At 50.3% G+C, this 70351-nt stretch overlaps 2 protein-coding genes across 6 annotated transcripts; both read right to left on the bottom strand.

The window, feature by feature from the left end:
* Positions 1 to 9755: 9755 nt before the first annotated feature.
* Positions 9756 to 39875, bottom strand: LOC144728141 (rho-related BTB domain-containing protein 1-like). Of its 3 annotated transcripts, XR_013587488.1 has the most exons (18): positions 39749 to 39828; positions 33889 to 34080; positions 33503 to 33606; positions 32276 to 32461; positions 31615 to 31795; positions 30906 to 30986; positions 30273 to 30557; positions 29058 to 29190; positions 27707 to 27839; positions 26544 to 26879; positions 26174 to 26307; positions 24969 to 25172; positions 24462 to 24580; positions 23823 to 23973; positions 22575 to 22663; positions 18990 to 19095; positions 16120 to 16301; positions 14586 to 14674 (listed from the first exon to the last, which is right to left on the bottom strand). XR_013587488.1 is itself a non-coding variant. In XM_078607461.1 (17 exons), the coding sequence occupies exons 2-17, from the start codon at positions 34078 to 34080 to the stop codon at positions 14475 to 14477; spliced, it is 2634 nt and encodes an 877-aa protein (XP_078463587.1). In that variant the 5' UTR covers positions 39749 to 39875; the 3' UTR covers positions 9756 to 14474. The 3 variants fall into 3 exon arrangements, 2 of the variants coding, with proteins under 2 accessions (XP_078463587.1, XP_078463585.1); XM_078607461.1 differs by lacking the exon at positions 16120 to 16301 and having other exon boundaries at positions 9756 to 14674; positions 39749 to 39875; XM_078607459.1 differs by lacking the exon at positions 16120 to 16301 and having other exon boundaries at positions 9756 to 14674; positions 39757 to 39846.
* Positions 39876 to 41884: 2009 nt separating this feature from the next.
* Positions 41885 to 59510, bottom strand: SEPSECS (Sep (O-phosphoserine) tRNA:Sec (selenocysteine) tRNA synthase). Of its 3 annotated transcripts, none has more exons than XM_078607456.1 (12): positions 59301 to 59510; positions 56049 to 56163; positions 55371 to 55525; positions 54376 to 54494; positions 51871 to 52029; positions 51070 to 51223; positions 50295 to 50397; positions 49449 to 49578; positions 47832 to 47923; positions 46036 to 46129; positions 45436 to 45517; positions 41885 to 44783 (listed from the first exon to the last, which is right to left on the bottom strand). In XM_078607456.1, the coding sequence occupies exons 2-12, from the start codon at positions 56160 to 56162 to the stop codon at positions 44198 to 44200; spliced, it is 1788 nt and encodes a 595-aa protein (XP_078463582.1). In that variant the 5' UTR covers position 56163; positions 59301 to 59510; the 3' UTR covers positions 41885 to 44197. The 3 variants fall into 3 exon arrangements, with proteins under 3 accessions (XP_078463582.1, XP_078463583.1, XP_078463584.1); XM_078607457.1 differs by lacking the exon at positions 59301 to 59510 and adding an exon at positions 56831 to 57642; XM_078607458.1 differs by lacking the exons at positions 55371 to 55525; positions 59301 to 59510 and having other exon boundaries at positions 56049 to 56131.
* Positions 59511 to 70351: the final 10841 nt, after the last annotated feature.

The raw sequence follows: 70351 nt of genomic DNA, 5'->3' as shown, positions 1-70351 counted from the left end.
ATAGTGCACCTAGCCTGGCACAGACGCCGTGGTGACGTCACCGTCACTTAGTGGCGAATGGCGGTTGTTGGTATTGGACTTCTTTCGTCGCCCGACGCCGAGCGACCGTTGCTCATCGGGAGGTGCGGAACGTCGCGACGTGAGCGACGCGATGATGTGTTCGCGGTGACGTCATCACGCAAACTGGCTAGCCGGCGTTAGGGGCCGTCCATAAATGACGTCACGCGATTTTGGACGATTTTTGACCCCCCCCCCTTCGTCACACGGCGTCACAAAAAGTCAGACCCCCCCTCAAATGTGACGTCACAAAGCTCTGCCCCCCCCCCCCCAAAAATAAAACATGCTTCAAATCGCTTTGAACTATTGTCATTGTAGTGCGTATTTAATGTGGCGCTGCACTCTGATGTAGGAGAAAACATTTATTAAAAAGTATTTTTAATTAAGTAGAACGTGTTGTCTATTTAAAGTTGCGCATTTTGATGTGACGTCACATTTCTCAAACCCCCTCTCGTCACATATCGTCATAAATATCTGACCCCCCCCCCCCTAGGTGCGTGACGTCATTTACGGACGGCCCCTTACTGTCATCGAGTTCTCGGGCGTGAAGTCATACGCAAACTGGCTAGCCGGCGTTACTGTACTCGAGTTCTCGGGGGTGACGTCATCACGCAAACTGGCGAGCCGGCGTTAGGGGCCGTCCATAAATGACGTCACGCGATTTTGGAGGATTTTTGACCCCCCCTTTTGTCACGCGGCGTCACAAAAAGTCAGACCCCCCCTCAAATATGACGTCACAAAGCTCTGCCCCCCCCCCCCCGAATAAAACATGCTTCAAATCGCTTTAAACTATTGTCATTGTAGTGCGTATTTAATGTGGCGCTGCACCTATGGGCTGCTCGTTTAGATGCACAGCATCGACTACAATCTCACACTCAAGGTGGTTATGAAGCCGAGATATTCGCGTTAGGAGTAACGAAGTGTATGGGCTGCGATGTCTACCTTCGTATTTGTGGATCGGGGCATTGTATGATCCTGTTCTGGATGACCAAAGTTGCACACTGGACCGATGAGACTGAATGAAGGGGAGACGTTAAATCGCCTCTGCTGCTCCTGATGGGATGAGTGGGTTCGCGTAGCCCTCGCATGCGATCATTCTGTTGTCATGTCGTTTAAGCGCAGCAGCAAGGACGATTGCACAGAAAAGCTAAACAAGCGAATGCACTCCATTCTCGAGTATGGGCAGGATCATAAGTCTTATCCAAGCTGCTCAAACTGCCTACACGACTTAAGTCCTTTATTTGTGTAGGACTCGTACTCTCGTTGTCTTTCTCGTCTCGTTTATTCACGCGTAGAGTTCACACCTCCTCATCATCGCTCCGTGTCTCTCCGTTTCTCTCCGATGCACAACTCGCCATTAACAACACTCCATGTCTCCCCGTTTCTACCGTACACTGTATCCTCTCTATCCACTACTACCGTACACTCCGTTCTCTCTATCCACTGCTACCGTACACTCCATTCTCTCTATCCACTGCTACCGTACACTCCGTTCTCTCTATCCACTGCTACCGTACACTCCGTTCTCTCTATCCACTGCTACCGTACACTCCGTTCTCTCTATCCACTGCTACCGTACACTCCGTTCTCTCTATCCACTGCTACCGTATACTGCGTTCTCTCTATCCTTATCGTACCTATCCCTGCTTATTGCTGCTCCGTCTCTCTCCCGGGCACCAACCGCTCCAGCTCCAATCCTAACCAAGACTCCCGTCTCTCCTTTACGCTGTGCTCTATATCCCTGCACCAATTAATCCCAATCAATTACTCCATCCCCCGCTTTGCCACTCGCCCCCAGGCCCCCAGCCTCACGTGACCATATTCTTAGGTTTTTTTTCCGGTAAAGTCACGTAGGTAAAAACATTAAAATTAATAAAAGTAAAATAAAATAAAAATCACGACGTTTCGGAGGCAACACAAGCTTCCGTCTTCAGGTGGAACCGTCACAGCCACGACAGCTGTATCAAGTAAATGAGAGATTGCAGGAGCTACCACTCCGTTTATATAATGGTTGGAGAGGGGGGAAGGGCCAAGTACAGCACACTTTTATTCATATGGTAAGGTGAGGCTTAAGAGGGTGAGCCTTTGTTATGGTTTGTGACAACTAAACATGGTGAACATGGTAAACATGGTACACCTGTAATAGTTGTCTGTCCAATAATAAATAAGATTGGTCAAATAAGTGTAGTTAAAACAGCCACATGAAACTCCGACCAAAACTATCACGTTACCATACATAGCAGGCGTGACCAAAAAGATCTCCAAAATTCTAAACAAACATAAGATCCAAGTCCGATTCAGTACAGTGCATAAAATCCGTGATCTGATTTCATCTGTGAAGGATGTCGTTCCTGACTTACAGTATCCTGGAGTCTACAAATTGAGTTGCATTTGTGGTGATTGCTACATTGGAGAAACGAAACGTCATGTTTCTGATCGTGTCCGCGAGCACAAGTCAGATCTGAAACACGGCAGAACTGACTCTTCGGCCGTTGCCGATCATTGCTACAACTCGGTGGGCTCTCATGAAATTGTCTTTTCCGAGACCAAGGTTCTCTGCAAACCTCCTGGCTACCATCAAAGGTTTGTACACGAAGCCATACACATATACAAACAGACATAATTTCTACCGTGATGATGGTTACAAACTGAGTAATCATTGGAAAGATGTGATTAACCATGCAAAAAAGATTTAACTACACTTATTTGACCAATGTTATTTATTATTTGACAGACAACTATTACAGGTGTACCATGTTTACCATGTTCACCATGTTTAGTTGTCACAAACCATAACAAAGGCTCACCCTCTTAAGCCTCACCTTACCATATGAATAAAAGTGTGCTGTACTTGGCCCTTCCCCCCTCTCCAACCATTATATAAACGGAGTGGTAGCTCCTGAAATCTCTCATTTACTTGATACAGCTGTCGTGGCTGTGACGGTTCCACCTGAAGATGGAAGCTTGTGTTGCCTCCGAAACGTCGTGATTTTTATTTTATTTTACTTTTATTAATTTTAATGTTTTTACCTATGTGACTTTACCGAAAAAAACCTAAGAATATTAATCCTTGCAGTCACGAAAGCTTCAAATCTAGAATCACGTGACCATGTTATTGCCGCCAAGCCGGCGTCGGTCATTAACCACTCACCCTCCTGACCAATCACCGGCCTGCGTCCTCAGTCACCCCTATCGCCTGTCGTGTCTCTTAACGACTCCCCCCTTAATGCTACGACAACAACAACCGTGTCCTCAGATGCTCCCACTGTACTCTGCTCGCTTGCCTAGCAACAGAACGCTGCCGCGTGATTCCAAGTCCTACATTTGCATAACGGTATGCGTAATACATTGAAACTGCTCTCTTCTCTTCATTATTATGTGTGACCTACCAATGTCTGCAGCCAGGATCAATCGATGACAATCCTATTACCTGCAGATATTTAACAGATGAGATGCGTTGCACCGTTAATTCGTCCTGTTTGATAATACTCCTCTTGACCATATACATCTGTGCAGATAGGTTGTTTTTTTTGCGGTAAAGCCATAGTCCCCACATACCGCTCGTATCAATGCGGATAAGAGGAGCGACGACCCACTACTCTGTAGAGTAACATTGGTATAAACGCTTGTTACAATATTAACAGCGCATTGAAAACGCGTACTATTTTATGTACTATACTCTTTGGTAAAGTCACGTAGTTAGAAATAAAATAAAACAAATCACGACGTTTCGATTGCAACACGAGCAATCTTCATCAGGTTTGACAACCACAGCAAGAAAAACATTGCTGAAGTGGGCGAGAGAGCTGCCGTGGCAAGAGGTTATATAGGTAAGAAAGGGGGGGGAGGAGCAAAGGGGAGAGGGGGGAGGGGGAGTAGGGGGAGGGGGCGCTGCGTGAGCGCAGGGGGAGAGAGGACGTGAGGCTGGGGGGGGAGTGGGCTGGGCTGGAAGTGGGAGGCTGGGAAAGCTGGGGATGCGGGGGGAAATTAACTCGAAAATAAGTAATATAAAAAAATACTTTTAAAAAACACGCTTTAATGAAATGTACCGTACTCATAATGACAAAACTCCACGACTCCAGGAAGTGGCCCCGAAGCTTGCCATAACGTAAGGGACCGTGGTGATTTACAGCCAACGTTAGTTGAGCGTGGACAATTAGACCCAAGGCGAAACATAACATATAAAAAAGATGGTAATTATTTTTTAATGATAGAATATAGTATTGTCATCAGAATGACATAAGTATACCAAGTTTGCAGTCAATAGCACATTGGGAAGTGGGTTAAAATTGAGTTACAAGATTTGAGGATACGACAACAACAGAGTTAAATGAAAGCGTGTAAAAAGATTGTTTAAAAATATGTTTTATTTTTTATGATAGAATATAGTATGGTCATCAGTACGACATAAATATACGAAGTTTGCAGTCAATAGCACATTGGGAAGTGGGTTAAAATTGAGTTACAATATTTGAGGATACGACAACAACAACAGACAATGAGTTATATAAAAGCGTGTAAAATAGACTAGTACCCGGCAGATATGATGGAAACAACCATAAACAGTTAAGGTTATACCTGGTTAATAACATCCTTCCAATGTAATAATAGGGTTTTCCCCTTTTTTTCTGGCAAAAAAACTAATGATGTAGATGCTTACCCCGAGCCCTCATTACTTTGATAGTGCATTGTCTTTGAGCTGTACGCCTTTTGGCGTCCTCTGGTCTAGCACCAATTGAGACGAGGCTCAAAAGAAAGTCGTCTCTGGTGTGGACCAATCAGTTTCAAGGACAATGCATATATTATTAGTGTGTTATTTGTTTGCATTTTGACCACAAGTATTGTGGTTAATGCACAGATGATTCCTTGTCTCTTGTCAAACAAAACATCCAGGAATGGTATCTTACCATCCTTCTCCACTTCCATGGTGAATTTGATGGGTGGGTGTATGGAATTGATGTGTTTGAGAAATTGGTTCAATGCTCGCAGGCCATGTGGCCAAATGACGAAAGTGTCATCTACATATCTCTTCCACAAGGAAGGACGTAGGTTTGGATGTCTGGATGGCATCTGTTTCAAATTTCTCCATGAAAACATTCGCTATCACTGATGATAAGGGGGGGCCCATGGAGATACCTTCATTTTGCTTGTAGAAAGTACGTCCTTCCTTGAACATAGACATAACTTCAACCGAGAAGATGGATACAAATTGAGTAATCATTGGAAGGATGTTATTAACCAGGTAAAACCTTAACTATGTATGGTTGTTTCCATCATATCTGCCGGGTACTACTCTATTTTTCCGAGTTAATTTCCCCCCCCAGCTTTCCCAGCATCCGACTTCCAGCCCCGCCTACTCCCCCCCCCAGCCTCACGTCCTCTCTCTACCTAGCGCTCACGCAGCGCCCCCCTCCCCCTACACCACACCCCCCTCTCTCTCTCTCTCCCCCCCCGTGCTCCTCCCCCCCCCTTTTCTTACCTATATAACCTCTTGCCACGGCATCTCTCTCGCTCACTTCAGCACTTTTTTTATTTGCTGTGGATGTCACACCTGATGAAGATTGCTCGTGTTGCAATCGAAACGTCGTGATTTTTAAAATTTTATTTCTAACTTCGTGACTTTACCAAAAGAACCAAAGAGTATGGATTCCTGCAGTTACGAAAGCTTCAAATCAATATTTTATGTACTGTTTACAAAGTGTGTTCAGAAATCCACACTGAGAAACACGATGATTGACAGAGGGGTGTAAATAATTTTTTCGATAGTGTATTTAAAGAGGTACTGCAGGTAAGTAGTTCTCAGTTTTAATGGCATAGTTTAACAAGATAACACTTGCCACCATCCTTCAAACCCATTGGTGAAAAAGAGCAAAGTTTTTGTTTACATTATAATATAATGTTTATGCGAGAGCCGGGGGCTTATGGAACCCCGGGGTCCCGCCAGTTGTAATTACTGGCGAAACGTCGTACTCAGATTGTAAATGTTGTGGCTTGGCTCTCCAACACACCGGTGTGCTGTACTCGTGACGAATTGGCATGTTCTGTTTACGTGACAACCCTTACTAGTTGGCTGTCAGGTGATGGCGGGTTTTAACGACAAATTTATATATTTACGCGATCTAATCCAACAAAATCTCTATCATGGATTATAATATAGTGTGTATGCGAGAGCCAGGGGCTTATAGAACCCCGGGGTCCCGCCAGTTGTAATTACTGGCGAAACGTCGTACTCAGATTGTAAATGTTGTGGCTTGGCTCTCCAACACACCGGTGTGCTGTACTCGTGACGAATTGGCATGTTCTGTTTACGTGACAACCCTTACTAGTTGGCTGTCAGGTGATGGCGGGTTTTAACGACAAATTTATATATTTACGCGATCTAATCCAACAAAATCTCTATCATGGATTATAATATAGTGTGTATGCGAGAGCCGGGGGCTTATAGAACCCCGGGGTCCCGCCATAAGGTTAAATTTGACATATAACTCCACCACCCGCCAAAGCCAATCAAATCAAGCAACATTTTGACGATATTTAGTCGACATTTTGCCATAGATTACATCCAGCACCATTATGTGCTAACAATCGCTGAGCTTTAAAAATGTCACTTGCTTTTCAACGTCTCCGATTATGCTGATAAACCAAAGCAATGACATAATAGGCCGTGGATTATGATGAATTGTAATAACTTTTTTTTTAGTTACGGTTGCTGACCACAGACCCAAAGGTCAAAAATTGGAATCAGCCAGCAATAAACAGTGACATTAAAGTTGTCATCGAGAATTTTTTTTTTAATTGAGCAAGTTTATGTAGGAACACTCAGAGGTCAGTACTGGCGTCAGTAGAATATCTTATTACAACTTCAATTTATAATAATTTACACTTCTGCAGGCGCAGTTTTTCGAAACCTGAACTTAGTATTGTGCAGTGTATTACACTCAGATAAGCGCGCACCAACTCTATAACTCTCTGCCCCTCTCTGTGTCTCTCTGCTGTCCATAGTGGTCACCGCCTCTTCCAGTTGCTTGGTTTTGTGTGCGTGTGTTTAATTTGTTGTCCTTACCCCGCATCTCCGATTAGCAATGGTTGGATATGTACGGTGCAAAAGAAGTTCAACATACAGTAAATACTTATCGGTTGCTACTGTTGTACAAACTTGGGAAATTATTCAATGGAAGGGAATTCATCGCAGAGCAGTGCGAGATTAAAAAAGTAGACGGAGAAGCGTTTTGGACCTGCAGCATGGCGCGCGGATGGATGGATGAGGGAGTTATTGTGAACCATACGTGGTGGTTTAACAGTGGTGGATGAAACGAAACAGTGTCTTTTAGACCGAGGCCTGAACTTGGATGGAGGAAGCAATGAGTGAAGTTCACGGGAAAGAGTAACCATGGTAGTAGTGTAGTATAGTAAACTACGGCGGGAGACCACTTGACGGGTAGCACACTTTATTAACACTTGTCTTGCCACAATAACACGTGTGGTCACTACAGCTCACGCTACACGTTCCACCCGACACGTGTGGTTACTACAGCTCACGCTACACGTTCCACCCGGCTACACACACACGGGCATTCCAGCCCCGTAGCATCCGGGGGAACCTCTAGACCCACCCCAGCTTGGGTATGGGTCACGACCACTGGGTCCCGCGGCCCGGCCCTCACACGGACGTCCGGCCCCGGGTCCCAAGGTCCCGCCTCTGAGCCACACAGGGCCCCGGTCCTTACAAGGACAGCGGGACTAGGTGTCTCGGGGCCCTATCTCTTCCTCCTCCGTCTTCCGTCTTCACTGGTCACCAACTCCTCGAGCGCCCGTGCGCACCGCCTTATATAGCCCTCCGCTCCGAGGAGACGGAGCCTATGCGGACCGCGATGTGAGCACCCACCCTAGTCGACCAATCACCACGCGCTGCCACACGATCCCTTCTTCCAGCTTGTGTCAGCGCACACAACCAATCACCACGCGCTGCCACACGATCCATCACTGTCAGCGCGCGTCACCAACACACAGCCAATCACCATCACATAACCCATGACCCCGCGCTGACCTACGATCCCTCACTGTCAGCGCGCGTCACCAACACACAGCCAATCACCACGCGCTGCCCCACGATCTCTACTGCCAGCGCGTATCACCACTACAGTAGCAATAGAGTCACGAGGTGTGACTCACTGCCGGCGTGAGAGTGATTTTAGTGAATTTCAAGTGCTTGCTTATAATCCAGACTGATGATTAAATGGTGGTGGTGTACCTACATACCCTTGGCACACGAGTAACAATGATGACGATAATGTTAATGATGACACCTTCAACTTTCCTTCAATGCACATCACGCTTTATTTTCTCCAAGAATTACCGCATCCGCTATCTAGACACCAACATGGCTGATATCGCGGGTAGGATTTATGGCTCAGCTCATGGACAAAACAGTATTCGCATATATTTGCTTGATTAAAGTCCATTGAAACGAACTGCAAGTGCAACACATTCGTGAAACAAGTGGGGACATCTGTCAGGACAACTTTTGAAGACAGACTGGGGTCAGAATGATAGAGATGGTGGACGAGAGAATATCGGGGTGCTTTTTATAATGAACTTGACAATGAAATGTAACATTTGCCAAATTCGAATAAATTACCCACAAACTACTCAATTGGATTTACAACTGAAGGATCTCGATGCCGCGGTCATGGTAACTGACATCCAATAGAGGTGAACTGCGATTACCGAAAACGCATTGGCTGAGAAGCCACTGTGGCATCAGTGCAAGGGCCACACTGCACTGATGATGTTCAATACACTTTTAAACGAAACGTTTTTTTTATTTGACCAGATAATGCCCACTGAGCTATATCGCTTTTTTTCGTAAGCGATCTGGCCATAAATGAAAGTTAAACAAAGTGGCATATCATGTGAAAACGCTTATTTTTAAATGTGGAGGGAAAAATCGGAGGACCCCGGATAAAAATCCGCGCGATCACGATGAGAGAGACACACAAACTCCAAATATACAGCAGGCGCCAGGGTCAGGATCGAACCCACGACCTCCTGTATACCAAGCGAGGGAGTTAACATCTCGCTACGTGGCATCCCCAATAACGCGATTGCCCCTCGTTGGGTTCCCGCAGTACTTCTCTACACATGTGTAATGCGAGCGTAAATGGGGTTGTTGCTGGGCTCTGGTCCAATCACACGGCCCGGGGTATTGGGGGGCGGAGCCTGGTCTGCGGGGCGTGTGGTAGGGGCCACCGTTCACCTCGGCTCCAATGGGAGGCGAGGTGAATGGGGCGGAGCCAGCGGGGTAGTATGGGAAGGCCGGATCTGACGATCCGGAAGGGGAGGAGTCAGGGTCACGTGGGGGAATGTATATAAGTGGGAGCCCGGAAGAGATCGCGGCAGTCGGGGAAGTTAAGAGGCTGAGCCACGTTGGGTGGTGAGGAAAGATCCGCGCCATCGGCCACGTGGCCGAAGGACCTCTGCACGCCGTCGGCCAGCGGTGTGCGGAGTGCGGGAATAAAGGAGCTAACGGAGGAGCGTGCGGGGCACGCGAGAGAGAGATTGCGCAGCACACGAGAGAGAGCGCGTGCATGGCACGCGAGAGGGAGCGTGCGCGGGCGCGTGCGGGACGACTCTGGTCCGAGAGGAGGCCAGTGGGGGTGCGGAGAAGAACCTGAATAAAAGACAAACGGAGACCAGCATCGCCTGACGGAGTCTTTTATTACACATGAACAAATTCTGTTCTGGATGACCACAGTCATACACCGGAGAGTTTTCCATTGGTACATCAGGTGTTCGCATCGGCCATGGTTTGTGGCAGGGGAAATTAATGGGATTGTAGGGTGTGTTGCAGTTGGATTAAATAAAGTGTTGCCTCCACACGAGTGTACGCGCCTCGATCGAACCATTACAGGACAAAAAAACGGGTGGTAATCACAGGTAGGCGCATGATTGGCCGCGCAGTACGCGACCCCGGGCTTTTGAAGTCAGGGGGATAAAAGGGGAGCCTGGGGCCGTTCAAAGGAGATATTTTCTTCAACATCTGGGCCGCCAAGACCCACCCCCCCTGCTGTCCTACTTTCTCGAGCCGCTCACAGCGCCCATGACACGCCGTTAGTATAGCTACGAGGTACGTGGCAGGACGTTTGAGCATCTGGGGACTGAGGCAGCAGTAGGCTAGCCTCTTTTCACAAAATAGTCACCCCGGGAAGTGTGGGGTTTGCGCCGAGAATAAAAGTTAGCACAGAACATAGGTGTGGTGTCTGATTTCTGTGTGGAGCGACTGCGTGGAGGAACTCGCGGCGAGAGTGAACGTGGGGCCGCGGCGTGCACATCAAGGGGTAATCTCTCACAGGTGTGAGCGCGAGCGTGCTGCGTTAGCGATAGCTGCGGGGTGCACTGGTGTGTGGTGTAACTCCGTGCGGCTACGAGCCAGTGGCACGAGTATGTCCCTCAGAGAGGGCGCTAGCACGGGGGGCCCCATCACTCGGGCGGCGAGAGCCCAGCTGGAGCCAACCGACGCGGTGAAGGAGGGAACGGGCGGAAGTCACGCCCCCACCTGCCTAGCGAGGGAGTCGATGTCGGGCCCTACAGTTGTGCTGGCAACCGTGGTGGTACAATATTGGCTGATGACCTCGACCTTGAACTGTTACAATATCATCTAAAATTGGGTTTGGTGTCACGTAATGTCATGAGGTGGAGAATCCATTCTTACAAGCAAGTGTCCGTGTGAAAGAACGCCCCACTGAAGTGGATATCACAGAGCTTGCTCTGAGATGCACAGTAGGGGGCAGTACTATTCTACCTGCCCGGCTATAGAGAGTCAAACTGATATTGAAATCTTCAGAGCTGTAATTTAGATAAATGAAATGCAGAACTGAGTCTATGAGAGTGTTTGGTTCTGTATGCTAGTCTATGTGTATCTTATGTGAGTCACTGGTGATTGGGCAGAGTCTATTTGTGCACTACACATGATTGAGAATTCGGTTTAATCACTGGTTGGGCAGTTTAAATCTGGATTTAAACCCAGGCAGCTCAGCGCCTCTGACTTCTGAATCACTTCGCCAGCTCTAACCCTAACCCCCAACAACTGATTAAGTATAACTAATATAGTTCCAAAGTTGCATATTTTTTTGGAAAAAAACAGGAAAACTAATTTCTGACATTTGAGCACAGGTGTCTATTGCAGATTCTATGAATTTCGTGGCAAGATAAATACAGGTTATAAATATACTGGTTCCGAACATCGGAGAGGCAATGCAGAAGTTCTGGAAATGTGATTGGACAAAAACGACGAGGCTGGGTGCACCGTTTGTGCAGGATTGGGGGTGAGAACCGGTTGTGAGGACTGGCATTGGGAGCAGTCTCCACGAGTCCGGCGACAAAGGGGAAGAGAAGACCTAAGAGCAGATGGGGGGGGGGGGGAGAGACGGCCAGGGCAGATCTATGGCTCTCTGTGCGAGTCTGTGGGTCTCTGTGTAAGGCTGTGGGTTTGTATTTATGTTAGTCTGGGGGTCTCTGCAAGTCTATGGGTCGGTGTGGGTCTGTGCGAGTTTGTGGGTTTCTGTGTGGGTCTGTATGGGCCTGTGCAAGTTTGTGAGTCTAAGAGCAGATGGTGGGAGGAGGAGGCTGTCAGGGCAGACCTCGGAGGTCGCTGCGTGTTTCCTGAGCTGCAGCAGCAGTAGCTGCCGTGGCAGCGTTGGCGATGAGATGCGGCGGTGGCATCAACGGCTTTGTCCACGAGGATATCTTGGGTTTTTTAGTGAATGTGAACAGTCATGGTGTTGAGCGGTGTGCGATTGTCAACTAAAGGTTGCATAAAAACACCATTAGGGTGCAGATATATGTGTGTATTGGAACGAGTGTGTGCATACGACTGTTTCACCAACACGTGCACACATTTTTCAACTGTTTTCACCAAAACAGTTTAATTATTCACAGCCCTTGTTCAATCAGCTGCCAGATGAAGGCCTCCCCATGCCGTGTCAGTTTTCCGAGGCTCCTCCTTCAAAATCCTGCACTGACCAGTGTGTGAAGTGTAGTCAAACAACTAAAACAATATTTCAGAGTTCGATGTTTCTTCATCTGCGAGTGACTACAATACTCATTGTGATCTCGGCTTAATGAGGAAAACCTTATTGTGAGGAATTATAACACACAACTACTCGTGGCCTTGCAGAGCCCTAGGTAAATCCACTGTTGGGTGAGGACCTTCTCACGGCTGTGTGGGTCATGGTGGTTATTTCACCATACTTCACCATGCTGGTCAGAGCGGGTTGGTGAAGCCAGGGAAGATGCATGTGAGAATAGGGTGCTGGACTGCCGAAATGTTAACTACCTCGCCTGGTATGCGAGAAGACATGGGTCCGATCCCGACCCTGCCACCTGTCTATTTGGAGTTTGCTTGTTCTCCCCGTGGTCGCGTGGATTTTACTCTGGATCCTCCGGTTTTAACCTCGACATTTACAAACATGTGTTTTAGAGTATTTGGCTTGCTATACATTTCTTTGTGATAAGCCACTTCGTTGAGCTATCATTTGTGGCCAGGTCGCTTCTGAAAAAGAGCTAAAGAGCTCGGTGGGCCTTACCTGGTAAAATTAAAAAAAGTTGAGTTAGTAGTTCGTTAATAGAGTACCACAAGGGGGATGTTGGATGTTGCTGCACCACCCTCTGCTGCTGTTGCTGTTAGCCCTGCGTGGCAGCCACCTATGACAACTTGATATGCATGGTTTGCCATCCAAATACAAGTGCTACCTATAGTCAACCATGCTTGGCTTCCTAGATCATGAGACCCGGCTCGTTCCGTGTGATTTGGTCAGAGGCTGCTAAAACAAACAAAAAAACAACTCATCAAGTATTTATAGATCTCATTTAGCATACAAATATGTATGTATCAGTTAGTATACATACACAACACATATGTATATATCTCTACGGATAAATACAACGCGGATACAGAAATGTGGATGATCGAGAATTGTTGACGGTTTTGGAAATGTTGTTGCGTTGGTTTGTCATTAATAATTCACACCATCGCCCTTTTCATCATCACCACCGCTGTCGGGAAATCTCTATATTTTCCTATATATTACACATTGAAAACACTGCGCGATCCTGTCACTAGACATTTCAAAAGTGTGGTAAAGTTAAAGAACGTAGGGTATTTAGCGTGGCCCTAAGTTATTTTAACCCTTCGCGTGAGCCAAGTCACCATGGCGGATTTATAACTTTTTGGACTCAAAATCAGTGCTTCCAGTCAAGCAGCATGCTGACTCGTTAAAGTGTTAATAAGATGGGAATTACGCATCACTTTTACATTGAATGCGTAATAACGTTATTGCAAGAAAGGGTAAAAGCTCTTTTTAAAAACATCTTTTGATAGTGGGAAAAGGTCCCATAGATATAACTGCTCGACCAGAGCTATAAGTGTTCTGATACTTGCATTGCTTTCCGACTTTTGGCGTTCTCTGGTCTAACACATTGGTGAGACAAGGCCATAAAAGAAGGCTGCTGTCCATGGTGTAGGCCAATCAGTTTCAAGGACAATGCATATATGATTATAGCATGTTTGTTTGCATGTTTCTCCACATATTTGGTTAATGAAGACTTGATGCCTTGAAAAAGGTGTCCATTTGATGTTTCAACATCTTAACACAACTGCTGTTTTATTGCCAGAAAGGGTAAAACCTCTTCTTATTTTTCATCATCTTTTGATACTAGCAAAAAGGGCCCATAGATACGTAAAGCAATACTGCAACGAATCGATAACCAGTCGAGTGAGGACGCTGCTCTGGTGTCATGGTCGTCACACTTGAGTTGTGATCCAGGAGGCCAGTACCATTCCATCTCCTGGCACCGCAGTTGAAACAAGTTTCTTCAATTCCACCCCACACCCCTCTCATCCCCATGCCGCCTCTGTCCACCCAGCAGCATAAATGAGCCCAACCACACAGTTAGTTGGCCAACAGGTCGTGAGTGGTGGGGTAAAGCGTGGGTAACTCCCGCATATTCCAACATGTCTGGCCAGTGCAAAAGAGTAGGCCGAGCACCCTGTGGAGAGGTGATCTCGAGCTCATTGCAGTGGAGGCATCCCGCAAAGTTGTTGCGGTCGAGGGTGACAGTTGCCGTACGTTTACAAAGGTAGTCATTTGTAATTTTTCTAATTTGGACTGTCGCGCCGGCATACACTGACCTATTATTATGACTACTCTTCTTCAAATGCCATCAGGGGGTCTTTACCATCCACTGTGAAGCGGATGGTGCAGTATTAACCGGGGCAGCCTCTGGGACTCCAACCGCGAGCCTCTGCAACGAGCGGTGAATGCGCTTGCCCGCTAGACTAGCAACAGAGGGCGAGGCTTACCCCTCTCCCACTTTTCCTCGTTCTCCCTTGTCTTCGCCCCTCTCCACCCCATCTCTGCTCACTGCAGCAGGGAGTCCTGGCTGGCGTGGTGTGACCCGCGGGCCCCCAGGGTCCAGAAGCAGAAGCGGTAGGCGGGGCGAGTCTTGGGCGCAGTGTGCTCCTGGCTTTCGCGCTCACGAGCCGCGCGCATGAAGAAATCCTCCTCCTTCAGGTACCACACGGGTGGCCAGCGGCCCGCTTCGAACACCGCCATATTCTCTGCGAGACAAACAGTTTTTGGCAAGTCAACTCAGCTCCACATCCTCCCATACCGCATCAGTCCATCTCTTCTCCAGCCCATGTCGTGCTCAATTAGTCCCCTCTATCTGACCAAACAAAAGCTGCTTGGGCATGCGGTGGTTACCAGGTCTCCCTGGTAAAAGATATTTTTAACCTCAAGGTATTTTTACCTGGTTAAATAAAGGTGAAAAAAAATGTGGGCAACATGACCTAGCCAACGCAGCCTTGCCTGCTGAAGGAGCTCACTGAAGGGAATGTGTCCAGATCTTTCAGGATGGATTGTAGGCAGGCCAGCCTGAATGTTTCTCACCAGCGCAGATGGTCCACATTTCACAAGCATAGAGAAGGCAGGGCATGACTGTGGCCGAGAAGACCCGAAGCTTCGTGCGGCGTGACAGACCAGGTAGCTTCCACACAGCATTACGTAGCTGATGAAAAGATAATGCCACCTGACTGATTCGGAGTGAGACCTCTGCTGTAAAACCGGAGCTGGTCATAAAGCACACTGCCCAGGTATGGGAAACACTCCACTCTCTCCACAACTGCTCCATCACCAATGGGGAGCTGAGTGGCACACTCCAGGTTCAGCAGCAGCGCCTCCAACTCCTCCTCTGAGTGAGCAGCAATCAACAGATAATCAGCATACCTAACATGGTTGACCAATAAGCAGCCATCCTGTACCAGATGGAAATTTTTCCAGTACAGCCATCGAAGGTTTCACGAATTACATGGTCGAATTAGATGTGAAATAATGTGGGAGCCAGAGGACATCCCTATCGCACCCCAAGGTGAACAGGGAATTGCTCTGACTCCTGGCCATAATGATTGTGAGCAGAGTCAGGGATTTTGAAAATATGAAGAACAACCCAGAGACCAAGCCTACTGATGATATCATAGGCCATGACCAGGCCAATAAAGCAGTGATGTAGGTCCTCTTTTAATTTGCTACACATCTGCTGCAGTAGACGGACAGAGAATGTCATCCATGCAGGACCGCTCTGGTCTGAAACCACATTGGGGTACCATAAGCCTCTCATCAGCGTGCCTGGCAAGGTGATGTTGAATAATCCTTGCCAGAATCTTTCCCGGTACACTGAGGAGGGAGATGTCCCTATAGTTGCTACAGTCTGTGCGGTCCCCCTTCTGAAAGAGGGGGGCCACCAGGGCATCCTTCCAATCCTTTGGAACCCATCCTGTGGTCCAGACAGTGGTGATGATGTCATGTAGGGCAGTTTGCGCATATATGCCACATTCCCTCAGAATTTTGCTTGAGAGATCATCTCTGCCCGGTGCTTGTCCTGGTCTTAGACTATGGATTGTCCCTTGTACTATCTCCACAGATGGCACCTCAGCCAACCACTCAGAAGGGGTGGCTACTTCTGCCAACATGTGAGGGACGGCAACCACAACAGGGTCATCCTCACCTTGCCCCATGATGTTGTCTGGGCTGAGGGAATTCCAAGTAGGTCCTGGTGTCAAGTACATCGTGCCACCTCCGCTTTTCCATCACAATGTAGTCCAGCAGATGTTCTTGCTTGTACCCAGCGTGCATCCATGATGTGTGGATGCGTGGATGCCAGAAGAGCGTGTTGGTAATTCCAAGCCCCTGAGCAGCACAGAAGTCGAGCAGCCTCCTACCATTATTATTGAGCTGATCTGGCCCATGTCTTCCAATCACTCCGGCCCTGGTGTCTGCGTCATGACCCACTCGGGCATTAAAGTTACCCAACAGGATGACTCTATCCTGAGGGCCACTTTAGCTAGCACCTGGGATAGGAGATTTTCGAAGGTGTCTGACTCATCGGCCTTGTCTGCATCCCTCCATTGATGTTCATCTGCAGTGGGGGCATAAGCAACCACCACCACCACCATTCCTCGCCTCTCTCTCACACATACACACAAAGATCCCCCATATAGCCTTAACAGACTGTTGGGGAAAGTGCTGGAAGCAAGCACCTATGAGGGCCACAATGGCACACAGGGGGTAGGTAGCCAGCACCACTCCCTACCACCTTTGTCTCCCCAGTGCTGATGTTTACACACTGCACCAAGTACTCATTTGATGCGGAGTATACCGAGGGGAGGCTCAGGACTGGTTCAGATAATTGTCACTGGTGTCGCCCGTGAGTGGGAATCGAACTCGGGTTGCTGGGTTAGTAGCGCAGTGAGCTAATCGCTACACTACCGCTCGACACACACACATACGTACTCACAACAACAGCAACAATGGCGATTCACCACTAAGTGGCGGTGACGTCACCACGACACTTGTGCCAGGCCATGTGCACCTTGAGGACACGTGAAGTATCGAACGCCCGCTGGCAGGAGGTCACGGGGCAGACCCAGGTGCCACGGGTCGACTGACTGAGATGACCGAGATGACTGGCTGATGCACCACCTGTGCCCCCTACCGTTCCAACTTGCTGTGCTTTAGCAACCCGGCGCTCTGCTTGTTTTTGTGAGCGTAGCTCCTCCGCCCTCTGTTGTTGTTGGAGGGCAACTGCCTCCACCTGCCCAGTAGTGTCCTTCACGAGCCTCCTCCACAGAGGCCGATCTTGACACCGCTGGTACCAGTAATCGGCAAGTCCACTCAGCTCTATATCCTTTTGTACCACATCACTCCATCTCTTCTCTAGCCCGTGCCGCTCCCGTTTAGCCCCCTAGATCCGGCCGAACAAAAGCTGATTGGGCATGCGGTCTACATAGCCCAGCCAACGCAGCCTTGCCTGCCGGAGGAGCTCACCGATGGGACTTTGTCCAGATCTTTCGAGGATTTGTGAGCTCCTCACACAATCCAGCCGGGTTAAACCCAGGATTGATCGTAGGTTAGGCCAGCCTAAATGTTTCTAACCGGTAAAAGATGTCCCATTAGGGGGGTCCACGTTTCGCAAGCGTAGAGAAGGGAGGGAATGACTGTGGCCGAGAAGACCCAAAGCTTTGCGCGGAGTGACAGACCAGGTAGCTTCCACAGAGCATTACGCAACTGATGAAAAAATAATGCCGCTCGACTGATTCGGAGTGAGACCTCTACTGTTAAACCGGAGCCAGTCATGAGCACACTGCCCAGGTATGGGAAACTCTTCACTCTCTCCACAACTGCCCCATCACCGATTGGGAGTTGTGGGGGTGGAGTGTCCGATGGTACAAAATACCCAGGCAGGTGCTTCGTTTTGGTGGGGCTGATGGTAAGGCCCCACACCTCTTAGTGGCACACTCCAGTTTCACGTCGTCGGCATACATAACGTGGTTGACCAATAGGGAGCCATCGCTTGACCGCACCCAGGCATCGATCAGCCTCCCATTGTATCTGTACCAGATGGAAATTCCTCCGGTACAGCTACTGAAGGCTTCATGAACTACATGGTCGAAATAGATGTTAAATAATGTTGGAGCCAGAGGACATCCCTGTCGCACCCCAAGGTATACCCGGAATGGCTCGACTCCCGGCCACGTAGTTTTACCCAAGCCTGCTCACCATCATGAAGGTCCTTAATGAGCGTGAGCAGAGGGTCAGGGACTCCGAAAGCATGAAGAACAACCCAGAGCCCAGACCTACTGATGGTATCATAGGCCTTGACCAGGTCAATGAAGCAGAGATGTAGGTCTTGTTGGAATTCCCTATACCTCTGCTGTAGCAGACGGACAGAAAATATGGCATCTGTGCAGGACCGCCCTTTCCTGAAACCGCATTGGGGCTCCGCAAGCCTCTCCTGAGCGTGCCTAGCAAGGCGATGTTGAATAATCCTTGCCAGGACCTTTCCCGGCACACTGAGGAGTGAAATGCCCCTGTAGTTGTTACAGTCTGTGCGGTCCCCCTTCTTAAAGAGGGGGACCACCAGGGCATCCTTTCAAATCCTGCGGAACCCGTCCAGTGGCCCAGACTGTTGTTATGATGTCATGTAGGGCACTCTGCGCACAAACGCCACCCTCCCTCAGCATTTCGCTTGGGAGATCATCTCTGCCCGGTGCCTTTCCTGGTCTCAGACTCTGGATCGCCTTCAGTACTTCCTCAACGGATGGCACCTCAGCCAGCCACTCACAGGGAGTGACTTCCTCCTCCAATATTTGAGGCACCGCAGCCTCAGCAGGGTCATTCCCCACTTTGTCCCATAATGTTTTCCAGGCTGAGGGATTCCCCCTCCCCCAGGACCTCACAGAAATGCTCAGAAAATCTGCAAACCTGTTCCTGGGGGTCGGAGATTGGATCACCGTTCTATCCCCTAATGATGGTAATAGGCATGGCGTTGCGCACACACATACTCACACATGCACTGACACTATCGGATCGGCTCACCGGCAGACATTTTCATCATCTTGACAGGATACTCGCGGCATACGGTGTTGAAGTTGGTGCAAACGTGGTGACGCAACCACCCAGCCAACTGCTCAGCATTGTGAAGCTGCACACACAGAGATATGCGGACACACACAGACATGTACAGATACACGCGGATACATACAGATACACACAGACATGTACAGATACACGCGGATGCATACACACACATATATATGCAGATTCATATATAGACACACATATATACGCGGATGCACACAGACATGGATACATACACACATAGACATGTACAGATACATGCAGATACATACACGCACACACACACACACAGATATAAACAGATACATACAAAGACCCATCCAGACACATATAGATACACACAAATATATATCCAGATACATACAAAGACACATAGATACACACGGATACACAACAAAAACAACAACCACTATTCACCACTAAGCGGCGGTGACGTCACGATGGCACTTGTGCGAGGATATGTGCACGTTAAGGCCACGTGAAGCGTTGAACGCCTGCTGGCAGGAGGTCACAGGACAGACCCAGGTGCTATGGGTGTATTGACGGAGATGGCTGGCAGATGCACCGCTGTGTTTTAGCCACCCGGCGCTCCGCTCTTTGTATATATTTCATACTGGCAAGAAAGGTCCCATATTGTAGTTGCTCACCTTGAGCTATAAATGTCCTGATAGTGCATTGTCTTTGTGCTGTTTGCTTTTTGGCATTCTCTGGTCTAACCCTTTGATACTAGGCTCTAAAGAAAGCTGTCTCTGGTGTGGACCAATCAGTTTCAAAGACAATGCATATATTATCAGAGCATGTTTTTGTTTGCATATTAACCACAAGTATGTGTGGTTAATGCACACAGGATTCCTTGCAACATGTTTCTGTTTGGTGTTTTAACATCTTAGCGCCTGTTTTATTGCCAGAAAGGGTAAAACCTATTCTTATATTTTGATACTGGCAAGGAAGGTCCCATATTGAACAACAACTGTTTAGGCATGCAGTGGTTGGGCACACGGGCTGGGCTACATGACCCAAGCCAACGCAGCCTTGCCTGCCGGAGGAGCTCACCAATGGGACTTTGTCCAGATCTATCAAGGATTTGTGAGCTCCTCACACAATCCAGCCTGGTTAATACCAGGTCCACGTTTCGCAAGCATTGAGAAGGGAGGGTATGACCGTGGTCGAGAAGACCCGGAGCTTCGCATGGAGCAACAGACCAAGTCGCTTCTACACAGCATTAAGCAGCTGATAAAAAGATAATGCTCGACTGATTTGGAGTGAGACCTCTGCTGTTAAACTGGAGCCGGTCATAAGTACGCTGCTCAGGTATGTAAAACTCTCCACTTTCTCCACAACTGCTCCAGTACAGCCATCGAAGGCTTCACAAACTATGTGGTCAAAATAGATGTGAAATCATTTGGGAGCCAGAGGGCATCCCTGTCGCACCCCAAGGTGAACAGGGAATTGCTCTGACTCCTGGCCACGTGGTTTTACTTGGGCCTGCCCACCATCATGAAGGTCCATAATGATTGTGAGCCGAGTCAGGGACTCTGAAAGCACGAAGAACAACCCAGTGCCCAGGCCTACTGATGGTATAATAGGCCTTGACCAGGTCAATAAAACAGTGATGTAGGTCCTCTTGGAATTCCCTAAACCTCACCCATTTCCCCTCAGCATCAGAAGAAGGGGGGGACGATGCCAACCCCAGCTGCAAGCGATGATGATATTTTCCGTGCAACTTTTATCAGCTATCTGAGAGCAGCCCACTGTGGGATTGATTGGGGTCCTGCATGTACACCGACTACCGGAGTGGAAGCATGGCAGGTGCATCTCACAGGTGACAAGCTGATGGTCAGTGGGCAGATCAGCTCCACGGTCGGTCCTGGTGTCAAGGACATGGCCCTGCATCCGCTGTTCCATCACGGTATAGTTCAGAAGATGTTCTTGCTTGGACGAAGCGTGCATCTTTGATGTTGTCTGGATGCGCCGATGCCGGAACAGCATGTTGGTAATTACAAGCCCATTGGGTGCACAAAAGTTGAGAAGAGGTTTTCCCCTTTTTTCGGGCAACAAAACAGGTGTTAAGATGTTAAAACACCAAACTGAAACCTTTTACAAGGAATCATGTCTGCATTAACCACAATACTTGTGGTCAGAATGCAAACAAAAAACATACTATAATATATGCATTGTCTTTGAAACTGATTGGTCCACATCAGAAACTGCTTTCTTTTGAGCCTAGTCTCAAAACTGTGTTAGACCAGAGGACGCCAAAAGGTGTACAGCACAAAGGCAACGCACTATCAGAGTAATGAGAGCTCGGGGTGAGCAACTACCTTTGTTAGTACTAAAATATGAGAATAGGTTTTCCCCTTTTTTCAGAGTATGTTTTTTTTAGCATTCTGACAAGTATTGTGGTTAATGCAGACATAATTCCTTGTAAAAGGTTTCAGTTTGGTGTTTTAACATCTCAACACCTGTTTTCTTGCCATAAAAAAGGGGAAAACCTAGTCTCATATTTTGGTACTGGCAAAGGAGGTCCCACATGATCTGCACAAAAGTTGTTATGGAGCTGATCTGACCCATGTCTTCCAATCACTCCAGACCAGGTGCCAGCATTATGATCCACTCAGGCATTTAAGTCACCCAATAGGATGACTCTTTTCCGAGGGGCCATTTTAGCTAGCACCTGTGACAGAAAGTCATATATATAAGGCATCCGTAATCAACACCACCACCCCTTGCCTCTGGTTGATGGGAAGGCAGGCCCACAGTAGCCTGGGGCTTACAGCTTCCCACACCTCACTGCCATGCTCCCACACCCCCATCATTATTTTGTTCAGAAGAAGAGCCACTCTCTATTTTTTGACAGTCTCCTGCCCTGAATAGAGGACTGTCCACCCCTCATGGTGGCAGAAGCCAGAGCCAGTCCACCAGACCTCCTGAATACCGCAGAGATCCAGCCGGTACCAGTCCAGCTCCCAACAGAGGAGTGGCAGCCTCTCCTTCGCAGTGAGTGTTCAAACATTCCACGTAGCCACCCGCAGTGGCTTTTTGCTGTTTTTGGAGGAACCCTGAGGATAAGAATTCAGTCTCTTCGCTCCGCCAAATGTGGATGGGCCAAGATATGTCATAGACTCCTGTCCCCCTGGGACCTCCGCCACATGCTTCGTTCAATATTTTTAACGTCGTTTAGTGGTAGTTTAATTGAAGGTGGAGGGGTTACTAGCCCCTCGTATCCATACAGAGCCCCCGTTAGGTCGCTTTGGTGGCTCACTACAAGCGCCATGAAGGGGTATAGCCGATTTGCTCACATCCACCACAGCGTTACCATCCAGTATCTCCAAAGAAGTAAGGGGTTGTGTTTTTCATGGATACACACACACATGGATACATACAGAAACACATAGATAGATACACATATATATACCTCATGTACACAAATACACACAAAGACACAGGCAGTATGTGGGGGAGCGAGGAAGTATGTGGAGGTGTGGGAAAGTATGTGGAGGTGCGGGGAAATATGTGGAGGTGTGAGGAGTGTTGAGACCTCACCTGCGTGAGCTCCAGAGAGATGAGCACTTCACGGTTTATGTCTTTGTTGGCGTCCAACAAGGCCTCCAGTCGGCGCACCATGTGGAACTCTAACCGACGGAACGCACAAGCAAAGAGACAAATATCCCCCATTTAGCCTTCACAAACTGGGTACCACGGTGGCGAGATGTTAACTACCTCGCCTGGTATGCAGGAGGACGTGGGTTCGATCCCGACCCTGACGCCTGTACATTTGGAGTTTGCAGGTTCTCTGTGTGGTCGTGTGGATTTTTCTCTGGTTTTTCCGGTTTTTCCCCTCCACATTTATAAATATGCGTTTATAGTATTTGGCTGCTATAAATTTCCACATGACGATAAGCCATTTCGTTGAGCTTCTGAAAAAATAGCTATATATCTCAGTGAGCCTTACCTGGTAAAATAAATAGTTTATAGTTAAAACTGTTGGGGCAAGCGCTATTAGCGATTAGCACCTATGATGGCCGTACGGGATACGAGGGGCTGGATGGCCAACAACCACGCCCGGCCACCTTTGTTTCCCCAGTGCTGATGTTTTACACACCGCACCAGGTACTCATTTAAGGCTAGTGTTGCCTGTCAGCGGGAATTAATGTTGGCTGTGAGCAGGAATTGAACGTATGTAGGCCGGGTTTGTAGCGCAGCGCTAAAAGCAGAATCTTTATTGAGACAGATGTCCAGTAATTTTACAAACACAGGAATGTAAAATCTAGACAAATATCGCCCATGTAGCCCACTTATGCTGATAATAATCATCATAATATCAACTTGTAACGCACCGCACAATATCAGCTCACTCTAGTAGAGAGAACGAAGACTTAGAGGTGTGAGGAACCACACACAAGCAGATAGGCAACTGCCAGGTGTTGAGGAGCCGGTGCCAACAATTGCCCAAGCTCTGCAGTCCTCTATATATGTATCAAGTTGGTATCGGACAATTAACGAGTGCTAACATGTGGAGAGGAAACCGGAGCATCCGGAGAAAACCCCATGCATGCGAGGGGAATACGCTCTATCCCTGTACAGACGGAACAGGTGGAGTCCACATTTGCTGCACCGCCTTCTCGATGCCCACCCACAGGAAGGGAATTTCACAACAACATCTGTGCGGTGATCCCACCAACCCTCGCTGCTGCCTCCACGACAGTGCTAGATCACTATAGGTGACCATGTACAGGAGCCACCATCGTGGCTGCTGCTGTTGCTGCTTTTGCTTCTGCGAGAGACTCGCACCTGCCAGGTGGACGAGCCGGGCCATGCAGAGGCGGTTTCCCATGCCGATGAGCTCCATGAGGTTGAGCTCGTGGGAGACGGTCACGTGGCGTGTGTAGAGGTACTCCAGAAGCGCGCGCACGCACGCACGCGACGTGCCGGGGAGGCGCACCTATGGTGGCACACAAAAGGCAAAAGAGCCATCCCACCCCCCCATCCCGCCCCCGCGTAAATAGCCTTAACAGACTGTTGGGGCAAGTGTTGTTAGCGAGTAGTAGCACCTGTGAAGGCCGGCACGGGACACGAGGAGGTGGGTGGTAGCACCACGCCCGGCCGCCTTTATCTCCCCGGAGGCGATGTTACACACCGTGCCAGGTACTCATTTGAGGCTTAGTCAACTTGAGGGAGGCCCAAGACCTATCGGATAATCGTTACTGATGTTGATAGCCGTGAGCGTGAATCAAACTCGGGTCATCAAGTTCACAGCCCGGCGCGCTCACCGCTGCACTACCACTCCCCACAGTGGCACACGCACACTGATACAACAACACAACTATCGTCACAACAATCATAATCAACACCACAATTCCTCTACCATCACAACCACCACCACCGCAATTATGTCGACCGCCACCGTCGCCACCTTCCAAGTGCCCTCACCTCATCCTGGAAGTTCTCTATGAAGGCTCCACTGAACATGGCGGCCATCCACTCACAGCTGGGGATGAGCAGGGGCTTGTGAGCAGGCACCAGCCCGTTGTCTGTGCGGAACACCACGTCTACTCACGCGACCCCGCACGCACACAGCACACAGCACACGCTGTTAGCGAGCATCTGTTAACGCCGGCGCGGCACGTGGTGGAGGGGGGTGAGGTGCCCAGCCTTTACCTCCCACGTGCTTATGTTTTTCACACCGAGGGGAGGTCCACGATTGGTTCAGATATCACTGATGTTAGTCATTGGCCGGGAATCGAACTCGGGTCGCTGCGTTGGCTCCGCTCGTGTACACGTGCGTGTGTGCACCTGTGTGTCTGTGCACGTGTGTGTGTGCACGTGTGTGTGTGTGTGCGTGCACGTGTGTGTGTGTGTGCACGTGTGTGTGTGTATGCACGTGTGTGTGTGTGCACGTGTGTGTGTGCGTGCACGTGTGTGTGTGCGTGCGTGTACCGGCGAGCGTGCCGCGTGCCAGCAGGTCGCGCAGACGGTTGGCGCGCCGCGTGTGGAAGGCGCGTGTGACCTCGGTGTTCATGAAGGCCTCGCTCTGCAGCTCGTTGCCCACCATGACGCGGAGGTCGAACACCTCCAGCGCCTCGGCCACGGCGGCCACGGAGCGCAGCGCCGAGACGCGTCGCACCACGCGCCGCTCCAGATCTGTTCATCACGCACACACAGATGAAGATCCCCCGTGTAGCCTTAACAGACTGCTGGGACAAGTGTTGTTAGCGAGTAGCACCATGAAGGCCGGCAACGGCACACGAGGGGGTGGGTGGCAAAAACCACGCCCGGCCGCCTTTATCTCCCCAGTGGAGATGTTTACACACCGTACCAGGTACTCATTTGAGGCTGAGTCGATCTAGGGGAGGCCCAGGATTGATTCAGATAATCGTCACCGGTGTTGGCCATGAGCAGAAATCGAACTCGGGTCGCCAGGTTCATAGCACAGTGCGCCAACCGCTGCACTCCCGCTCCATCGCACACACAAAGACAAAGGTCCCCCGTGTAGCCTTTAACAAACTGTAGGGGTTAGTGCTGTTAGTGAGTAGCACCTATGACGTTCTGATACAGCGCATAAGGGGGGTGACCAGCACCACGCCCATCCGCCTTTGTCTCCCCAGTGCTGATGTTTACACACCGCACCATGATGATAATTCAGCAGCAGCATCATAATCAAATGAGTATTTGAGACTGAGTCGACCTAGGTGAGGTCCAAGACCGGTTTAAATAATTGTCACTGATATTAGTCACGAGAGGGAAATCGAACTCGGGTCTCTGGGTTTATAGCACAGTGCAGAGCTAACCACTGTGCCAATCCTCCCAGCAGTGGCTTTTGGCTAACCATAAAACAAAGACGGTCACCGCATCGCGCATTTTCAGTTGTGCTTCTGTGGCCGTCTTGAACGCTCTTCCTTCCGATGTAAGGAAGCCACTGAAGCTATGCACTTTTAGATCATCTCGACTGAAAGCTAATTTCTGTAAAACTGCTTTTTGCGTTTAGTTTGTTGTCCTTCCCCCCGCACCTCCAATCAGCACGGTTGAACTATGTACAGTGCGAAGGAAGTTCAACATACATACAGACATACATACAACGCACATAGGCACAGGCGGAACGCACAGAGTGAGCAGTGGAGGTGCGTGAAGGGGTGAAGGGTCACCTGACAGCAGCTGTCCGTGTAGGGTGGGGGGCCCGATCCCACTGAGCCCGACGCCCCCCCCCACACACCCAACCCCCGAGTCCCCCTGTGCCCCCAAGCCTCTCCGTGTGCGTGCCACCTCCTTGTCGATGGGTCTGCATGGGCAGGGCGGTCATCGGCATCATCAGCAGCAGCATCAGCACTCGTAGTTGCGTGGTCAACACCCTGATCAGCAGCAGCAGCACCATACTCATCAGCAGCATCAGCATGAATAGCTACGTAATCAGCACTCTAATCGGCCACAGGATCATCATCATCTGCAGCTGCAACATGACCGGTATCACCATTACCATCAATGGCACCACCACCATCGCCACTGCACTCCTCTCACCTGTGCCATCGGGATGAGTAGCGCCGATGGAACATCCTGCGGTTCGTTCTGAACATCTCCCCATCATCATCATCGTTGTCGTCATCATTATCATCGCCACCACCGCTGCCCCCATCCCCATCGCCTCCCCCTCCTGTATCGATGTCTCCATGGCCTCCTCCTCCATCACCGTCATCAGCGTCATCTTCGTGGGCGTCGTCGCCGCCATCGTCGAGGGCGTCCCAGCCGCGCGCCCACGCCTCCTCATCGCGCAGCTCCCCCGTGTAGAGGAAGTGAAGCGTCGTGAGGAACGCGTCGAGTGGGAACGAGGAGCCCAGCGACACCACGAGGCGGTGCCTGGGGGCGTGACGGGCAGAGAGAGAGGGACACGGACAGACGCGTGGACACGGAGAGACATGTGAACACAGCGACATGGAGAGACATGGACACAAAGATACATGTGGACACAGGGACACGGAGAAATGTGTGGACATCGACAGATACGTGTATACAGGGACACACAGAGACGTGTGAGCACAGAGATGATTTGCTGAATGAAGTGGTCTATGTGGAAATGTATCGCAGCCAAATACTCTAAACGCATGTTTCTAAATGGAGGGAAAAACCGGAGGAGCCAGAGAAAAATCCACGCGACCACCGGGAGAACATAGAAATTCCAAATATACAGACGTGAAGGTCGGGATCGAACCCACGACCTCTTACATACCAGGTGAGGTAGTTAACATCTCACCACTGTGGCACCCTCGGGGACACGGGCAGTGTTGTAGTCCACTTGACGTTGGGTCAGTACTCCGCAACCGTGATGAAGGTTTTTTTGGGTTAGATCGCGTTAGTATAAATGTATAAGGTTTGTCACAAAACGTGCCAATTAGTTACTACTTCAGCTCACCAGTGTGTTGGAGTAAATCCACAACATTTACAATTTGAGTACCGTGACATTTCACTGGTAATTACATCCAGCACCATCGCGCTATTTTGCCAGAATTGTGACAAACTAATTGGGCTGTGTCGGGTTGTGGCGGGTTAACGACACATTTGTATGTACACGATCTAACCAAAAAAAAGCCCTTTATTGTGAATAATATTGGTTGCGAGACGCCAATTTTACGCGACATCACTCCTCCGTGTGATCACGGAGCGTTTTTCCTGATGGCACCGCTCACCGGGACTTTGCACCAAGCTGCAGCTGCTGCTGTTGGTAGAAGCCGTTGTCCACCATCTCTTGGCGAACGTTCACAATGGCGCGGCTCCAGTGCGGGTCTCTCCCGCTGGGACGCGCGTGGCTGCTGGCGCCGTCTGTGGGCGCGAGCGAACGCGGACCACACGTCCGTGGATAACCAATGTGCAGTATGTGTGTACACGTACCCGCGTGCGCACGTGTACACGGGCATGTAGGTGCGTATGCAAATGCACAAACACACACAAACATATGCAATCGACACTTAACAACATGGTGGTTGTGCCAGGCTAGGTGCACTTTGGTGGTAGGTGCACACATGCATGCACAAAGACAAACAAACCTATGAAGGCCGGCATGGTACACGAGGAGGGGAGCGGCCAGCACCACGCCTGGCCGTGCACCCACCCCTACCCACTCCACCTCACCTCATCCACCCCACCCACCCCTCCCTTCCACCCCAATACCTGCCATTCACCACGAAGTGACGGTGACGTCACCACGGCGCCTGTGCCAGGCCAGGTGCACTTTGAGACCACGTGAAGTGTCAAAGGCTCGTTTACAGGAGGTCTCAGGACAGACCGAGGTGCCATAGGTTGGCTGACTGAGATGACTGGTAGATGCACCAGCTGTACCCCCTAATGTGCCAACCTGCTGCATTTTATCCGCCCGGGGCTTGGTTTGTTGTTGTGAATGTTGTTGTTGGAGGCCAACTCCCTCCAACTGCCCAGTAGTGTCCTTCACGAGCCTCCTCCATAGAGGCCGATCTTGACATCGCTGGTACCAGTGACCAGTCGTCAACAAGCCCACTCAGCTTCAAATCCTCCCGTACCGCATCAGTCTATCTCTTCTCCAGCCCATGTCGTGCCCGTTTAGCCCCCTATATGCGGCCAAACAGAAGCTGTTTGGGCATGCGGTGGGTTGGGCATGCGGGCTATATGACCCAGGCAACGCAGCCTTGTTTGCTGGACTTTCCTGATAGGAATGTGTCGAGATCTTTCAAGGATTTGTGAGCTCCTCACACAATCCAGCCTGGTTAAACCCAGGATGGATTGTACATATGCCAGCCTGAATGTTTCTAACTGGCGCAGATGTTCCAGGTAGCTACCACACAGCATGCGCCCACCTTATCCCACCCACCCCATCCACCCCTCACTCTCACTCCACCCACCCACCCATTCCACTCCACCCTCCCAACCAACCCAGCCCACCCAGCTCACCCTTCCCTCCCACGAAACCCAGCACACGCCACCCACCCACCATCCCATCCCACACGCAAGCACCCCATGGTCAACGGGCATTATCGCCGCGAGTTCATGAACCTTTGAGCTCGCTACCTCCATCCTGGGCATGCGCTCCGTCTCCTCCTCCATCGTTGGTACCCTGGTAGCCATCTTGTGCCGCGATCTGATTAGCCAATTCGCTGGTGAAAAGCTCCTGAAACTTGGAGCAGGCCATGGCGAGGAAGACCTGTCGTGTGATGCTCGTGCACGACAAACACAACACGCGCTGCATTAACTCCACCCCCCACACCTCCCACCACAACTCTGAAACAGTGGGGGCAATCTATGTGCGCTGTGTTCCCCCCTCTAATTTATACCCCTACAAGCACCTCTGCTTGGTTGCTCAACATGGGTTCATACTTGAACTTGCAATTGTCTGAGATAAATTGTGAATTCGTGCATCATGGATAAATCTCTCTCCCGTCTACCAGGGGTTCACTAGGGTGCGCTGCCTTGCAATGACCGGTCTGTTGAATTTGCTGGGGTTTCAATTAAGTTTGAAACCACGTGCATGTGAACACACGCACACAACCACACAAGGAATTGCACCTCACTTACAGCTACGCAGACAAAGATCTCCCGTATAGTCTGAACGGACTGGTGGGGCAAGTTCTGTAAGCGGAGTAGCACCTATAAAGGCCGGCACGGCACCCAAAGAGATGGGTGGTGGTCAGGATCATGCCCGGCCGCCTTTGTCCCCCTAGTGGCGATGGTTATAAATTGTACCAGGTACACATTTGGGGGCGAGTCGACCTAGAGGAGGCCGAGAATCAGTTCAGATAATTGTCACTGGTATTGACCGCGAGATGTTAACTACCTCGCCTTGTATACAGGAGGTCGTTGGTTTGATCCCGACCCTGATGACTGTATATTTGGAATATGCATATTCTCCCTGTGATCGCGTACATTTTTCCCTCCAAATTTATAATCAAGACACATTTAGAGTGTTTGGCTGCTATAAATTTCCACGTGATAAGCCACTTCGTCGAGCTAAAATGTTGTGGCCAGGTCGCTTCTGAAATAGAGCTATATAGCTGAGTGGGCCATACCTGGTAGAATAAAAATTAGGTTAGTTTATAAAAAATAGTTTAGAACTCGGGTCAGAGGGTTCATAGTGCAGCGCGCTAACCATTGCGCCACCGCTCCCCGCACAAAAGAAACACACATTGAGCCTCACAACAAGAGCATCAGCAGCTGTCATCCGCCACCGAGCAGTGGGGGGGTGACGTCACCACAGCGCTTTGTGCCAGGCTAGGTGCACACACGCACCTTGTGCGCGTACACCCGCTCGCCTGCCACCTCGAACACCACGTCGGCAGCCCGCTCGCTCTCCACCATCGTGGCAGCGGTCTCCGTCAGCAGGAACGAGGGTAGGGACGATACCGTTTCCGCCTCTAACGCAGAGGAGGAGGGCGAAGACGACGTCGAGGTGACGGCGGTCGCGGCGCCGTTCGAGGGTGACAAAGACGGACGGGGGGAGAGGGCGGATGGCGTGGGGAGAGGAGGAGGAGGCTCCACATGGGGACGAGGCGGCTTTGGGGGGAGGAACGGTGCCTGCGAACAGAGAGATCGTCGGCATTGTTGTTTTGAGATCGTGCATCCCCTTGTGATATAGATTGGCCCGCAGAAGTAGACGTCACAGACATATCTCCGAGAGCCTTTCAAGTGACCCTCTGTTCAATACAGTAGGGGGCACAGCACTATGCCACCAGTCCTGTCAGTTGGTCGTAAGGCAATCAAACTCAGGTCTCGCTGTCCCCGTGTCTCTTCCCGTGTCCCCATGTCTCATTATCACACCCGAGTGTCCCCCCTGTGTCCCTGTGTAACCTCACCTGGGTCCCCCCCTGTGTCCCACCTGGGTTGTGCCCTTTATGTCCCCATGTGGTCTCCGTGTGGCCTCACCTGCAGAAGAGGAGGCCTCACTCGCTTGAGCTGAGTTTTCCAGAAGTGGAGACCTCGCCGAGCAAGAAGAGCAACGCGGATCTACACCATCAACACCACCAACACCACCAACACCACCACCACCAACATCACCACCACCAACATCACCACCACCAACCTGACCATCAACATTACCAACACTACCACCAACATCAGCATCACTACCGCCCACATCACTATCACTACTACCGACATCACCATCACCACCACTAACATCACCATCACCACCATCAACATCACCATGTCTGGGCGAGTGTCTGGGTGAGCATGTGTACGAGTGGGCCAGTGTCTGGGTGAGTTTCTGGGTGAGCGTGTATATGTGGGCGTGAGTGTCTGGATGAGTGTCTGAATGAGCGTGTTGACGAGTGGGCGAGTGTCTGGGCGAGTGTCTGGGTGAGTGTCTGGGTGAGTGTCTGGGTGAGTGTCTGGGTGAGTGTCTGGGTGAGTGTCTGGATGAGTGTCTGGGTGAGCGTGTGCATGAGTGGGAAAGTGTCTGGGTGTGTGTCTGGATGAGCGTGTGCAGGAGTGGGCGAGTATCTGGGCAAGCGCATGCACGAGTGGGCGAGTGTCTGGTTGAGTGTCTGGGTGAGCATGTGTATGAGTGGGCAGTTGTCTGGGTGAGTGTGTGCACGAGTGGGCGAGTGTCGGGGTGAACGAGCGGTGCGCTCACCGCGTTGTCGAAGATGTCCCGCACCCCATGATGCTGGGGGGCTCCAGCCCCCTCCTCCACCACACCCCCCGCGCCTCCCACGCCCCCCGCCATCACGCTGGCCTCGTAGTAGGGCAGCCCAAAACTCCGTGCCACCTCCCTCCCCCGGTCTGGGGGGAGCAGGTCGCTCGGCTTCAACGGCCTGCGTCGTGCGCACACAGGCACAAGGAGACAAAGCTCCCTGGTGTAGTCTCTATCAGGCTGTTCGGGCAAGTGCTGTTTGTGAACAGCAGCACCTATGCAGGCTGGCACAGCACACGAGGGGGTGGGTGGCCAGCACAAGCATGTGTATGTGTGCACTGGCAGACGGACAGATAGACAGTCAGGAAATACGGACAATTAGAGAGAGACAGAAGAAGAGATGGATGGAATAGAAAATTTACAGGCAGGAGACGTGCACTCGGACAGAAGAAGGTACGGATGGATGCACAGATGGATGTCAAAACAGAGGGATGTAGAAGTGGACTCATTGACAGACATTAGAGCCAGAGCCACATTCCCATGTTCTGTGACTCTGTGTCCCCCCCGCGTCCCCCCGGATCTCCCCCGCGTCCCCATGTCTCCACCCCTGAATCTCCCCCCACGTGTTCCCCGTGTCCCCCCGTGTCCCCCCATGCCTTACTTGCAGAAGGGCCTGCGGGCGCGGTTGAGTGTGTCCAAGTGGGCGTAGCGCAGGTCGAGCTGCAGGCCCGCCAGTAGGATGGGCGTGCGGGGGCAGAACTGGCGCACCTCGGGGATCCACACGGAGCGCACGTGCGCCAGGGACACGGGGCTCGCGATGGAGAAGCACACCACCACCACGTCCGCCCTGCACGCCACACAGCGTTACACTACCACAACACTACCACCACCACATCTGCCCTTCACGCCAAACCACACCACATCACACCACCACTACACCCACCCTGCACACCACACCGCGTCACTCCACCACTACCACTAAGTCCACCGTCTATGCCACGCCACACCACATCAAGTTCAAGTTCATTTATTAGGTATAGCCCTGTGAGCCATGCGGCTCTTAAGTCGGGTGCAACCGCAACAAACAAAATATGAACACAGAACATCTTAAAGCGACGACGCGTAACAGAAACATCCTGGAATAAACCAGCAAATATAAAAAAAACGTATTAAAACGGTGTGTGCAAAAATCCCAATGTGGTGCAAGTCAACAATAACCATAAGACAATTTTAATTAACCATATGTTTTCCAATCACCAAAATTAAGCTATAAAAACAATATAACAACAGTAATCATAGGAACTGTGATTCAAAATTTAACAATAAACGATATACATAGCACGTACGACCAAACTTGCAGCCATAGCTGGCAGCATGACACATCACACGACCACCACCATGTCTGCCCTCCACGCCACACCACATCGCACCACCATATCCGCCCTCGACATCATGTCACATCACCACAAGAACACAGTCACCATGCCCACCCTCCATACCACACCGCGTGACACCACACGGTGTCATGTCACACCACACCATGTCACACCACTACAACACCCTCACACACCGCAGCACCCCCAACCATAGCCTCAACATCACCACCACCATTGGTCGTGGTGCGCCATGTGCTGTACATGATGTGTAATGCTGTATGTGCTGTGTGTGCTGTATGTGATGTGTGTGCTGTATGTGCTGTGTCATGCTGCACGTGCTGCGCCTGCTGCGTGTGCTGTACGTGCTGTGTCATGCTGTACGTGCTGTGCTGTATGTGCTGCGCCATGCTGTATGTGCTGTGTCATGCTGCACATGCTGTCATAGCTGCACATGCTGCATATGCTGCGCACGCTCCATCTGCTATATGTGCGGTGTGGTGCTTTGCGCTCACCGTCCATAAGCGAACTTCCTGTCCTTGTGGTGATCTCCGAACGTGTCCCACAGTCGCAGGGACACGTTCACGTCGTCCACCATGCCCCGCGAGCGCTCCAGCACCTGCAGCCAGGGCATCCGCGTAACTGCGACAACTACGGTAACCACGGACACCACAGTAATAGCCAACTCACCATCACCTCTCCTCACTCCTTCACCTAGGGAAATCCGTGGTAGTGGTCGATAGCCCACTCACTCACAATCACCTCTCCTCACCTCCTCACCTCAGGAAACGCACGGTAGTGGTCTATAGATCACTCACCATCACCTCTCCTCACTTCACCTCAGGAAACGTGTGGTAGTGGTCTATATCCCACTCACCGTCACCTCTCCTCACCTCCTCACCTCAGGACACGCGCGGTAGTGGTCTATGGCCCACACGGTGGGCACGTGTGTGCCGGCCTGGGCGTGTGTGGGTGGCGCCGAGGAGCAGGCCCGGGCACAGATCAGGCGAGTCTTGCCCACTGCGTTGTCCCCGACCACCACGCACTTAATCACCTCCACATTTGAACGCTCGTAGTCTGCGTGTCCCTCCATCTACCACGGGGACAGCCATTGGGATAGAGGGGCGAGGGAGATTGGGACAACGCAGTGGTGTTACACAGGTGTCTCCATACAAGCTGGGACCTCTGCCAAGGTGTCCCCATGTGTCTGGGTTTTTTCTAAGACAGAGGAGGGGCAATCTCTCCATTGCTACTGGACTCTCCAGTGCAGGGAGTTGATGGTCTTAGCCCTGTCACCAATGATTGACATAGAGACCCAAAACCTCACAGAGAGAACCATAGACTTACAAATTCCAAGAGACTCGAATAGGAACCCAGAGACCCAGAGACTTGCATAGAGATGAACAGATTTGTAAAGACCCATAAACTCACATTGTGACCCACATACTCACATAGAGACCAACATACATAGAGAACCACAAACTCAAACATTGACCCACAGACTCACATAAACGGAGTAGATTATGGTTCTCAAATGTAGTGAGTTGATGGTCTGAACCAACTCACACCATTGCCTGAACGAAAAAAACCTCTCATTAAATCTGGTTTAACCAGATTTATCACCTAATTTGGCTTCCAAGTCTGATAACTAAAATCTTAGGTGGAGTGCGAAAAACATTCCTCTCGTATGCAGAGCGGGTGGGAAAGTGCTGCCCCCTACTACTGTGTGTGAACTCAAGGTTACAGAGGTAGTTCTGTGATATCTGCTTCTGAGCCGTTCTCTCTAACAAAAGGTTTCCAATGTGCTTTTTGCGAATATATTCTTGGTTTCTCATGACGTGATAACAAAATAAAAGACTGTCTCCCAGGTGTGGCTGGGGTCGGTATGCTTCCCCTTCCACCTCACACACCAGCCCCCTCCCCCTGCCCTTGCAGATGTTGGTTAAGTCTGGTTCATTCCTGCTCAGAAAACCCAGGGCAGCCAGGCGTGAGGTGTACGTGCCAGAGATCACGGGTTCACACGTGTACACACACTCACGTAAACACGTGTATGCACGTGTACACATGCACTTGTACATAAACTTATGTGTACACGCAGTCACGTAAACACGTGTATACATATGTAAACATTCGTACATACTCACTTGTACACACGTGTACACGAACTCACGTTAACACGTGTATACACGTAGACACGTGTATACACGTAGACACGTGTATACACGTAGACACGTAAACACGTAGACACGTAAACACGTAGACACGTAGGCATGTACACTCACTTGCGCACACACTGACGTGAACACACACGTAAACACACCTGATCGAAATACGTGTACACAAACTCATGTAAACACGTGTACACACCCAAGTACAACACACTGCGCTGACGTCACCACGGCGCTTGTGCTAGCCGAGGTAAACATTGAGGCCACGTGATGCGTTGAAGGCTCGCTACTGGCAGGTAACGAGACAGACCCAGGTGCCATGGGTTGACTGGCAGATGGACCACCTCTGTTCGTATTCTGCATACATATATAAAGGCAAAGATCCCCCTTACAGCTCTAACAGACTGTTGGGGAAAGTGATTTAGCAAGCACCTATGAAGGCCGGCACAGAACACGAAGCGGTCGGTGGCCAGCGTCACGCCCGACCGCATTTGTCTCTCTAGTTCCTGGAACTCATTTGAGGCTGAGTCGACCTAGGGGGAGAACCCAGGATAATATAATCGCCATTGGTGTTGCCCGTAAGTGGGAATGGAACTCGGGTCGCCTGGTTCGTAGCACACCGCGCTAAACACTACACCACCGCTCCCCACTGATACAAAGGACAAAGATCCCCCTTGTAGCCTTAACAGAATGATGGGGAAAGGGTTGTTAGCGAGCACCACACAGACACACACGCATTCTCCAATACACGGTCCAATACACTCTTCAATACACACAGTCACGAACACACCCACACATTCCCTAACACGCACGCACTCGCACGGGAGTTATCTACGTCAGGAACTCAACGTGAATCAAATTCCCAACTTCCCGTTTAACTGGAAAGTTCACATTGCTTCTCGTACGCACGCCTCCGCTCCTCCACACACGGGAGCGGCGGTGGTGGTTAAAGTTGCTTGTGATGGTAGTGGTCGTGATGTTGCTTGTGGTGGTAGATGTGATGGTGGTAGATTTATGTGATGGTGCTTAATATTGATTTGAAGCTTTCGTGACTGCATGAATCCATATTCTCTGGTTCTTTCGGTAAAGTCACGTAAGTATAAAATAAAAATAAATCACGACGTTTCGATTGCAACACAAACAATCATCATCAGGTGGGAAAACCACAGCAAGACAATTTTCATGGTGGTGATGACGACCCTCCATTAACAAGTACTCGATTATAATTCCGTGAGGCTTTCCGTTGTAAGAAAGTTATTCGGCCAAACATTCCGATTGCAGGATCCTTCCATAAAAATAATCTTCAGACTCCGTGACGACGCCTTGACTGGACAAACATCTCAATTGGCCAAACATCTCAACGCTCGGAGGACCCCTCAATGAATGCGACTCAGGCTTGGGGGCACGGCGGTGCTCGCCCAGGTAGCCACGCAGGATACGCGTCGCAGTGCTCCCGTGTAACTACCGCCGTGTGTGCGCGTGCTGACGGGCAGGTTTCACCTCTAGAACAACCTCTTGTGTCACCACCACAGTGCCCCCCCCCCACCCTGTGCTCTCCCTGCTCGAGTGACTCGCGAAAATCACATCCTTATCTGGGAGAACATCTCGCACATGAGCCGCGACGACAACACGCTGCAGAATACACGCATGTGGGTTTTTGTTTTACAAAGGTTCAGAGGGACCTCTCGGGTTCGCACGCCGAGTTAACCAACCCGAGCGCAGGAATTCGGGGAATGTGCCGACGCAGGCGAGCGCCAAAAAAAAAACACGAGTCTGCAAGGTGTTGCTACGGAGGGTGCACGACTCACAAGCGCAGACGGAACGATAACCGACAGACAGACTGAGGAGAGAAGACTCGTGTGGAGCGACAGGGCCAGTCAGCGTCCACACACGGCAGTAGTTGTACTTGCACAGCCGATTCAAAGATAAAGCCGCTCGACCGATTCGGAGTGAGACCTCCGCTGTTGCCAATGTTGCCAAAACAGAGATGAGCACGGGCACAACTGCCCAGGTCCCGGGACCTCTCCACCATCGCCCCAGACTCATAGGGAGTTGAGGGGGTGGAGTGTTTGATGGCAGAGAGTTACCCAGGCCGGCGCTATCAATTTCAGTGGCACGCTCCACGTTCGACAGTTAGAGTCCCCAAACTGCGCCGAGTGAGCAGCAAATTGCCAGATCATCATCATACTAGGCATAGTTGATCAGAAGAGCGCCATCCTTTGGCCACACCGGGCATCGGTCAGCCTCCCATTGTATATGTATCTGATATGTCACTGGTGCAGCGATGGAAATCATATACATCATATAGGATTGTGGTAAAAATACGTTAAATAATGTAGTGGACAGTTAATAAGGAAATGTGGCTACCGGCCACGCAGCTTTACCCTTGTCTGACACCATGATGAAATTCCTTCATTATTGTGAACAAATATTTAGGAACCCCGAAAACACAGAAAAAACCCAACCCAAAGCCTTGCACTCTTGAAATTCCCTACACCCCTTAGACGCAGCAGAATACACGGCATCTGTACAGGACCGCCACCCGTCTGAAACCGCGCTGTGGCTCCGCAAGTCACTCACTGGCGTGCCTGGCCAAGGATGCGATGTTGGATCATCCTTGCCACAGCATTTCCCGGCACACTGAAGAGGGATATGCCCTGGGAGTCGTTCCAATCATTGCGAATCCATGGACCACCATGGAATTATTCCAATCCTGTAGAAACCATCCTGTGGTATCGGCAGTTGTAGTGACATCGTGTAGGGGGGCCTGCACACAATCGCCACCTTTCCTAAGCGGTTTGCTTGGGAGGCCATTTCAGCCCTGCGCTTTACTTGGTCCCCGGATCTTGGGATTCCTGTTCGCACCTCCTCGGCAGACGGCACGTCAGCCAACAACTCACGAGCAGGAGCTATTTCCTCTAGACTTTTGAGGCTCGGCAAACTATCCATTGGCTAGACCGACACCCCCCACCTGCCCTGTGATGTTATTGTGGTTGGGGAGTCCTACACCCCCATTCTAAGGCCTCAAAATGTTTTATACATTGACACACCTCACAAAAACAGCCGCTGCTATTCGCACTGAGTGGCGGCGATGTCACACTGGCGATTGTGCCAGGCTGGGTGCACTTTTGAGGCCAGGTGAAGTGCGGAAGGCTCGCTGGCAAGGAGGTCACGGGACAGATCCAGAAGTTATGGGGTTCACCGACTGAGGTGACTAACAGATGCACCGCTTGTGCCCCCTACTGTGCCAACCTGCTGCGTTTTAGCCACCTGACGCTCCTCTGCCCTCCGCTGTTGTTGGAGGGCGGACTGCTTCCAACAGCTCAGTATCGTCCTACACGAGACTCCGTGTAACAGTCAGTGGTAAGTCCAATCAGCTCCACAACCTCCCGTACAACATCAGCTCGTCTCCTCTCTACCCCGTGTCATGCCCTTTTAGCTGAACCAGAAGCTATCTAGCCAAAACAGAATATGCTTGATGTGGCTGAGCGCGGGTTACGTGACACAGCCAACGCAGCCTCGCCTGCCAGAGGTGCTCACTGGTTGGACTGTGTCCAGATCTTTCAGTGATCTGTGAGCTCCTCACACAATCCAATCCAGTCTGGTTAAACCCAGAACGGATCGTCGGCAGGGCAGCCTGAATGTTTCAAACTCGCGCAGATGTTCTTTCAGAGGGGTCCATGTTTCGCAAGCGAGAGAGAGGGTATAACTGTGGGCGAGAAAACGTGGAGCTTTGTTGGGTATGTATGGTGCGAAAGAAGTTCAACATGCATACATGCAATAGGTCAGGTAGTGTCCACACGCATACATACCCACAAGACTGATACGATACAGAGAGGTAATGCATAAACCCAAGATCCTCATGTAACCTACACAGACTGTTGAAGCAAGCGCTGTTAGCGAGCTCCTATAAGAAGTCCGACACGACAAACTAGTCGGTACACACCGCCCGAACAGTATGTTAAGGATATAGGGGGGTCTTTGGAATGCAATGCTTAGCGCGCTCCACGACGAACTCGACAATCCGAGTTCGATTTCCGCTCACGGTAAACCATCTCCGCTAGATCGACTCGGCCTTAAATCAGTGTCTGCAAGTGCTGTTAGTGAGCACCTATGAAGGCCGGCACGGCACATCCATGAGGGGGTGCTGCGACCAGCAACACGCCCGGCCGTCTTTATCTCTCCATAGCGGATGCGTTACACACCGCACAAGGTAGGTACTCATTAACACATATACAATACACGCACTCATTCAATCCAATCCCTCGCTCACCGGCGGTCAGTCGCCCCCTTATCACTCTTCCATCGCTACTACCATGGCCACGGTTCCCGTGAACTTCACTCATTTCCACCGGTGTCGAGGACTCGGTCTACCGGACAACCGTTTTGTGTCATCCACCACAGTGTTCAACGACCACGCTGCAGGTTACAACACTCACACACTCACCCAATCACTCACAAACCACCACGCTGCAGGTCCCAACAATACACTCACCCAATCACTCACACAACCACCACGCTGCAGGTCACAAGAATACACTCACTCACACAACCACCACGCTGCAGGTCACAACAACACACGAACCCACTTACCCGCTCACCTGTGTGGAGCAGCAAAGCTCGTAATCTGGGTTCTACTCCGAAACGGTGCCAGGTGCGTGCGGAGCAACTGATCGCGGGCCACCGCTTCGCCGTCTCCTGATTGGCTGGCGTGCTCACTGGGGGGCGTGGCTCGGCCTCAATTGCGGCGTAGAGGCCTCGCCCCCTCAAAGTTGAAGTGGATTCTGATTGGCTCTCACTGAGGGGCGGTGCTGACAGCGAGTAGGCGGGGTAATTGACTGGGATGAAGGGCAGGACTTAAATGGAGGTTGAGCATAATGCCTCCGTTTTGGTTGGTTATCGACTTAGAAAAGGCGGGGCTTACGAGTAGGCAGTCTAAATTCTCAATTTCGATTGGCTTAAACTAGCAAAGGGGCGGGACCTACATCAAGTGGGCAAAACGTTGAGTGTTAAATTGTCCAATCAATTCGCAGCGTTTCTCGCGATCTAAATTGATTCACAAAGCAAACTCAACATATTCGTCAATGACAACACTGTGTGTGTGTAGCGTTGAAAGGAAAACAATATATTAACAGGCGATGTTTGGAGCAATGGCCCTGCTAAAATGCATGTATCTTTATGGCATATACGTGCCCGAAACGTCGCCTCGTGTATCTTTTTACACGCTTTTATTCAACTCAAATCTTGTAACTCAATTTTAACCCACTTCCCAATGTCGTATCGACTGTAAACTTGGTATACGTATGTCATACTGATGACAATACTATATTCTATCATTAAAATAAAAACAAATTTAAGCAATCTTTTTATATCTTATGTTCCGGCTTGGGTCTAATTGTCCATGCTCAACTTACGTTGGCTGTAAATAACCACAGCCCCTTACGTTATGGCAAGCTTTGGGGCCACTTCCTGGAGTCGTGGAGTTCTGCCATTACTCGTACGGTACATTTCATTAAAGCGTGTTTTTAAAAAAGTATTTTAAAATATTACTTATCTTCTAAGGCCACACACACAGGATTGTTATTGACGACTGCGTTGAGTTTGCTGTTGCTAATTGTGTACCACTGCCAATGCAGCAGCACAACTTTACTCAGTATAAGTGATTAAATTAATCCGTGCATTGTCCGACCACGTCACCGTCATCGCGCGACGGTGACGTCACTGCAGTGACGCCCCCTCGGTGTGCAACATCAAATGCACTCTTTGACTTTTAGGTAACATCTAAAGGCCTCAAGGGACCTCCTTTGCCAGTACCAAAATATAATAGGTTTTCCCCCTTTTTTCTGGCGACATTTACAGGTGTTAAAACACCAAACTGAAACCTTTTACAACGAATGTCTGCGTTAACTGCAATACTTGTGGTCAGAATGCAAACAAAAAAATATGCATTGTCTTTGAAACTGATTGGTCCACACCAGAGACATCTTTCTTTTGAGCCTCGTCTCAAACGGTGTTAGACCAGAGAACGTCAAAAGGCGTATAGCCCAAAGACAATGCACTATCAGAGTAATGAGAGCTCGGGCTGAGCATCTACATCATGGGACCTCCTTTGCCAGTACCAAAATATGAGAATAGGTTTTCCCCTTTTTTCAGAGTATGTTTTTTGCTTGGCTCCTGAATGTGGCTCCTGACCATGCGGGTGTGGCAGTGGGGGGAGGGGGCTCCAATATCTTGTTTGCGTTCCCCAGTCTGTTAACTGGGGGGCAGTAGTCCACAAGGACAGCACTGCATACAGATAAGAGGGCCAATATAAAGTCAGGCGGAAATCAGAATTACATGAGACCCCCTAGCAGGCTCGCGGAGATTGAGCTGTGATTAAAAAACGGGTTTCTCAAGTGCATGGTCTCAGCCCGGTCACCAATGACTGCACAAAAAAAGCCGTCACTTTAAAATGTGGTCCTGCACATAAATTGGCAAAATTCCAAATATTGGTGTGACTGCAGTGCGACCAACGTCTCTCTCTGTGTAGCAGAGCGGATGGGAAAGTGCTGCCCTCTACTGTGTGAGGACCAGAGGTCACTTGAGATCTCAAGAGGTAGTTCTGTGATATTCGCTTTCGAATAGATTGTTCGTTTCAAAGCGCGATGCTGACGGCGTGATCGGGATACCATTGGGGAAAAGGACAAAATATATAAATCAGCATAGAACACGCAAAGCTCTTACCATGTATCCTGTTCACATGCAATATTTTATTTACTAAAATTATAATTTTAAGGGAAAATGTACTTTCCATTCTCACCCAGATCGATTGCTTTCTAGTAACTGCTTTTAAATTGCAAACATTTTCCTCGTGGCGTTAAGTTTGATGCTCACGGTGTTTCTAAATTAAATAATAATAGCCTGGTTGGGCACTGGAACAAGTGTCTCGGATAGTTTGAGGACCTTGACTTAAAGCTTTCGTTACTGCAGGAATTCATATTCTTGGGTCTTTCGGTAAAGTCATGTAGATAGGTTCAAAGAAAATAACAAAAAATAAAAAAACTACGATGTTTCGATCGCAACACAAGCGTTCGTCATCAGGAAGAAAAAAGAGGGAGACAGCTGCTGAGGCAGACTGTTTTAAAGGTTTAAAAAAATGGGTGTAGCCCAAGGGTCATAAATGAAGTGGGCGGGGCTAGTGATGTTAACGTGAGAAATTAGCATGTAAATGAATGGATATTCAGACTACACAATCCGTAAAGCTATTACCCCAACCGTTGGGAAAGAACCATCTGAGGACCCAATCAAAACCATCACCTTGCCATACATAGCAGGGGTCACCAAAAAGATCTCCAAAATCATGAGCAAACACAAGATCCAGGATCGATTTAACACAGTACATAAAATTCGTGATCTGATCCCATCTGTGAAGGATGTGATCCCTGATATGCAATACCCCGGCGTCTACAAACTAAGCTGTGTCTGTGGCAGTAGTTACATTGAGGAAACTAAGCAACATGTCTCGGACCATGTTCGTGAACATAAGGCAGATCTGCAACACGGTAGGACCAATACCTTGGCCGTGGCTGATCATTGTTTTAATGTGATGGGCTCACACGAAATTGAATTCTCTAAGACGAAGGTGTTTTTGCAAACCCACTGGCTATCAACAAAGATTCGTTCATGAAGCCATCCACATATACAGACACAACTTCAATCGAGAAGATGGGTATAAACTGAGTAATCATTGGAAGGACTTATCAACCAGTTTAACTCATAACTGGCTGTGATGTTCCCATCCTACCACTTTCCGATGTTAGTTGTTATTTTCGACTCTCTGACTTTACATTAACAGGTTAACTTTCCCACACTTAAACAGTCACCTTGCTCGACGTTGCTGCTCTGCGATCCTTCATTACCATGCTAACCTCTCACAGTAACATCACTAGCCTCGCCCACTTCGTTTATGACCCTTGGGCAACACCTATTTTAACCCTTTAAAACAGTTTGCCTCAGCAGCTGTCCCCCTCTTTTTTTCTTCCCGATGACGAACGCTTGTGTTGCGATCGAAACGTCGTAGTTTTTTGTTATTTTCTTGGAACCTATTTACGTGAATTTACCGAAAGACCCAAGAATATAGTTTGAGGACCATTAATTAGATTTAAAGTTTAATATTGTTATTTTAATTATTATTTTAAAGAGTATATATGTATTGATCTATTGTGATTCTTAAATATGTTATTGTTAATTTTATTGTTAGGTTAGTAATAATTAGTCTGCGCTCTCCAGTTGCCTGTGTGAAAAGTGGGCTAGGTTTTTGACCAATCCTGGCCAACCAGCTCAACAAACTTAACAAAATGAATTTGTAGCTACATAATAATAATAGTACCCGCAATGGATATTTCGATTCTTTGATCGGAAATAAGCAAAAATCATGCACATGCAGGGATTCTGTAAAGCTTCCCAACACGGGCTTGTCCGGTGTTTGAAGAGTGACATGGCAACGGTCGTCCCTCACACCAAGCGCACAGGAAGCAGAACGCCCTGCGAGTCCCGTCGAGCGCTTGTTTTTATTTCCAAATTTTAGGCAAAAACTTTGATCAATTTGGCCGTTTTTTTTCTCTCGAGGGCCTCAAGTCCCTCATAGCGACACAACTGTATGCTACAGTTTGGTTCTTATCGGATCATCTTTGCGAGAGCTAGAGCGTCTTCTCATTACGGACAGACGGAGGCAATGTATAAAGGCTTCACTACTACCCCCGGTCGGAAAGTGTTACTGAACGAGCACCAAATCATTTGCGGGGTTCCATCTTCCTTGCTTGCAATAGTCTTGCTCCGGTTTCCCGCTTGATCAACACGATTACCAGAATCAGATTAATCAACTGAGACGAGTCTCGGCAACAAGTGGAGTTATTCACTGTAACCGTCATTTACAGGAGCTAATCCACAGGCAGCTCCATATTTCTCTGATAAAGTCACCGCCCTTCGCCACTGAAATTCTTCCCTCAGCCGTTGTCTCCTTAGCGCCGTGCTGCTTGCTGCACGCTCAGGTCCCCGACACCTTCACTCTCCCCCACCGCCACTGTCCCCCTCAACCCCTGGAATGGCTTCTGTGAGATCACTTCCTTTATTTGCGCCATCACTTACTGTATCTCTGACATTACTTCTTTGATCCGTACCAGCGCTTCCTAAATCTCTGACATCACTTCCTGCACATCGGACATGGCTCCCTGTTCTGCCACCAAAATCGCTTCCGGCTTCACAACGGACGTCACCTTCCTGTTCTACGTCAGCATCGTCACCAAAATCGTCATCACCGTCGTCATCACCGTCGTCGTCGTCTTCGCCACCATCCTCCTGGTTGGTGTCCTTGCCGCCCGAATTTGCCTGGCCGCCACCTTTGTCACCGGGATTTGCGTTTGCACCGTCTCCGTCCGAATTGACGCCGCTGCTCTTCCTGCACGCGTCGCGTCGCAGCGCGTCGAGGCAGCGGGACAGGCGCGACGTGAAGGCGCCCACGTCCGCCTGCGTCATGCCGATGGCTGCAGCGGCGTTGAGGTAGGCGACGGGGTAGCAAGGCGAGTGCGACATGAAGCCGCGGAACTCGCGTCCGCCAACCGTCTGCGTCACCCCGCCCAGCGGGACCACTCTGCAGGGGGTGGAGGGGGGCGTTCGGGGACATGATGAGGGGGACGGAATGCACCCGGAGGCACATGGGGACACATGGCAACGGACAAATCTCAGGATGCATGGGGAGAGACACGAGATACATGGGGACAAACACACACACACAAGACACATGGATTCAACACTTAGGCTTTCGAGACCAATATTATCCATAATAATGTGTGATGTACATACAATTATGTATATTCTTTAGTTATTAGAAAAACATTAATGTAGACTGTAGCCTGGTTCTTACTCGGAGTGAGTGTACTGGCAGTCTATAATGTAGACTGTAGCGTGGTTTTTAAGCTTGGTGAGCATATTGGCATTCTATAATTATAGACTGCCAGTATGCTCACTCAGGTTAAGAACCAGGCTACAGTCTACATTATTGACTGCCAGTACACTCACTCAGTTTCATAACCATTGCTACAGTCTACATTATAGAATGCCAATACGCTCACCAAGCTTAAAAACCAGGCTACAGTCTACATTATAGACTGCCAGTACACTCACCGAGGTTAAGTACACTCACCGAGGTTAAGAGACACACGAGGAAAATTCATCGTCACGCAGCGGAAGCATCGTGTCTAACGAACCGGAGTCGATGAATCGATACAGGAAACTGCACCAACCTGGCGCCGGACACTTGTCTTGTGAACAGCATGGAGCCCAGCTGTGTCACAACAGCTGGAGGCAGGGAGCTCATGGACATCGCTATACACACGGACACACACACGGACACACACGGATACATATGGTCAAAAAGGTATACACACGAGCACACACAGACAGATACACCGGTACACATGGAGACACAGACGTACACATGGTTACACGTGTTGGGGAGCCGTGGTGCTCCTGACCCCATTTTGCCCCATGCAGACCTTAATAGATGCTCTCTAACAACTCACCCCCTACCGCCTATGCAGGATGCAAAAGAGATCTTTGTATTTATTTGTGTGTGTGCATGTGTGTACATATGTGTGTACCTGTGCACGTACACTCGTGTATGAATGTCCATGTGTTCGTACTTGCGTGTATGCACATCCATGTATCCATGCGTCACCCGTGTGTGTACCAATGTTTAATATTAGCACTGGGGAGACAAAGGCGGCTGGGCATAGAGCTGGCCACCCACCCCCTCATGTGTCATGTACGCCTTCACAGTTGCTACTCACTAACATCACTTTCCCCAACAGGGGATCTCTGTCTTGGTCCCAGTGTGTGCGTACCCAGGGATATGGGGTTGTGCGGTGTGTGTAGCAGCTTTTCTCCGTTCTCCAGGGCCAGCACTTTCATCTTGTTCTCCAGGTATGTGTACATTGCCTATACACGGACACACACACGTGTATATTTCCTACACATGGATGTTGAGATTTATGGGTGTGAAATTTAACACATCGGCTTTCGCGACCAATACCATCCGACACAGCCAACTAGTAAGGGTTGTCACGTAAACAGAACATGCCAATTTGTCACTAGGACAGCACACCGGTGTGTTATTTTACGGGGGAGAAATGTTGTGTTATTTTACGGGGTAGAAATGGTAAAAAAACTGTGTTTATTGAAAGAAAACGCATACTGACGTCTATCTGAATGCAGTCACACCATCACCCCGCACAGAAATCTGCTCTTATCAATATGCTCATTCATCGAGCTAAGAAAGTGTCAGATTGTGACAGTCTGAGAAGTGAAATTCAACATGTTAAAGAAGCGCAGCAAATGAATGGTTACAATGATGCACAAATCAACAGGGCATTGAATACCCAAACCAAATCAAATAACAAGAGCATTGAAACTGCCCAAGTAATTAAAACGATCAAAATACATTGCGGGAGTAACTGATAAACTAGCCAGATGTTTGGAAAAACAAAACATCAGAGTCAGATTTGGCACGGTACATAAAATACAGAATTTCATATCTGGTACAAAATATGTATTACCGAAGCTATCAACAGAAGGTGTGTACAGGATTAACTGCACGTGTGGTAAATGTTATGTTGGGCAAACACGACGAATGATCAGCACGAGACTAAAATAACATCAGAGAAATATTAAATTCTCCCAAATGCAACTGCCAGCAGTAGCAGAACATGCGTTGCAACAAGGACACAATTGATTTTGATAATGTTGAAGTTTTGTGCAAAACTAGCTACTACTGACCAAGACTAATGAGAGAATCCATAGAAATTGAAAGAAATCTAATTAACTTTAACCGTTCAGATAGCTACCGTTTTAGTGCTGCGAGGAAGAGAATCATCAAAGAATACACGATTAAAATGCATGCCTACAAAAGGCAGCGTACTTCAATAGGGATTACCGGTGGTAGGGCTATTTTAATAAACACTAGACAGGAAGGGCAAGTTCAAAGGGCTCGCATAATACACATGCATCAGTAATCTCCCCCCCCCACATTGTGCAAGAGTGCAGAAGGGTGGTCAACACATCGATGCCGCTACATAAGGAACGAAACAGTAACACTTCTCCACAAATCTGTCTGTCGCCTGATGAAGCTAGTTGTAATTACTGGCGAAACGTCGTACTCGGTTTGTAAATGTTGTGGCTTGGCTCTCCAACACACCGGTGTGCTGTACTAGTGACAAATTGGCATGTTCTGTTTACGTGACAACCCTTACTAGTTGGCTGTGTCGGGTGGTTAATGACACATTTATATATTTACACGATCTAACCCAAAAACCTCGATTATGGGTGCGATATTGTTCGTCTAAATCTGTGCACAACCGATCTCTACGCGTGCGACTTGATGCACGCACGGGAAGTCCGAGCATCAAACCGCGCAACGAACCCGCAGACCTGAGTTAAATTCCTGGCCATGGCTAATATCAGTAGCAAGAGATAAATCTGAACCAGTCCTGGGGTTGGTGGGTGCCACCTCCCTCTCTCCCATCCTCTTCCCCTTCCCCACCGCGCTTCACCAGCCCGCACTGACCAGCGTTGTGAAGTACGGTCAAACAACCCCCGCGGCCGACACGGTGCGTCGAGGCTTTCATCCGGCAGCGGGGCGCACCTTGCGCTCCGCGAGGAGGCGTTTGTATCCACGCTGGCCCAGGGACAGCATGGTCATGAGGAAGTCCATCGACGGGGCGGCAGACGCACGGCCTGATGAGAAAAAACAAAGACGCGTGCAGTGTTCAGCGTGTAATGGACTTAATTTGCATGTGAATTAAGTTCAATTGGTAAACGCGGAAGACGCAGTGTGGTGGGTCATGAAGATTTAAATTGCTAAATCTTTGACCCTAGAGTTATCGATTGAAGTAACGGAACAGAGCAGATGAGACAGGCAGTGAGATCGTGAACAGTAAACAGAATCGTGCATTCGATTTTCATATTAAAACAATTTATGCAGCATGATTAGCATGGTTGGCTATGTACAGTGTGTAAAATAATTCCAAAATACATACAAATGTAGTGACTATGAATGTCACTGTGTGGTGTCGTCCTTGCGAGGCCACGGCGGATAATATGTTGTCATTATGTGCAGCCCGGTTACTGGGTATAGTACCAGGCCTAGCAGGACTTGGGTGAGCGCTCGTTAGCGCGGAGACACCACGTACAGTGTGCGGTGCGGGCTCCCGGTGAGGGAGCGAGAGAGAGTGTCAGCCAGCCAGGGTTACGTTGGGGCATGATACGCTGGTTGACCTGCCGACACGTGACCGGATAATATTGGAGGGGGGCCACCGGTGGACGGGGGCCGCTGGGTGGTCACGTGGTATAGAAGAGCTCTCGGGAGCCTTCGGGAAAGGGCCAGAGAGATCGAGAAGGTGGGCGGGGCGAGAGGCGGAGCCAGCCCCAGCCCGGGCCGATATAACGGGGGCCCCGTGTGGGGCTCTGGGTTCTTGACTGTTGGTGAGTGTAGATCCACGTCGGGTTGAAGAAGCCTCTAGCCACGCGGTCCGGGACCCAGCTTGTGGTCTGGACCGGGATAGCGGGACCGTGTCTAGTTCTGCCGTAGCGTGGTTAGATGGGTGCTCAACTCCCGAGTATAGGTTATGTTATGTTGAGTTGATGTAATAAATAGTGTTGCTCCCAAGACAACGTCTGCGACTCAGTTGGACTCACTACACAAAGACAAAGATCTCCTGTATAGTCTTAACACAATGTTGGAGAAAATGCTGTGAGTAGCAACTATGAAGGCCGGCATGGCACACGAGGGGGTAGTTGGCCAGCACCACGCCTGGCTGCCTTTGTCTCCCGAGTGGCGAATGTTTACACACCACACCAGGTACTCATTTGAGGCTGAGTCAACCTATGGGAGGCCCAGGACCTGTATAAATAATGGTTTTAGTAGTGAGCAGGAATTTAACTCAGGTTGCTGGGTTCAAAGTGCAGAGCGATAACCACAACACGACCGCTCCCCATACACACTCACACACATTCACTCACTCATATACACACACTCACTCACTTACTCACAAAAACAACAAAGATCCCCCAAATAGCCTTACCAGATTTTGGGTCAGGTGCCACCCACTCACACACTCACTCACACACTCACCCACCTCTTCTCTAGCCCGTGCTACGCCTGCGGAACTCACGGTGCACATGCACATGGCGCAGACACACGCAGACACACGCATGCATATGCATGCACATGCGCGCATGTGTGCACATTGTAGCTGCGTACCTGGGTAGGTCTTGCCGATGTCAGCGATGAGGTCGCGGTTGAAGCCAGCGATGATGGCGCCTCCCACTGGCACCATGAAGTTCTTATCCAGACTCTGCACAAACACGTCCACCCGGCCAACACGCGCAGCCTGCACACAGACAAATATCCCCTCTATAGCCTCAACAGACTGTTGGGGCTAGTGCTGTTAGTACCTATGAAGGCCGGCATGGCACACGAGGGGGTTGGTTCGCCAGCGCCATGCCCAGCCGCCTTTGTCTCCCCAGTGGCGAAGTTTCCACACATCGCACCGGGTACTCATATGAGGCTGAGTCGACCTAGGGGAGGCCCAGGACTGGTTCAGATAATCGTCACTGGTATTGGCCGTGAGCGGGAATCGAACTCGGGTCGCTGGGTTCAGAGTGTAACGCGCTACACTTCTGCAACCGCACACACAAGCACACACAGACAAAGATCCCCTGTGTAGCCTATACAGGCAGTCGGGGCAAGTGCTGTTCGCGAGCACCTATGAAGGCCGGCATGGTACACCTATGAAGGGGTGGTGTAAGCAGCACCGCGTTCGACCACCTTTGTATCCCCAGAGTCTGGACCAAACTAGAGAAGGCCCAGGACTGGGTTCAGATATTTGCCACCGATGTTGGCCGTGAGCGGAAATCATAGCGCAGTGCGTTAACCACTGCCCCGCCACTCACCGCACAGGCACAAATGTAAATGTATATACATGATGAGGTGGGCGAAGAGATGCAGTTATTTGCTGGATGAAGAGAGTGAAAAGGTGAGTGAGGAGGTGAGCGAGGAGGAAGAGTCACCTGCTGGAAGAGGTGAGTGAGGTGAGCGAGGAGTCACCTGCTGGATGAGGTGCATGCACTTGCTGCTCTGCACTCCGTACGCGTTGTTGACGACGTGCGGGATTCCGTGTCGCTTGCAGATCTCAGCGATTTCCTCCAAACTGATGCAGCAACCACACCCATCATCAACCACCATCATCATCAACATCAACTTCCTTATCATCGACATCATAGTCATCAACATCATTGTCATCAACGAAAATCATCACTAATAAAGGTTTTATGGCAATCGCCATGAGGCTGGTTATAATCACAAGTGTAAAACGTCATGCTCGAATTGTAAATGTTGTGGGTTTACTCTCCAACACACTGGTGTGCTGAACTCGCAACTTATTTGTATGTTTTGTTCACGTGACAAACCTTACTTATTGGCTGTATTGGGTGATGGCGGGTTTAACGACACATTTACGCAATCTAACCCAAAGAAACCCCCTTTATTATGGATATTGGTCGCGAAAGCCTACTACGTATTAAACAAAATCATCACTATCAAAGATCGTCATCATCGTCAATATCATCATTGCACATCATCGTCAATGTGCACAGGTTGGGACCATCGTAGTGAGTGTGGAGACAAGTGAGACAGAACAGCTCACGGCTAGAAGAGACGGAGAGGCAGCCAGAGGGGGTAACGCGTCCGAGAGAGGAAATCTGATGACAGTCACGATGATGATGATGCTGCTGCTGATGATGGTGTTGCTGTTGATGATGATGATGCTGCTACTCATGATGCTGCTGATGCTGCTGCTGATGCTGCTGCTGATGCTACGTACCGGTCGGGAGTGCGTGGGGCGAAGCAGGAGGTGGTGGAGTGGACACACAGAATGTTCTCTGCCCCTAACTCCACCACGGCCGCCTCTAGTGCCCCGAGGTCTGTGCGCAGCTCGTCCCCCTCTAGCAGGTTCTCCAGCACCACGGGCTCCAGACCTCGCCAAAGACAAAAGATCCTCCGTATAACCTTAACAGACTGTTGGGGCAAGTGCTGTTAGCGAGCGGCACCTGTGAAGGCTGGAACGGCACATGACGGAGCGGTGTGGCCAGCAACGTGCCCGTCCGCCTTTGTCTCCAGAGTGGCGATGTTTTTAACACATTGCATTGGGTACTCATTTGAAGCTGAGTCGACCTAGGGGGGGGCAGGACCGGTTCAAATAAATGGTACTGGTGCTGACTGTTAATGGGAATCGAAATGGGGCCGCCGGGTTTGAAGCGAAGTGCATTAACCACGTTGACACCACCCTCCCCATACACAGACACGCACACATTTCCATGTAGCCCACACACAGCTGGGGTAGGTGCTGTTAGCAAGTTGCATCTGTGGAGGCCGGCATGGTGCACCAACTATGGAGGGGACGGTGTGGCCACCACCACCTGCGGCCACCTTTGTCTCCATAAAGCAAATAATTAATTACACCCTCACTCGCCACTACACCCCACCCAGCCCCCGTGGCCCTTCCTGGCCCTCACCAGCCCTCGCCGGCCTTTGCTAGTACAAAGCACAGCCCTCACCAGCACACATCACGGCCCTCACCCGGCACACAGCACGGCCTTCACCCGGCACACAGCACGGCCCTCACCGGCACACAGCATGGCCTTGTAGCAGGACTTCTGGTCGATGCGTGGCCAGAGCACGTAGCGAGCGGAGCGGCGGTGCGATCGCAGCGCTGTGAAGCTCAGCGAGAGCGCCATGCCCGTGGCAACCGGCACCACGAAGCATGCGCTCGCACTGCGTACACCTACACACGCACGCACACATGCACGCACACACAAACACAGGCACGCACACAAGCACATGCATGCACACCTCCGCACAATACAAAGACAAACACGCACACTTGCATGGACACACACGCACGGACACACAGACGTGCACAGATATACACACAAGTGCACACACACACGCACACACATGTATGCACACACACGCACACACATGTATGTACAAGCACGCACAAACAAGCACACACACACACACGAATGCACACACACAGAAGCCCACATACACACGCACACACAAGCGCACAGATGTATAATAATTGTGTAGTGACTGTGAATTTCACTGTTTGGTGCAGGGCTTGTGAGGCCACGGTGGATAATATGTTGTCATTATGTGCAGCCCGGTACCAGCCCTAGCGGGGCTTGGGTGAGCGCTGGTTAGCGCAGAGGCACCACGTACTGTGTGCGGTGCGGGCTCCCGGTGAGGGAGCGAGAGTGTTAGCCAGCCAGGGTTACGTTCGGGCATGATACGCTGGTTGACCTGCCGACACGTGACCGGATGATATTGGAGGGGGGCCACCGATGGACGGGGCCGCTGGGTGGTCACGTGGTATAGAGGAACTCTCGGGAGCCTTCAGGAAAGAGCTCGAGAGATCTAGAAGGTGGGCGGGGCGATGGGCGGAGCTAGCCCCAACCCGGGCCGATATAACGGGCCCCGTGAGGGGCTCGGGGTTCTTCGGGTTGTTGGTGAAGAAGATCCATGTCGGGTTGAAGAAGCCTCTAGCCACACAGTCAGGGACCCAGCTCGTGGTCCAGACCGGGATAGCGGGACCGTGTATAGTTCTGCCGTAGCGTGGTTAGATGGGCGTTCAACACCCGAGTGTAGGTTACATTATGTTGTGTTGAGTTGATGTAATAGTCTTGCTCCCAAAACAATGTCTGCGACTCAGTTGGACTCACTACAATTGTAATAATTTAGCACACTTTCTATTGGCGCTATTATTCTGATAGCACTAGTCTAAAAGGAAGATGCTGCTGCGCTCCACAGACACAGGCTGTAGTAGTTTTACAGTAGGGGGTAATGTTGCTTCGTGTAAAGGGTAATTTTTCAAATTTTGAAAAAAATTCAACCATGACACCAGCACACAATGGCCTCGTTTTGCATGATGTCACACATGATCTTTAACGTCCACTGTGAAGCAGAAGGCGTATGGTGATATTACAGTAAATACAGTCTGTTCTCCTATATTGCAGTAGTAGTTGCGTTCCTGACGAACACCGCGTTAAAATAAATAATATGAAACATGGGGTAAAGCACCATCTGCGACGACACGCGAGATGTGTACGCAGGCGGAATAAATACTGAGGAGTGTGGGTAGCATCTAGAAGCATCAAGCAGCAACCTGCCTTGTGTGATGCTACGCCGAGGCAGCTGTACGACAGCTTGTTCCTACTCGCGCGACGTAGTTCTGTTCATTATAAAAAATGTGTTCCTTATTACATTCATGGTGTAAAAATTCTATTTGCGTTATGAAAACACGTGGCATTATAGGATAACTTAATGAATGCACATCGCAGTATTAACCGGGGTGGCCTGCGGGATTGGAACCACGAACCTCTGCAATAAGTGGCCAACGAGCTACCGCTGGGCGACGTCATCGTGTACACAGATATATACACACATGGGTGCAATGGAAAAATATGGACACATACACAGGGGGTGAACAGACTTATGCATTGGTGAACACCATTGGGGGATCGTGTGGATACACACACACAGCCTGTGTATGTGTATTGATGTATGTGTGTGTGTGGGTATGTACAGCATACCCACACACACACAGTAGGGGGCACAGGTGGTGCATCAGCCGTTCATGTCGGTCATCTCAGTCAGTCGACCCGTGGCACCTGGGTTTGCCCCGTGACCTCCTGCCAGCGGGTGTTCGACACTTCACGTGGCCTCAAGGTGCACACGGCCTGCCACAAGCGTCGTGGTGACGTCACCACCACTTAGTGGCGAATGGCGGTTGTTGTTGATGTGCAGCATATCCATGTATATGTAATGGTTAGCGTGCTGCACTACGATCCCGGCGACCCGAGTTCGATTCCTGCTCACAGCCAACACCAGTGACAATTATCTGAACCGGTCCTGGGCCTCGACTCAGCCTCAAATGAGGACATAGTGTGATGTGTAAACATCACCACTCGGGAGACAAAGGCGACCGGGCGTGGTGCTGGCCACCCACCCCCTCGTGTGCGGTTCCAGCCTTCAAAGGCACTCGCGAACAGCACTTGACCCAACAGCCTGTGTAGGATACACGGGGGATCTTTGTTGTTGTACGCACACATGTCCACACCTCACTCACCGCTGGTCCTTATCACGTCCAGGGCGACTGAGTTTGCCAGTTTGCTGAGAAGACTTGAGCCGGCTGCTTTGGGCTGCACAGCTGTGATGTCACCTGACCTCCCGATGCCATGGATCATCCTTGTCACACACACACACACAAATATACAACGATCCCCCAATGTGACCCTGAACATGCTGTTGGGGCAAGTTCTCTTAACGCGCGCCTATTATTAAGGTCGGAGCAGCATACAAGGGGGTGGTTGACCAGCACTGTGCCCGGCCGCCATTGTCTCACCAGGTCCTCATTTAAGGTTGAGTCGACCTAGCAGAGGCCCAAGTCCAGTTCAGATATTCGTCACTGAAGTTGGTTGTTGTGAGCGGGAATCAAACTCGGGCGACTGGGTTCGGAGCACAGTGCGCCAACTAATGCTCCCCATACACAAACCTACACCAGGGTTTCCCAGACTCCAGCCCTTGAGACCCACGACCGCGCTACGTCTTTCTGCGTTCACAAATTTACTCTTTCCCATTCAAATACAAGTTAACTCGTTCCACGCTGCATGCACCTGATGACTGTTAAACAAATCCCACGTGACGTGCTGTTGTAAACTCAGAATCAGAATCTTTAGTAGGGGCGGGTGGTCAGAAAGTTACATCAACAATACAAAAGATGATATGAGTGCAAGATAGAAAAAAGGTAAGCAAGTCACAAAAAATAAATAAAGTATAGATAAAGTACAAATTGCACAAGAATATAAATTCCTTGAGATGTTTTAACACCAAACGCAAGATAGGTGCAAGGCACCACACCAAGACATGACAGTCCCTGAATTACATTGAAGATTAAAACTGACCTATCGTTCACGTACGTGTGTCTGTATGCGTGTCCGGGCCAGGTTGCTGACCACCCACCCCCTCGTGTGACGTGCCGGCCTTCATAGGTGCTCGCTAACAGCATTTGCCCCTAGTCTGTTTAAGTTACATTGGGGATATTTGTCTTTGAGTGCGGTTCACCTGTAATGTCTTTTGGCCACAAGAGCACAAACCACACGGCCCTCACGCTCCCCAACGCCGCAGTTTCCCAAGAAGTTGTTGGAGTCCATGATGGACAGCTCCTGCAGCAGCAGCTCGATCGTCTGGTCCTCCCAGCCTTCCTCTGGCAGCTTACGCTGTGCATGACAAAGGCAAAAATCCCCCGTATAGCCTTAAGACTATTGGGGTAAATGATGTTAGCGAGCACCTATGAAGGCTGGCACGCTACACGAGGGGGTGTGTGGCCAGCACAATGCCCGGCTGCCTTTGTCTCCTTAGTGGCAAGATTTACACATCGCACCTGGTACTCATTTGAGGCTCAGTCGAACCAGGGGAGGCCCATGACCAGTTCAGATAATCGTCACTGGTGTTGGCTTTGAACGGGAATCGAACTTGGGTCGCCACATATACATGGATAGGCTGTGCATACCCACACACATACATACAAAGACACATTCTGATTTCTATTTTGAGTGCACGACGTGATACAGTGGAAGCACCTACTCTCATGTGTTCTACTGCCATTTCTCACTGCAAAAATGTAACTTGAGGTCTTATTCAAAGATTCACGATGTTTGCGGCCGCCGTGCGACCTCCGTGCCAAAAGCACCCCCATAGCCTCCTTCGTCGCTCGCTGACCCCGTCTCCCGTGTGCCACACCTTCTCAAGCAGCACGCGCACAACCTTCTCGTGCGCGCGCCGTGCCTCGTGGCCCTGGCGTGCGTATGATGCCGGCACCACACCCTCGCACAGTGCCGCGTTCACCTCGTTCATCCTGGGGAGATACGCGCGGAGCGGCCCGCGAAAACGATTCTCAACTGTGCATGGGTTTAACGAAGTACAGTTAAACCGCTAAAAACAAACATCCTGGGGAGAAACACGCGAAACGACCCGCCAACCCGATTCTCAACTGTTGCATGGGTTTAACAATGTACAGTTAAACCGCTCAATCAATGAATCAAACATTTATTTATTACTTCATTTCAATAGATATTGATCCAACCGTTCATGGATCCACCTATTCATTCATCTATGCATCACTGAATATTCATTAATTCATCCATTGTTTCAGCTATTCATTACTTTGACTATGTATGAATTCAATCATGCATCAATTCAACTATTCGTCATTCTAGCCATTCACTGATTCAAACATTCATTGATTCAAATATTTGTAATGACAGGGTGACACCTGCTGGCCTGGAAGGGGAATCACGGGTATGGGCACGGTTAAGTAACAACTAATCAGAGAGGGGGGTGTATTTGGGGCAAAGGTATAAGGTGGGGCTAGCTGAGATACTCCGGGAACCTGCTCGAAGGCTCCATGAGAGAGCATGGCCGGAGGCGGGACCTAGCCACGCCTGGGGGGATAGAAGGGGGAGCGAACCCGGGGCTCGGGGCTCATGTGTGGGGTCTTGGGTCCTGGCTGCGTCGCTGCTCACCGACATCTCTCTCTGTCGTCCGGCCACGTGGAAGATCTCCTCCGTGGTTTCCATCGCCGTCATTGTCACGCCGCTAGCCAGCGGCGTAGCCGAGTGAGGGCGATGGGACCACGCCGAGTGATCGGCTGTGTGTAGCCAGTAGAGACGTTAATATCTAGTGTTGTACTAAGTGTGAGAAAGAATAAGTGTTGGCCTGTGTTGTGCCCAGTGTGAGTAATAAAGAAGTATCCTCTACACGACGTGTCGCGGAAGTTGCTCATTACATATTTATAAATTTGACCATTCATTCAACCGTTTACTTTACCCTTCATCAATTCAACTATACAGTCAACCAATCATTGATTCAACTGTTTATTGATTCAACCATTCACTGATCCAAAACAGTAATTGAAGTGAATATAATTTCAGTTAATTAAATTGTTCATGAATGTAAGCATGCATTGATTAGTCAATTTAATGATTGACTCAACAAATAACTGAGTCATAAATTTAACTATTCACAGATTCAACAATATATCAATTCAACTAAAGGGCCGTCCATAAATGACGTCACGCGATTTTTGACCCCCCCCCTCCTCGTCACACGACATCACAAAAAGTCAGACCCCCCTCAAATTTGACGTCACAAAGCTCTGCTCCCCTCCCCAAAAAGAAAACATGCTTCAAATAGCTTTAAACTATTGTCATCGTAGTGTGTATTTAATGTGCCGCTACACTCTGGTGTTGTAGGAGAAAACATTTATTAAAAAGTCTATTTAATTAAGTAGAACGTGTTGTTTATATTTATTTAAAGTTGTGCATTTTGATGTGACGTCACATTTCTCACCCCCCCCCCCGTCACACATGGTCACAAATGTCTGACCCCCCCCCCTCCTAGGTGCGTGACGCCATTTATGGACGGCCCCTAATTTACCCAACGATGCATTAATTTGTGATATCAATTCAACCATTCCACCAATTCAACCAATCGCTCCTTCAGAAATTCTCCAGTTAACTGATTCAACAATGTGTTTCTTCTAGATTTGAAGCTTTCGTGACTGCAAGGATTCATACTCTTAGGTTTTTTCGGTAAAGTCACGTAGGAAAATAATAATAAAATAAAAGAATAAATGAAATTAACTCAATGAAATCACAATTGAGTTATTTTCCTTTATTTTTATTTTATTATTTTTTACCTACGTGACTTTACCGAAAAAACCTAAGAGAATGTGTTGCTTACTCAATTAATGCATTCAAGGAATACAAATGTTGATTAAACAGGTCCCGTAATATAGTGCATCGTCTTTGTACTGTTCGTCTTTTGGCGTTCTCTGGTCTGACACTGTAGAGACAGGCCATAAAGAATGCTGTCTCTGGTACAGGCCATTCAGTTTCAAAGGCAATGCATACGTTATCAGGGCATGTTTGTTTGCATGTTCACCACAAGTACGTGTCGTTAATGCAGACTTGATTGCTTGCAAAAGGTATCTATTTGGGTTGTTACATCTTAACACCTGTTTTATTATCAAAAAGGGTAAAACCCTATTCTTATGTTTCATTGATTGATTTAACAATTGGCTTAGCAGATGATTCTCTACAGTATGCCTTGGGTGTCCATTGAATCAATTTAGTGTGCACTGTGCAGTGTCACTGCAACCTGGACCGAGTACAGTACTGCGACTACATTCATTTGAATGTTTACATGTACAGTGCATCTCCTGTATGTCAATCAACTGGTTGATGACCGCTTCCCTTCACCGTGCAAGACGACGGGGTGTCCTCACCATACTTCACCACGCTGGCCTGTGCGGGTCGGTGAAGGTGGGGAGCATAGATGTAGGTGCACAGTACCGTACAATTTTACTGCCTTGGGCTCTGCTGCTCATCACGTGGCCCCGCAGCAGCAGCCTATAGGATCCTGTCCGTGCACGGTGGTCGCCCACCCAAACGCTATCCAGGCTCAAAATTCCGCTTAGCTTCCCAGATGTGACATTGCAGGTGATTTGGCCAATGTGCACGCTCTTCCTTCCGATATTAGGAAACCACTGCAGCTATGCGCAGTTTTGTGTTGAGATGTCCTTCCCCCGCACCTCCGATTAGCACGTTTGGCTACGTACGGTGCGAAAGAAGTTCAACATACGCACACACGAACGCGTGTTGCGCCGAGTTTGGCATCAGCACTGACGGACACGGCAAGGCGGGAGTGGCGTTAACCTCCCCGTCCTCGCGTGTGCCGTTCTTTAGAGCTGCTCGCTAACAACACTTGCGCCCACAGGCTTGTGCAGGCTATGTGGGGGGGCATGTACACCGGGTTGGATGTAACCCATGTGGGGGGCATGTACACGGACTGGAACAATTGTGGCATCAGAGGACCACCGCGCTCCCCACCCCCCCCCCCCCCCTTTGGGCCTCCTCGTCCCGCCGCGCAGGGCTCGCCTCTGCTGGCCGGGATTTTATCCGAGCGCCGTTCCTACCCCGAAGAGCCTCTTACCTGCTCGCTCAGGGCCGCGATATTTAGCGAATGAAGGACGTGAAAGCGCCTTCAAGCCGCGACGTGGTGCCAATGTCTTTTAGTTGTTTATTTTTGAAAGTTGTGATTTCAAAAGAGTAAACGACGTTTAAATCGACGAGTTTAAGCCGACACCGCGAGGTGACGTCGGCTCAGCTTGCGGGGATCACGTGATCGCGGCGGGGGCGAAGGTCACGTGCTGATTTGTACACGAGGTCACGTGCGTGTACACGTGTTTAAAGACAATAGGGGGCACACGTGGTGTATTCGGCCCAGTCAGCTCAGTCATCCACAAAAAGGTTTTTTTTTTTGGGTGAGGTCGCGTAAATATAAATGTGTCGTTAAACTCGCCACACCCGACAGCTAATTAGTCAGGTTTGTCACGTAAACAACATGCCAAATCGTTACTAGTACAGCAACACACCGGTGTTGGAGCACAAATCCACAACATTTACACCTCAGTCAGTCGACCCATGGTACCTGGGTCTGTTCCGTAACCTCCTGCCAGCGGGCGTTCGACACTTCATGTGGCCTTAACGTGCACCTAGCCTGGCACAGGCGCCGTGGTAACGTCACCGCCATTTAGTGGTGAATGGTGGTTGTTGTGACGATTATCTGAACCGGTCACGGGCCTCTCCTCGGTCGATGGCCTCAAATGATTACCTGGTGTTTTGTAAACATCGCCAACTGGGGAGACAAAGGCGGCCGGGCGTGGTTCTGGTCATCCACCGCTCCAGCCTTCATAGGTGCTCGCTTACAGCACTTGCCCCAACAATCTGTTTAGGCTATACGGGGGATCTTTGTACACGTCTTTGTGAGTGCAGTACACGTCCTTGTGAGTATGCGTGTTTGTGAATACACGTGCATGCACAGCCCCTCTTCATTAATCCACTGCTGGATCCTGCTTGACGTCGTTCCCCACCGACGCCGTGCGGGTCGTGGGGGGGTTATTTGACCATGCTTCACGCCGACTGCCAAAGGCGGGGGAGCAACAGACGCAGGAGTGTGTACACGTGTAGGGCCTGAGATAGCGCGCCACGCATCCCCCGCCTCTGTTGCTATGCGAGCAAGCACAGTACAGTGGGGTGATGTGAGGTAATGGTTGTTGTTGTGACTTTAGGCGAAGTGGGTCGTTAAGAGTTGAAACAGGTGTCAGGGTAGCCGGGAGGACACAGGCCAGTGATTGGCTGAAAAGGTAATTGGGCATTAGCGGGCGTTGCTCCGGCGGCGAAAACAAGGCCACGTGACACGGGGGCCAGGGGGCGAGCGATAAGCAGAGGGTAGAGATAATTAGGGAGATTAATTGGTGTGGGGATATAAGCCAGAGCGCAACGGAGAGGAGGGAGTCCTGTACGAGTTGGCGTCGTGGATGGAGCTGCAGCAACGGTGCCCAGGGAGTCGCAGAGCAAGGGATAGTAGAGTAAGCGTGGAAAGACAGTGTGAGTAGAGTAAAGCGTAGAGAGAGTGTTAGTAGAGTAAAGCAGGGAGAGACAGTGGTAGCGAGAACGCAGTGAGCAACCAGGGTAGCCATGCATCGGAAGGATGCAGAGTAGGAGGAACCGTAGAGACGACAAGCGTAGCGATAGCGAGGTAGAGAGACGCAGAGCGACGCGGAGCGGAGTGAGGGCACGGAGAGACGCGGAGCGGTGGCGCAGCAGAGCGACGCAGAGCAGAGCGGGGGTCGCGCCGTGATGCGGAGCGGTGGCGGGGCGAAGGTGGACTCTAAGAGGAAAATAAAGAGAGAGAAAGACACCCTTGTACGAGTCCTACAACTGGTGTCAGAAGTGATAAAGAACCTGCACCGAGATGTCCAAGAAAGTCATGAAGAAAAATAATTTACCGGCAGCCTCGTCGGCGGAGAGCAGCGATGCGGACGTGATACCTCCATCAGGAGCGGAGGCCCCCGCATCGCCGGAGGACGTGACGGAGCAAGCACCGCCGCACGACGAGGTGGACACGCACGACGAGGAGGAGCCGAGCCCGCCGCACGTGTGGAGAGCTGCGATGGCGGCGTGGGAGGCCAAGATGGCGGTGCTTGCGCAAGACTTTGATCGAGTTCTGCGGTCGATGCGGGAAGCACCGACGGGAGTGGATCCGCAGCCGCACGACCTCGTTACATCTGCAGGGGCTGATGGCGCGGCTGGATCTCCCGAGGTGCCAGGTACGCCACCGGACGAGGAGGAGGAACCGGATTCGCTGGCCTCGAGCACGCCACGCCGGCTGCACGTGGAACGCTTCGAGGTCCCGGTCAGCGACTGGACGGCGTTTACACGACTATTTCGGGCAGCGTATGAGTCGCTCGGTTGGACGGAGGCTTAAGCGCTACGAGAGCTGCCAACGGCTTTGGACGACGACGCGTTGGCGACGTTCTACGGTCTTCCTCGAGGGGTTCGCTCGTCCTTGACAGAGTTATTTGCGGCGATGCAGAAGATTTACGAACCTCGCTCGGTCGCCAAGCACAAGTTTCAATTGAGGCGACGGGCGGAAGGAGAATCTCCCCTCGCGTATCGCAGTGCGCTGTTGACTCTTGGCCAAGCGGCTTACCCGGCAATGGACAAAGCGGCCCTTGATTCTTTGGCCCAGGAGAAGCTGTTGCAGATGAAGGAGCTACAAGTCGTCCTCTCATTTCCCAGCGACAACGACGGGTCATCCCTGCAGCTTGCCAGGAACATCCAGGTCAACCTGGATCTTCGCGACGAGCCATCGGCGGGGCCATCTCGGCCCCTGGTGGTGGGCGTTGGATCAGACGGTGGTCTACCGGAGGGAGAGCTGACGCTGCTGACGGCAGCGGCCGCACGACCACCATTGAGCCCACACCGCCGCTCGGATGCGGGTGGACGTGGCAGTCCGTCACGCTGCTACGAGTGCGGGCGGCGAGGACACTTCGCGCGGGACTGCTGGAGACGGAGACGCGTCCTCCCACGTTCATCGGGACCCTACAATCGGGGATTCTACCCAGCGCAGGATTACCAGGCGAGTCGCGACACATGCAATACACGGCCTTATCCTACACCTCACCCATCCGCGTCGATACATAATGTTGATCCCCCTTCGTATGATGCACAAGGTAATGCGGTATGGGGTGCGTTGACTCATCGTGTTTTGGGGGCTGCGCCGGGTTCGTCGGATGTGATGGCGTTTGTTCAAGGGATTCAAATTCGGGTTATTGTTGACACGGGGGCATCCGCGACGCTTATTTCTTTGCACACCTTCCGATTGCTCCCTGCTTCGGCCCATGTTTTGGAACCGGTGGAGGGCCCGTGTATAGCGACAAATGGGGGTAGTTTGGGAATTATGGGTCGTATACTAGCAACGATACAGGTCGGGGAGGTGTGTACATTTTGGTTTCGTCTGTCCTGGCTGTGCCGTGTTTATTGGGCACGGATTTTTTGCAAAAGATGCCGATTAAGATTTCGATCGAAAGGGGACAATTGGAACTGCTGTCAGGGAAGTGCATAAAATTTTTGGGTACTCCGTCTAAATTTACTCGTGTCAACGCTGTGGTCCAGGCGGTGGTTAGCCGCACGGTGCGCATTCCGCCTGCGACGCAGATGCTTGTCCCATTGAAATTGAAAAAGGGGCTGTCAGTAGGTAACTTGGAGGAGGGTATATTATTGTCACCTTCAAATGCCGTGGCACGAACGCCCTCTTTGGTAGGGGCTTTTACGATGGTGCCAGTGACAGCCGAACCGTTTATTCAGATTGTAAACACGGGGCAAGAGGCGGTCGTTATTCAGGAAGGGACCATGCTGGCACACGCGTCAGTCGAACGAGGTTCGGAAAGCCATGTGTGTTTGGCAGCGGGGGGGGGGGGGGGGGGGGGGGGGTGGGGGGGGTAACACGCTGCCGCGACCGGAGGAGGAACCGAGCTGGTTTCGCGAATTGTATGAAGATAACGGCGATTTGACACCCGAGCAGCGGACGCGGTTAAGGGAGTTGCTTTCGGAATTTAGGGATGTGTTTAGCTCGGGGAAGTTTGACGTTGATCGTACGACCTTGTTACAACATCACATTGACACTAGAGATGCGGCCCCTGTTCGGTTGAATCCTCACCGAGTGAGCCCGCTGGAGAAGGATTGCATTCGGAGGACGGTTGACGAGATGTTGCAACAGGATATCGTATCCCCTTCGTCCAGCCTATGGGGAGCCCCGATCGTGTTGGTGAAAAAAAGGGATGGCTCTCTGTGATTTTGTGTAGATTACCGGAAATTGAATAAAGTTTCGGTGGCAGATGCATATCCGCTTCCGCGCATTGACGACTCCTTGGACGCATTGTCCGGCGCTAAATTTTTTTCCACATTAGACCTCTTGTCGGGCTTTTGGCAATTGCCCTTGGACGAGGCATCTAAACCGAAGACGGCTTTTCGCACGCCGCAAGGATTGTTTCACTTTAATGTGTTGCCAATGGGGCTGCACTCCGCACCAGCCACTTTTCAACGACTGATGGAGCTGGTGTTGACAGGATTGCAGTGGGAGTCGTGTTTGATTTACCTGGACGACGTAATTGTGTTCAGTAAGGATTTCGAGGGACATTTGCAGCGGCTGCGGGCTGTGTTTGGCAGGGTAAGGGGCGCCAATTTGAAGTTTAAACCCCAAAAGTGTCATCTGTTGCGAACTTCCGTTAAATATCTTGGTCATGTGGTCAGCGAAGCGGGGGTCGCAACGGATCTGGAGAAAACTAGTTGTGTTCGTGCGTGGCCAGTGCCTAAAACGGTGTCGAAGTATGCAGCTTCGTGGGCTTTGCGTCATATTATCGGCGATTTATTAAGAATTTTGCTACGATTGCGAGGCCACTGCACACGCTGACTGCTAAGGGTAAAAAGTTTCTATGGGGTGATAAGGAGCAGCGTTCATTTGAAACGCTCCGGGACACGTTGGCGAACGCACCGCCGCTCGGGTATCCAAATTTTGCGGAAATGTTTACGTTGGACACGGATGCCAGTGATACGGGCATCGGAGCTGTGTTGTCGCAAACGATTAATGGTGTTGAAAGGGTCGTCGCATATGGCAGCCGGGTACTGTCCCCGGTGGAACAAAGGTATTGCATAACGCGCAGGGAATTATTGGCGATTGTTCATTTCGTGCAGTTGTATCGACCATATTTGTACGGGCGACAGTTTTTGGTCCGCACCGACCACGCGGCATTGCAGTACTCCTTGCGGATCGATCAACCCTCGGGCCAAATGGCCCGCTGGCTTGAGGTCCTGCAGGGATACTCATTTACGGTCCAGCACAGGAAGGGTACGCGTCACGTTAACGCGGATGCTCTGTCCCGGTTGCCTCAGGCGTCGGGCTCGTGTCGGTGCTCCGAGGGATCGCCGCGTTGTGGGCCGCCGCTGCAGAGCGAGCCGAGAATGGCCGCTGCAGCTAATTCAAACCGGGTTGACGAGAAACTGGATACTGAGCCTGGGTTGTTGGGTTTGTCACGGGGACATTAGGTGCGGTTGCAAATAGACGATCCGTCGCTCACCAGGATGAGGCTATGGGCCTCTCGCTCCAAACAGTCGGATGATCGGCCTTTTCTCTGACTCATTGACGACCTCCTGGTCAGATGGGATGTCGTCTTACAGAAATTTTGTATAGTGGTGCCACTGTGTTTACGAGGGAAACTCATTTCCGACACGCACGCGCGGTTGATGCACTTGGGGGAGAAGAAAACCGCTTTGACTTTAAGTAATGATTTCTATTGGCCGGGGTTACAGAATGATGTTCATTTGTATGTTAAGGCTTGTCACGAGTGCGCACGGCGGAAGGCGCCAGCCCAGCCATATCGGGTACCATTGCAATTGATACGTGTTTCGCGGGTTAATGAAATTGTGGCCCTTGATATTTTGGGACCGTTGCCCGTTACCCCGCGGGGTCACAAATACTTGCTCGTGGGGGTCGAATACTTAACTCGGTGGCCTATGGCATGGCCGTTAGTGGACCAATCAGTGGGATCAATTGTGGAGGCCTTTCTGCAGGGTTACGTTTTCGATAAAGGGGCCCCGGAGCACCTGCTTACAGATCATTGGGTACGAGAAAAATCCGGACGTCCCCATACCACCCGCAAACCGACGGGATGGTCGAGCGTCTTCATCGAACATTGACATCTATGTTGTGCCAGCAGGTTAATTCGGCTCAGACGGATTGGGATGTACATGTCCCGGCGGCTTTGGCCACTTATAGATGGGCCCCACATGCTTCTACAGGATATTCGCCCTTTTATCTGATGTATGGGCGTGAACCAGAAGCCCTGGCCTTGGTCAGGCTGGGTGTGAAATCTAACAGCAAGTCACCAGTGGTGGCTGTCCCCATGCGCGAGTCATTGGATCGGTTGAACGAGGCCAGGGAGGCCTCGCTGCGGAATACGGAACGAAGGCAGGCAGCTAATGAGCGTCTGCACGGGGGGCAGCCTCCACGGGAACCATGGCAAGTGGGGGACAAGGCTTGGTTGCATTGTCCAATCGTGCCGGTGGGCACGTCATCAAAGTTCCACCGGCCCTGGCAGGGGCCCGTTGAGATTGTGGAAGTTCGTCGGGATCAAAGTGTAAGGATTCGCTACGGTCGACGGTTGTGGCACGTTCACCCATCACGGTTGAAAAGATATGTTGTGCCATATGATGCGTCATCTCCAATCCCGGAACGGCCTGTATTGGATGTGTCTGATGAGCGTCCTGGGGGCGATGGGAAGATGCACCTCAGCGGTTTACCCCCCGTGTGCCTGCAGGAACACCATCTTTGAGGCGACGGACACGCCGGGACGCACGAGACCGTGGGTGGCTCTCGTCGAAAGATGGACAGGGGGATGGAGATGGACGCACGGTTCGGGCAGAACGCTGCCCTGTGGCCACGGACGGGGATGCCCTCGCCCCTGTTCCATTGAGTCGAGGTGACGGACCGGCCGCGGGAACATGTTCACGACGATTAACTTTTACTTAAATTCCTGGGACTCGGGGTTGTATATATAGTCCATCTGTTGAACTTTTAGTGTACTGTGGGTTTCGTGTTGTTTTAGCCAGGACGGCTAGTTTTTTTCACAGGGGGGGGGGGGGGTGATGTAGGGCTTGAGATAGCGCGCCACGCATCCCCCACCTCTGTTGCTATGCGAGCAAGCACAGTACAGTGGGGTGATGTGAGGTAATGGTTGTTGTTGTGACTTTAGGCGAAGTGGGTCGTTAAGAGTTGAAACAGGTGTCAGGGTAGCCGGGAGGACACAGGCCAGTGATTGGCTGAAAAGGTAATTGGGCATTAGCGGGCATTGCTCCGGCGGCGAAAACAAGGCCACGTGACACGGGGGGGCCAGGGGGCGAGCGATAAGCAGAGGGTAGAGATAATTAGGGAGATTAATTGGTGTGGGGATATAAGCCAGAGCGCAACGGAGAGGAGGGAGTCCTGTACGAGTTGGCATCGTGGATGGAGCTGCAGCAACGGTGCCCAGGGAGTCGCAGAGCAAGGGATAGTAGAGTAAGCGTGGAAAGACAGTGTGAGTAGAGTAAAGCGTATAGAGAGTGTTAGTAGAGTAAAGCAGGGAGAGACAGTGGTAGCGAGAACGCAGTGAGCAACCAGGGTAGCCATGCATCGGAAGGATGCAGAGTAGGAGGAACCGTAGAGACAAGCGTAGCGATAGCGAGGTAGAGAGACGCAGAGCGACGCGGAGCGGAGTGAGGGCACGGAGAGACGCGGAGCGGTGGCGGGGCGAGGTGGACTCTAAGAGGAAAATAAAGAGAGAAAGACAACCCTTGTACGAGTCCTACACACGTAACAATAGATGTTTCTGCATTGCCATTTGCTGTCCACCGAGTTGTCACGCGTGGTGGTCGCGTATCCAAACATGATCCAGGCTCAACTCTGCTTATTTTCAGACAATGTACGCTTTGTGGTTGATTAGTCATACGTTGTGTAATATACATTTACAGTTTTTAACCAAGTGGGCGCGCCACGGTGGCGAGATGTTAACTCCCTCGCCAGGTATGGAGGTCGTGGGCTCGATCCCAACCCTGACGCCTGTATATTTGGAATTTGCATGTTCTCCCCGCGGTCGCGTGGGTTTTCCCTTTACATGTAAAATCAACACGCGTTTAGAGGATTTGACCGCGATACGTTTTCATATATGCCACTTCGTTGAGCTACCATTTGTGGTCAGTTTGCTTGTGAAAAAGAGCTGTACAGCTCAGTGGGCCTTCCGTGGTAAAATAAAAAGTTTTAGTGACCGCGTGTAGATTCATCGGCTCCTTTGTCAGTACACCGGGGTCGGCAAACTGCGACTCTTCATGACGTTATGATTTGGGACCGTCTCGTATTCATGTCCATTGTGGCTCTTGAAACATTTTTTGTACCGAATTCGAAAAAAATGCTTATTTTGGTTGCCGACCCCTGGTACACGAGAAGCATTCTCTTGTGAAGGGATGCCCATTATTTAGCTGTGCGAGGACGGTGTTCAGATGTCTCGTGACTCCTCATTTTCCCCCTATTTTTTTCCTTTGCACATTCATTTCTGTTTTAAGTCTTACTTTAATAATATTACGTTTCAGAGAACGAAATGGGGGGGGGGGGGGGGGCATAAGACATCTGGACCACCCTATACAATATCACGTACTGCCAGGCGGGACTCAAAAAATGGGGGCTCACTTGGGAGTTTGGGGCCAGGAAGGGATTCCGAGGAAGGAGGGCTCAGGAGCTTTGCAAGGAGGGATTCCAGGGGTTGTCGCTGGAAGGTCGACGACGCTGCTATTTCGGAGTTACGCTCCCACGCCTGATGTGATCAGTGACGCTCGTCTGCCCGAGGGCAGTGTGAGAACACAACGACGTGTGTTTTTACTGAGTTTATTTTTGGTTTATTATTACAATGGTTCGGCCTCGCGCTCTACACAGCTCGGCGAAAAATCTGGCAGCGGCTATAAAGAGCACAAGGCTAGAGAGCAGCGGCAAGAAGTCAAAATGTCCACGGTTATATGGCAGGGACCAGCCACGCGTAAGATCGTCGGCTTCACGAGATGGTGTCCATGGGCCATTTAGTAGGTACGCATAAATCTGTCAACTTGACCCCCCCCTCCCTGTACGCACGCGTACTTTTCACCCCCCCCCCCCCCACCTGCGTGCGTACGTATGCTTGACGCACCCCCCCCCCCCCCCCATCATATAGGACGGCCGATATTTAATCCACGCAGAAACGATCAAGAATGTATAATATTAACGTGTTTAAGCAAACAGATAGTCCACCGCCGGACTATCTTATTAATTTGAAGGCCAATGTAGACAAATTATCGAGGTTTCACCCCCCCCCGTTTCCTATGCGTACGTACATTGTCAGTACACCCCCCATACACAAGCGTACGCATTTGGGTGAACCCTCCCCCCCCCCTCCATGCGTACGTACTAAATGGATGGCCCCTCAGTGCAGCTAGCTATTCAAAACCGTGTCTAAAAACGCGAGTGGGTGTTGCCAAAATCCGGGTAAATGTGGACACTGCGAGTTCGTCGATCGCCAGGTCCTGTGTGTGTGGTGGGGTAAAGTGTGGGTACTTCCACCGCTTTCGCTCCCACCAACCGGCACTGACCAGCAAAGAGAATTGTGGGCAAATAATCCAAACGACTCGCGCGGTGTGGAAGTGTCGTCAGCCAGCAATGGATTTGCAAAGTGCCCGTTATAAAATGATTCAAATGATAATTTCCTGCTCATCTGTAACGTAATGCGCACACACACGGACAACTTTACTTATAAGAGGCTCTATAGCTGACCAATGCAAACCACCTTAGTTGTTTAATCAACGCTACACGCCACAATAGTGCAAAGATATAACCCAAAGCAAAATCCGCGACCCTACCGTGTAAAATACTCGAGTCTTTATGGAGGGTTCGCTGTGGCACCACAACTTATAGCGGCTGTGCACGGATAGTTAAGGGATTTTATTTTGATCAAATATGGGTTTGGATTTGAGTCCAAACCTAATGTTAATGCTCAACTCCAACCCAAACAGTGATGATAGCCCCTAACATTGATACCTAACTATATAGCTCCATCTCAAACTCCAGCTGATATGACCGGCCTAAAGGTCTAATTCATGCATAGTACCAATCTTGATACCAACTCTGACCCTTACAATAACACTCACCCTAACTCTTAATGGAAACTCGAACGCAAACATAAACTCATAAATTTAACACTAACCTCTAAATAGTAACTTATAACCCTAATAGTGACATTAACCCCAACACTAACACAGACCTAAACACAGAGGCACCCTACTTCGCACTAACCCCTAACTCATATCTCTCATCATAACCCACCAGATAAACTCGAGCAGTGAACCCAACATTGGCCCGAGAAAATACCCGAAGCTCGCGACAAAAAGCATGTAAAGCTGACCTAACACGAGCGTTTCTCATATAAACACCTGCATCAATTTTGCAGGTAATATATTCATCAATGCATGCTAATCACATTAATTGCATTTCATTTCAAATTAATTTAACCTCAAGCGGAAGTCGGCTGAAACAGCAGCAATCCATTTCAACGCATGGATATTTTATCAAACACACACAATGAAGGGGAGTAGTGGATGGGTGGCTCAGCGGGTTTGTAATGCCTGTCGGAAACAATGCCAGCAACGCCGAGATCCTGGTATTGAATCCGGGTTTTAACCGCCCAATTGTGATTGAAATGCATTCTCAAGTGTAGCAAGTTGGTTGTCTCAGCATGGCCACTTACATCTGACAGAGACCCATTGACTCAAATAGAGACCATATAGGCTTTGAGACCCAATGACTCGCGTAGACTAATTTGATTAAACTGGGTTTTCAAATAGAACAAGTTGATGGTCTCAACGCAGTCACCAATCACCACACAAACACCTCCCCCCACCTCCATATTAAGAGATTTTTTTTGGAAATTTGACTAAAATACAGCTGCGAGATAAAAAAAAGTTGTCTTTGACATGCGACAAACATTACTTGCCAGACATATAAAAAGTGTGAATAAGAAGGCCTCTTGGCGTGACTTCAGATGTAGTTCTGCGATATCACCTTCTGGGACCATCCCGACACAAGTCAGG

Source organism: Lampetra planeri, chromosome 27 (genome assembly GCF_965212315.1).
Source record: "Lampetra planeri chromosome 27, kcLamPlan1.2.h2, whole genome shotgun sequence".
NCBI classification, from domain to species: Eukaryota; Metazoa; Chordata; class Hyperoartia; order Petromyzontiformes; family Petromyzontidae; genus Lampetra; species Lampetra planeri.
This window is presented reverse-complemented; position numbering and strand designations above follow the sequence as displayed.

Bases quoted from the DNA above. Each gene is read 5' to 3' on its own strand.
- SEPSECS (XM_078607456.1), bottom strand. From the start codon at position 56,162: ATGAACGAGGTGAACGCGGCACTGTGCGAGGGTGTGGTGCCGGCATCA. The intron at 50,398-51,069 runs GTACGTAGCATC...TTGCTGCATCAG, and splicing joins GCCCCACGCACTCCCGACCG to TTTGGAGGAAATCGCTGAGA. The intron at 44,784-45,435 runs GTTGGTGCAGTT...CACCCCCTGCAG, and splicing joins AGACAAGTGTCCGGCGCCAG to AGTGGTCCCGCTGGGCGGGG.
- LOC144728141 (XM_078607461.1), bottom strand. From the start codon at position 34,080: ATGGAGGGACACGCAGACTACGAGCGTTCAAATGTGGAGGTGATTAAG. The intron at 29,191-30,272 runs GTGCGTGTGTGC...ATCACACGACAG, and splicing joins AGCGGGTGTACGCGCACAAG to GTCTTCCTCGCCATGGCCTG. The intron at 26,308-26,543 runs GTGAGAGGAGTG...CTGCCCATGCAG, and splicing joins TACTCATCCCGATGGCACAG to ACCCATCGACAAGGAGGTGG.